Source organism: Grus americana, chromosome 1 (assembly GCF_028858705.1).
Source record: "Grus americana isolate bGruAme1 chromosome 1, bGruAme1.mat, whole genome shotgun sequence".
In the NCBI taxonomy this organism is placed as follows: Eukaryota; Metazoa; Chordata; class Aves; order Gruiformes; family Gruidae; genus Grus; species Grus americana.
The window spans coordinates 89992183-90064271 of NC_072852.1; the positions used below are offsets into that span (position 1 = coordinate 89992183).

A 72089-nucleotide genomic window follows, 5' to 3' on the forward strand; every position below is an offset into this window, starting at 1 on the left:
GAAATCTGCTAGACCTTATGAAGCTCCAGGCAAGCTGTTATTAGCAATGCTAATTTGTAAGGCAGATGAATGAACAAATTCCAATGTGTGGTTTTTAACCAGGTTTTATCAGTCTTTAGTCTAAGCTTTGACATTTGCAACTCAGAAGCAAACAGGCTCTGCAGATTTCTCTATAATGGCTACATGGTATAAAGTCTGCACGTTCTACAAAACCTACGCTTTATCTTAAATCCTTCATTTAATTTCTTTGGTTTCTCAGAAACAAAAGCTACTTAAGTGAACTGAGCAATGAAAGACAAGCAAACAAAGGTAACTCTTTCTGTCCCCTACAGCTCTGGAGATGCTTGTAAATACCAGTTTTAGCAGGTTGCATGGAAGAATTCCAAATGAATGCAGCTAGAACTAGTTTTGGACCATTGCTTTCCAGCAAAAACTGTCTTTGGCACTTATATAATCCAATTCTATGCTGTTACTTTACACACAGTCCCATATCAAGTTGACTGAGGAAATTAAAGATGACTTTTATAAAACCGGCACTTCAAATTAGACCAGAAAAATCTGCTCCCCATTAGGCAATACAGGAGCTTTTTTCAGAATCACAGAAACAGCAAGTAGTACCAAAAATAGGGTGAGAGTGTTTGGTAAATTCAGACTGTCAGGGTGAATTTTTTATCCAGCTCTATTAGACTTAAATAACAGTAGCACCTGGAAAATCTGAAGGCTACAATAGACTGGACACAGCATTAAAAATACATAGCATGGAAAAAATCTGTATAAATTTGTTCACCCTCCAATTCTACATTTGGATCCGTGACAGACGTTTTCTTATGTAGGTATTTTTCTTCCACTTGATACTACAAGATGTACTACACTTACTATAAGATGTAAGATACAAGCAGTGAGACTCAATACACAGATATACCCTAAGTCTGCTGTTTGGTAAACAGCTGAATATAGACATTTCTGACACAGACATTAAGTGTGTCAGGCCAGACTAACTTCCACCATCAAATGACAGCACCGCTCTTGAGCTTTTCTGACATATTTACTGCAAGGCTCACAACTGGCATGCATAGATGCCTAGATTCAGCTGTGTCAAAGAGCATGATCAAAGAAGCTCTAACAGGGTGGGAAAAGGTATACATAGCACACCATCCTTCAGCTAAAACAATACTAACCAGAACTGCATTCCATGATTATGCGGAAGACTCAGGAACAAGAGTTTTAGCTCAAGTGTTTCCATTAACACACTCTAGGAAAACTAAGTTTGTTCCTCGCTTTCCCCTTTCCCTCAGTACAACAAAAACATTCTCTTGTGAACTACTTTTATACACTTAGGTGAAATAGGCTGGAAAATGGTCTCAACTGCATTCCCTATGGTTCTGCAAAGGATATTCTGCTAACCTCAGTACATCTGTACAGTACCTGGCATAGATTGCGCCCTGTAAGCAGAGGTGCGTGTGGCTTCAATCCTTAAAGCCTTGGCTGTAACAAAGGCGAAAACAAGCTCCATGTTATTTAGGTGTCTCTGGAGAGGTGTGGACATCATCTTCACTCAGCACCGTCACCCGAAGACAGAGTCACCTGTAGCTCTCTAACACAGAGCTTCTACCTTTCTGGTGTGTCACAAAGTCTCTGAACAGCACTTTCCCAATCCCTAAATGGAGAGCACTAACTTTGTTTACAGGGGAAGTAGTTAAAAAAAAAAATAAACTTGTCAAATCACTTCCCTATTCTATTCTCTTCAGCCTATCAGCAATAGCCAGATAGTAAAATCCTTTTAGAAGGCTGATGTATCACTTCACAAGAAGTTGTGTGACAAAAACGCATCAAATAATTCTAATCTTCCTATCTTTCTAAAGGGAAGCTGGCAAATTAAGCAATTACCAGTTACATAGCATTTTCCAAAAGAGGGCTTTACAAATTGTAGTGATATTAGTGACATGCCATTTCATAGAAAAGCTGAGTCTAAAAGAAAACTTAAGTGTGCTACATTTTATATTGATCAAAAGAAATATTTAATCACTAAAGTAGTAGTGCTGAACAAAGTTGACATTAAAAAGGAAATTATGAAACTGGTGTCCCCAACAGGACATCCTGGAACCAATGCAGCTCTGAAAGAAGCTTCAAGTCAACACAAACAGCAAGAAGGTTGTTTCCACTCAATGTCTCCTATCTTGTATTTTCACTTACCCTTGCCCTAAAGTGTTTCTGTTGAATCCTCTATTCTTTTGACTCCCCGCAGCTAACTCTCCTCCATGCTGTCCCACATGCTCTGTCACTCTCCTTCACTCCTGTGAGTGTAGCTGTATTCAGGTATCATTTGCGAGGTCCCCAGATAGCTGAATCCCAAACATACCTCACCTAAGACTGTATTAAGATCTGACTAATCAGCACCATGGGAAAGCCTCTCTCATCTCTAGCATAATCCCATCAAGTGAGCTGGCTGAAAAAAAAAGTGACAGCTACGAAACCAAAGGAATCCAGGGAAGGAATTCTCATCATGGTGGTAAGGTGCTCTAGTGCCTGCACAACACAAAAAAACAGTTAACAGTGCAGGCTGCTTAGTATACAAACCTGCTCTAGCAAAAAAATGTGGGATAAGGTGGTCATATTTCATTCAACTACACCAAGGATATTAGGTCTCAGACTCTTAGCATTATAATAGGTCGTAAACTGCAGTATATTTAATGCTGTATCAGCCTCTGCTCTCCAGGAGCTCCCCAAGGCAAACTTACTGCCCAAACACTGAGATTTATTAATTGGGCCTACACAGACTGCTTACATATAACTTGAAAGTCGCAAGTTCTCTCTGACCTTCTAACTTCAGCTTTCACGTAACATAGTTGTGAGACACGTAACAGCAGGCACTGTGTAACTGAAGAACTTCTACTTAGCAATAATGCTTCATCTAGATGCAAAAAATGCTGACCCCATAGAAAACAAAACATTGTGCAGCATCTCTCCCCAGTGCTACATATAGCACAAGTATCTCAAAATTATAAAGCATTACACGTTATGGGGAAGAAAAAAGTGATCCTACATGTTTCTGTACCAGAAGGCCAGTTCTTCTAAAATAAACATCTCTGAGAAGAAACTTAATGCACCTAATGGATTTGGACTCCAGAACACAAAGGGGGAGATCAAGTAATTATAAGAAGCCTGATACTACATTGCTGAGCTCCTCCTGGAGGGACTGTCTCCTATAAAACTTCTGAATTAACTGGCCAGGGAAAGTAACAATAAAGAGTTCCTATGGTTGACACAAAAAAGATGCTGCCCTTCAGAATTTCAAAGGTGCAAACATGGGACAGATTTAAGGTTAAAAAAGGGAAGCAATTTTTATGGAAAAAAATTGTTGATATTTTCTTCATTCTTGTTTTTGCAATTTTAGACATGTACACTTATGATATCAAAGTGCATGAGTGGAGAGGTAAGTTTAAGTACAAGTTGAGGACTGTCACAAAATCCAGCTCAGGTCCTGCAAAAAGTGATCTCCTCCACCTGAACTGCTACAGCATCCTACTGTTCTAATGAAAATTATGTTCAGGTGTCCTGTGGCATGACCAAGGTTGCCACTGAAACTATGCAGAGAGGAAGACTAACCATTTCTGTCTGCCTCTCAGGTAACTTACTCCACCTACCGTCCAAAGATGGACAGGGGCAGCAAACACCTGAAAAACTTACTGGTTCTTGGCCACGTTAATACCACCAGGCTTAGCACCGTTTGCTTTTAAGTAAGCAGGTTTTAGTTAGAAGCCATCAGCAACAAAACAAAAAGCCATTTTTCCAGCTGTCCATAATTCAAACTGTGAATGCAAAACTAAAAAAATTCTTTGAGCAAATAGATTCAATCTTTCCAAGTATTTCCAAGTACCTTATTTGGAGCAATTTTCTTGCATACGAAAGGGCCAAATAAGGCAGAAAAACTACCCAGCTGGGTTTAAAAGTGTCCTGCCACATCAACAAATATTCAACAGTCTGGAAAAAACAAAGTGAAGACCGCAGACTGGAATTCTTCTAGTGAAGCTCATAACACAGGCAAAACCCACAACAATACTGACATATTGTCCACAGGGACTGAAATTCCCAGCTTTTCTCACAGTCAATGCCTGGATCAAGTTCAAGCCAAGTGGGAGTACTGCATGCATGAATCTGCAGTCTCTGGGCTGCCCTCTGCACCAATCAGAGCAGTTGCACTTTGCTCAGCGTTACAGTTCCCAGTGTACAAAGTTCAAGCAGCTAGCTGCAAACTTCAGATGTTTACTTTCACTTCACGCTTTCACAGAGTAAAGGAGCTTCCCAGTTTAACCAGAAAATGTTCAGTAGTCAGCTTTTTGATTTTTTTTTTTTAAACCAGTTCTTTTAGTCTAACATCCACAAAAATGGCTAGCGAGCCTGACAATATACTTTCTGCCATTGCTAGGAACTCCAAGTATAAAGACTAACAAACATTTTATGGAAGTCAATCTTAATAAATAGAAAGCCATGAGCTAGAGGATGAAGATGACCATGTAATCAAGAAAACTGAATCCTTGTAAGGCCTCATCTTTGTAAATGGAACATTTAATACGTTCATATTTCAAGATTCCATATCCCTCTAATGAAGCACTTACAGAAAAATCAGTGTAAACAGGAGAGTGAAGTTGTCTTCCTCAAGGTCAAGCAACCAAGTGCTTGAGCAAGCACCTGGTTAAGGGATAATGTCAAGTAACCAAATCCTGTCTCAAAGAGGTTTACCCCCCCCTTTTTTTTTTTTAAATAGAACTTTATCTACACATAGGAATTTTGAATAAATACTAGCAGCTTCCTGGCAATAATCCCCAAAATGAAACAGTGACCCATAGTTCCTCTTACCACTTCAGAGTTAAGTTTCTTCCAGAAATAAAGACACAGATAGGTCCACGAAAATGAGCTATATATTCTAATACACACCTCACACACACAGTATGTGATAAATACCTCACCTACATCCCACCCATGAACTTAGATCCTTCATAGAATTATCTCATTGCACAGAGAAGTTGCTGAGCTTCAATAATTTTGGCAAAGTGAGGACAAGGTAAAAGCAGGCAAAGCTATAAACAGCAGTGCTGAGATGTGGGGAACATGTGACAAACATATGCATAAGACAGCCCAAGAAAATGCTTGATGGATGAAAAGAAGGAAAAAAAATCAGCAATGTCCTTTATGTCTGCAGGCTTCATGGTTGCTCTTTTCTGTAGTCCTTCCATTATCACTAAGTTAATGCACTGCTCATGACTAACGAGCTGCACCCTCTAACTCTATACAGGTGTCTATGTGCAGAGAGAGAAACCTTATGTTCATAGTTGCCTCTCCTCTACTGAATACCCAGAAGTCATTTTAACATACAATTTCAGGAATTTGTTCCCATTGGAGTAGCACAGAGCACATTCTGTGACCACTTTCACTCTACAGAAAAAAACAACAGTGGATGTTTTCAAGTTTATCAATATATACTGAACCAAAATCAGCCACCTTGAAAATAAAATACAAGCACGTGCATTGATAATCTGTCCAAATCTGCCTAAGCTTAGGTAATTTCCTAGGCTTCAGAAATGCACAATCCCACCCTTGCTGTCTCACCTGGCTTCAAATGCAGTCCATGCACTGTCATTCTGAACCGCAAGAATTTGAACAGCTGTCTTTTATGGAGAGCATCAGTGGTGTAATTAGTCTGAACGGTACTCAAACCCCTCTCCTAGTCAGGAAAAACACAAGCACTTGCCCAAGTACATTCCCTGACAGGCGAGGTCCCCAGTACTCATCTTACAGCTGGACTGACTGGACAAGTAAGAAGAGGCATAAAATAGGCCAGTGATTTCTTCTTTTCATTACTTGATCATATGAGTCTCTTCATCTGCATCATAAAACTCCTCATCTTCACTTCCACTCCCTGCAGAACTGTCTTTGTCTCCAGACTAGAAACAAAAATGAAATCATTGGTTAGCACAGAAGCCACTAAATCAATTTCAAAATACATAAGCATGAACCATTACACCTCTGTTGGAATGCTGGTAGAGAAAAAGTAAGAAAAGACAGGTCAAATCACTGTATTAAAACTTTGTAAAAGACATTAAGTGAATTAAGATTTCTTTGTGTCCTTGGTTCTTCTAAATCTTTTTAAAAGAGATGGGCTTCTAGTGGATGGACTTCCTCTGCTCCTTCAGCACACTAGAGAAAACATGCAGGAGAGAGATTGGCTACAATGGTTCTGAAGTGATAATCTACTCAGCTTTCTTAATTTAAGTCTAAGGCCCCTACTCTGTGGTGAGCTACTGGAAAGAGAGGCTCAGAACACACAGATTACTTGATTAGGTAAAAGCTTCTCCATCTGAACTGTTACTTCTCCATGTGTAGCATGGGCATTTTCCTATGCAAGTTCAATTAAAAAGATCCCCCTGCAATACTAACTAAAGGTGTTACGGAAAAGGGAAAAAAACATTAGTACTTCATATGTTCAGAAAGTAAACTTCCAGCCAGAGTCCTTCTAACAACATAATTTAAATCATATACCCAAACTAAAGTCAGCTATTACAGCTAATTGATTTTTATTTGGCCAGTGTAGCATTTTTCCATGGAACTGATACAAGTTGTTCCAGTTAAAAAGATCCTCTTGCTAGTATAAACTCCATCTAGTTTGAGTATTTAGGATTTTTTTCCAGTATGCTTGCATGCACCCTAAGACTTCTGCCTTCCTAGTCATATGCAAAGAAGGGTGAGAGAGAGGGTGAAAAAATAGAGAAATGGAAATCGTGTTCCTGACTGACAGTACCATGCAACCAAAATCTGTAGCTTTAGATCTGTCTTCAGAGGAGTTTTGCTACAGCAATGTGCGTTAACTGCAAAGGAATTTCAAACAGTTTGAGCACTAAGACCTGTCAGAAGATATAAAGGGAATCATGTTATGCTTTTTTCTGGATTTCTAAAATTATTTGAGGAAAGTCAGGCTATCACTGGATGCTGTCCAACTTGAATATCACATTCGTGTATGTTAACAGGGACAAAACCTCCATTCTGGGTAACCAGAACACGTTATGCTGAAAGTGGTACAAAAGGACAATGGATTCCACAGGGGGAATTCAGGGTATGCCAAATAAATTCTACATCTTTCTTACGGCAGCTTCGTAAGACCTCTCCATGGCCTTGTCAAATAGGGTTAATGTTTAACAGCTTTCTATTTTATCAGTGCTTTCTTTGTGAGCTTTAAAATAAGCCCCTAATGTGTCACAGATATTCCAGATAAAACTTCACTGAAGTTACAGGACGACTACAGGCCTGAACCAATGACCTTTTTTTTAATTTGGATTCAATAATTTTAATCCATCTGGGGAAAAGTGTTCCTGAAGAACATTCTCAATTTTATTTTTTTTCTTTTGTGGATCCTGTTCAGATGGGATTTTTAAGAAGCCTGCAGAAGTGCTTCCTGAGAAGACCTCTTGACAGAAGTGAACCAAGTTGTGCAAATACTGATAGACAGACAATACTTGTCACCCCAAAGGGCAATACTGACCTTACTTCGTTAGAAAGGAAAATACAAATGTGACATTCCCCTCTAAGTTGTAACACCTGCACTGTTTGCTAGAATTGCTTTTTGTTAATAAGCCATCTGCACAGTTAAGATGTAATAATGATGTAATTAATAATGATGTAATAACCAAAATAACAGCTGGTCTAAACTTGATGTAAACGTATATGATGGATTTGTGTAGCCAGCAAGAATGTGGTGCCATAACACATTATCCAGTATGGTTAAAAATGTGCATGTAAAGTAGCTGAAGTATAAAATTAATTGTTACAAGACTGCCTCTTTCAAGCTTTCTTCAAGGGTGCTTTTGTCACTAAATCGTGCTGTCCTGTCAAGAATTATTACAGCTAAAATTGGTAAACAAGGCAACATGTGGAAGCCTTAGAAAGGAAGCAATTGTTCTCATTCTAGAAATAAATGTTGCTCTGCCTCCTGATTTCTGTGAAAATAAGTTTATGACTACCTGTGAATCTCAGGCTGCTTGACTAAAAATTATTAAAATAAAAGTAAAAGGTGTTATAAGGATCCTGCCTTATTTCAGCCTAATGGGACAACTAATGTTTTTTTGTTATGAGTTACCCTTCAAGTCTTCTGACCACTTATTCAACTTTTATTAGTCCATCAATACTTAAAATTTTGGAACCAGGATTTAAACATTAAAACCTTATGCAAATTCAAACACCCACTTAGAGCTCTCTAACTACTTCTCTCTAATCCTACTCCATTCACAGAAGAGCAGCCATGTCAAAAAAACCTCCACGCTACTGGAAGATGTACACACCTCAAGAGGTGTCCAGCAGTTTGAGAAAATGAGGTATAAAGTGATACAAATAACAACATTCAAGGAAGCCTCACTGAAAAACATCCTGCTGCCACATTCATTTATGCTTATGCCTGGGAGTTTTGTAGTTCCAATGTTTTTGACGAATCTCATTTCCCAGAATCAACAGTGGGACAGATCTCAGAGGCTAGTCTAGCTTTACCTCATTTAAAGACTCACAAGGATAGACCTAACAATTGACATTGCAGAAAAGCCAGTGCAGGTCAGGGCAGAAGTACAGCACGCTGCCTTTGAGAACAGCACTTCACAAACAGGCTTCTGTTTTCTTTAACATCTAAGGCTTGTAAAAATTCAACGGCCAGCTTTGCATGAAGCATGCCGCAGCAACGCATCTTTAGAGATTAGAGAGGCACAGACACCACTGAGTCTTTTATCCCAAAGGAAAAGATTGTAAGCTTTTGGCCTTGAAGGGATGAATTAACCCAGCTATGTTTCAGCCTGCATTTCCAGACAACATTTCAGACGTGATGGTAAGGTTACCAAACTGTCTTCTGTATCTCCTCAGGGCCTATCCTCCACAGGCCAAGAATCACTATCCTTATCTATTTAGAGTGGCATATTCAAGCTGACAGCTGAAATAAACACAACAGAAAAGTACTAGGAAAAAAAATGAATATACCTGTGAGCCATCTAGGGCTTGCAATGACATGGCTTCATCACCTAGCCTCCAGTACGAGCATACCTGCAGGTCTGAAATCGTTTCTAGCAAAGGGCTGTTTAAGGTCTCTGGCAACAATAAACTTAAGAGCCCAGATAAAAGACCTGTCGCTCCAAACACAATGTAAGGCAGAGACCACTGTACAGATTTCTGGAAAAAAGAACAGAGAGAGTTAGGTTGAGATTGGTTCCCTCTAGTTCATACTGCATATTAAAGCACTCAACCTTTACAACCATTCCATCTGGCAAGTGTCTGAGTTCATATTTAGCATAAAAGCTACTAATTCTGCTTGGTTTTTTAACCAATATTGTTAACTGTATCTTATCAATACTATTACATTAAATTAAATTAGGATTTTGGGATGGACTTTAAAAGAAATGCCTGCTGAATTTATATTCAGTTTTGTCCATAAGGTATATACTTTTTAACAAGCATCACTTTGCAGTAGGGAAGAGCTATCACAGAATCACAGACATGCTGGTTGGAAGAGGAGGTCATCTAGGCCAACCACCTACTCTAAGCACAATGACAGCCAACACTAGACCAGGTCAGTTATAGCTTTGTGTAACCAAGTATTGAAAAAGCTCCAAGGATGAAGATTCCCCCTCTGAGCAGACTGTTCCAGGGCTGCATTAAGCCTCTCAGAAAGAATATTTTCCAAATTTCCTATCTAACTCTCAAGCCAAAACTTGTGGCCATTGACCCCTGCTGAACTGTTCCATGCTGCTGGGAAGACCAAAGGTGCAATATTCCCTCAAGCTTTCATCTGAAGCCATGTGCTCTAGGCCCCTGACCATCTTAGTTAACGTCCACTGGACCCTCCCCAGATTTTTCAACATTCCTTTAGAACTGGGAAGGAACTTGATCTGTGGGCCACATACTGAGTTGGGCCTGACGTAGGTCAGTGTGAAGTTTGCCTGTTTGAGATGAGAGGACATTGCTAGCTCCCCATTTAACTTGTCATCCGTTGTTGTACCTGGTTATCTTCCAGTAAGGCTGCTACTCAGCCAGCTGGTTCCCAGCCTGTACTGACCATGTAGTTAGTCCACACCAGAGACAGAATTTTATTCTTCTTGTTGGCCTTCATGGGATTTCTCTTGGCCCAAAAGGTCCCACTGGACTCAAAATCTACCATTTAGTGTGTAAATCACTCCTCCATATTTTGCATCCTCTAAAAATATGAGGAGGATGTATTCTCTTGTATTTTCCAGCGGTCACCAGCTACCAAATACTGAGCCTGTCACTATCCCTTTGAGCCTGGTAGTCCATGCAACATTCGAATCTAATATTCCTTTCATACAGGACACACTTTCTCAGCTTCCAAACAAGAATGTTGTGGGGCAGTGTCAAAAGCCTTTCCTGCTCTTCTCCCTTTCCTCATCCATATTCCCCTCTGCGATGAAACAGCAGACTATTAAATTAGACTGGCTTAGTCTGATTTGAATTGTCCTTAGTAAATCCACATTTACTAATCCCAACTACCTTCTTGGCTTTCACATGCTCAGAAACAGACTCTGAGAGGTCACATCCCATGATCTTCCCAGAGACTGAGTTTGAGCTGCTCAGCCTGCAACTCCCTGGATCCACTTTCTGATCTTAAAGACGCACATGGCATTAGCGTTTTTTCCCCCACAGTTATCAGTGACCTTTCTCTACAAGAATGTTTATCACAGATGATGGACACTTGCTTCGCCATCACAGCCAGCTCTTTCACCACCTCTTAGGGAATCCTATCCCACGGAATGGAAAGTTTTCACCCTTAAGTGTCCTCAAACCTATTGCTCCTCCACTGTTGGAGAAGCCCTTCTGCTTCCTCAACTGTGCTGATATGTACAGAGTCTTAGGGTCGGGCTTTGCCTATGAAGACTAAAGCAAAAGTGTTAAGTATTTCAGCTTATTCCATCTCATCCACCAACAGGATGTCCATTCCATTCAACACTGGGCTAAACGCTGTCTCTAAGTTTCCTTTAGCTGATGGAATCTCTATTTATGCTCCTTGCTAGTTTTAGCTTCAACTGAGCTTTGGCCTTCCTATCATCACTCCTGACAGCCTAAGCAATGTTTATACTCCTCCTTTGATGCCTGTCCATGTTTTCACATGGCTTGTTACAAGCAAAACTACACTGGGGAAAAGCGTGTGCAGAAATGTGAGTCATCTACCATAGCTCCAAAACGTGTACATTCACTTTCAGATGAACGGTAAAACAGGCTCATTTTAAAAAAGGCAAGAGTTTAGCTGTTTGTTTCAAAAAAATAGTTAAAGAAATCCCAAAATACAAAAATACTTAATTCTTTCCTCAAATCAACGTTCATTTGTTATTTAAACAGAGTTATTTTCTCTTTCATGGGACCCCTTCAAACATCATGATCCAAGATTTGCATGTCCTGCAGTCCTGTATCACTGCTAGATACAACATAATGGATGCCCCAACTGCTACATAAAAGCTGCCTGTTAAATCTACTTGGGAGACCTGCGCCAGTCTTGGCTTTGCCTGTTGTACCCCGGCCGTGCTTGCACTCTCACCTACCCAATGTTTCATTCTGCAGATTAAAAGGCTCACTGTGCTCATCTGCCCTTTTGCTAGCTCTCTGCCTGACATAACAAGATGGCAAAGGGCAGAGAGAAAGCTATTCCAGATGAAATCTGTCACATTAAAGGAATTGCCACCTGACCTCGGCAAGCAGTTTGTGTGGAAAAACTGGCGCACACTTTTACCTGCACACACGTAAGACCATGAACATAGAGGAAAATAACAGTATTCTCCCCATGTTTCATTCTTCACAATTTTTCTTTGCCTTGACAGACTGCTGTGAAGACTGTGCTCAAAAGCCTAGCCAGTATATCAGGTCTCCACATCATTGTCTTCATTCATTGAAAGGTAAACCGCTTTGCTGATAATTATAATCCATGGATATTCAATGAAATGCACTGACTATAAAACTAATTTATTCCCCATATGTTTTATCTTGATGCAGTAGATCTTTTAACTATGTGGGTTTTTTACTATTGCTTGCTCAGGGTTTAAAATTGGGTATCACCATCTTGATATGCTGAAATTACTATATTGCTAAAGTCCACTAACTAAGTCTCAAAATTCTTACAGGGCTATAACACCTTCTGAACTAAATAACACTGACATTTTGTCTAATCACACAGATTATATCGCAATGCCTTTTGCCTACCACAATACTGTTAAGACATACATAATTTACCAAAAATATTCCCACTTCTGCAAGCCTCTGATACATTAGAGCCACAAAACAAAAATATACATAACGGTGAGAAGTTCAGACAAACCAATGAAGGGACAAAAGGAGCAATGATTCCACCAACACGGGAAAACATGGAGCAGGCACCCATTCCAACATTCCTAAGAAGAAAACAAAAATCATTAAACAGTGACATTTGCATAGGAAAAATTATAATTTTTGAAAAGTGCCATTGAGCAAGGAAAAAAAAAATCTCAGTCATGACCCTGACCGCATTAATTGGCAAAGAAAAGTCAAATGTAACTAAAAGTATCCCAAGGCAGGAATTAAAACATATGCTTTGTGCTGAAAGAGAAGCAAAAATCCCCTGCATGTTCAGAATTCTAGCATACATACACACATAGAGAGGCGAAAAAAGTGCAATTTCAGTTAATGCATCTTGTCTCTGCCTGAAAGTTTGGCTAAATTCCTTTATCCAAATCCTATTTATCAGCACATTTGCCTACTCATGAAAAACACCACAGTACAGTTGCTCTGGTGCCTGGTTATCAACAGTAATACCTGGTTAAAATATCTACTAAAAACTTCACGTATGACAGATGCTTTTGCCTGCTCTGTCAGCACAAGCACAGGGTACTACTTCCTCCAGCGAGCAAAACCTTACTGTTGCTTACATATGGCCTATGAAGCATTAAGTTATTTTACAAAGCTTACTGACTAGTAATCTTCAGTGCTGCTGGTTAAGCAAGTATGAATGTTTAATAGAGTTGTCTGGTTTATAAAGTATGGAAAGTTACAGATATCGCTCATTAAAGAAATATCAACAATTCTATTCTATTGTTTCCTCATTAGTGGAAAAGGGCTGTGAGCATACCAAGCAGACAACTATTTTACTGTTATATAAAGAATATGGTTAGTCTGAAGAGAACACTGCAAATTTAAGGGAAAAGGAAGTGAGAAGAGGATAAGGGAAGAATTTTAGCATATAAAACTACAGATAATCATTATACATAACTGAAAATCTCAAATGAAAAGGCATAGTTAATAAAGTAATAGAAAAGTAAAAGGTGATCAGGTAAGAGAACCAGAAAAATTAAGACCTTAAAATTAACTTGTGTTACCTGATCACTGTGGGATAAAGTTCTGAGGTGTAGATGTAGACAATGTTAAATGCAGCACTGATTGTCAGTTTCCCCAGCAAAGACAGAGAGCGACTATTCACCACTGCAAACACTCCAGTATCTGACAGAGAAAACGTGACCCTTGTAAGGCTTTCAAGCACTCAAATATGTCTTCCGTAATCATTTCAATCACACAACAGTATGGAGTGAAAAGGAGTCTACTGAAGAATCTGCTAGGACAGCCAAAGGTTTTTCTATTAAAGGACACTATTTGTCAGAGGTGACCTCTACCTTCAGGAGAGCTCTCAAAACTCAAGAGAATCCAAGGAGCTTTCTTTCAGGCAGCAATGGCAGAAATCATCCAACACAATTTATATTCTGTCTCTACAGATTTATTACCTTTATTTGTGCAATCAAATTTGTACAAAGAGGAAAACTCTCCATATAACACACTGTGAAAAAAAAACCCTGAAAAAAGGGATTTTAAATTCATGGCAGACTTGCTACTAGCCCAAAATTGTTTCCTTCCTATTCAATATAATCCAATAGAAAAAGACTGGGTTAAATGACTGAACAGTCCCAGAAACTACACAATCGAACTGTTGCTCAATATCAGAAAAAAAAGAAACTGAGTTTTCCTTTCCTTGCCTTCAGTGTTACAGTAAGCGTACATCTTAAACATCTTTTACATCTTAAAGCATTAAAATCCTGCATTAAAGCTCTGCTAGAACATCAAATTTTAGAAGTGCAAGATAAAAATCCTATAAACATAGTAAAACCTGAAACTAAAACTCAACATTTTCTGAGTCTACCACTAATAAGATACTAAACTAGTTCTGTTGGTAAGTTGAAGAAAAGAATAATGGATACATTTTTCAAAAGTGAGTAGGTTTTTAGTAACAAGAGCCCTATTCAGTGTAAATTCCAGAGTATGATAACATGCTTCTAACATTATTACTTTGGAAGAAAACCAAAAGAGACAGGAAGGTGTTTTAAAGAATGATACCAAATATCCCATCCAGGTCAGTTTTGTCAGAATGGCCAGTGCTTATTCACTTATACCAGGCACATCAGAACACACATTAAATGCCTACCAAGGAAGGCTACAGCATAAGCCATTACTGCTTATTACAAATCATGCTCAGCAGGGACAGGTGCTTGCTTCTGGCCAGTTCATTTCCTAAGGCAATTTGCTCCTGGCTGGCTTTGGCAGTTCAGCACACAGCTGATTTCCTGGGGTCTCACAGCAATACAATCTGAAAATCTTTCTTTTCACGTGTTATACTTGGATTAATATGTAAACACTACTTGATGTCTGGTACCAGCCTAATCAGAGTATCTCTGAGCACGTAGGCTCTATCATCCATCATGGAAACCTCAGTTGTACCCCTTTAAAAAAAAAGTTTTAACTATTAGATTCATTGCCATCTAGAGCAACTCATGCATACTCTCATCATAAATGTTTAATGTTTTTGAATCATGCTTCAAATGTTTGAAGCATTTTCTCTCCTTGTGACAGGTGTTATACATGCACAAATCTTAGAAGCCGAGATGAATTTATGTACCTAGTTTTGAAAGGAAAAATTGCTCACAGTGCAGTTTTGTTTCCATCATTTTGAAAAACATCCAAAAATGAAGAAAAAAACCCCATTAGTGCATCTTTACAAGAATCACATTTCATTTCACATTTCTCAAAGACCCCTTATTTCAGAAGATTTTCAGAATGCTCTCTGAACTATAAGTTATGTGGCCACATTACTAATACCACAATCACACCAGTCTTGAACATTACAGAGCAGTGAGGAAAAGATGGAAACTTACCCCAAGATTCAGTTCTTAGGATCTTTTGACATTGGACTTTCACTTGGAGAGATACAAGTTGCATGGGTACTGCTTACACTGACGTATCATTTGGCTAATGGAGATACCCCAAGAAACATCAATCTTTAGGATTAAGTCAGAAACACTGGAAAGGAGCGACTGATGTGACCAGGAGTAAAGGGCAGAATCCAAAGACAAATGTTCAAATCCAACCCTTTATAATAAGCTTTCCTTATGATCTTAGGAAGCTTGCTGCTTATCCTTTTTGCAAGTTAGCTTCTCTGGCTTCAAAAATTGAGACTCACATGTGGTATGAGCCTAATCTACTGGCAACCATCAAATTCTTAGGCTGTAGGATGCCAACTTCTTATCATGTACTCCAGAAACAAAAGGAAATATTTACCTTTCTTTTTAGGTAGAAACATGACAATAAGACAAGCCAGTCCTCCCAGGAACAGAAATGCACTCAATGTTCGCTTCCGACCAAACCTGATGTGCAAGAATAACAAAGCTTTATTCTGCATTAGATCTGTAGTTTGCAGAGCAATGAGTCCTCTAAATTCACGTTGACTCTTTATTTGCAGTTGGAAATTCTGAACGCGATCTCTCAAACACTTCTGTTTTTAAACAAGCTTCTACTGCACTCTTAACAAAATGAACATCAAGTAGTCTTTATGCAGTTGCTGACAATTTCTAGGATTTTGATTTGCTTCCCACTGTGTGCACATGTTTGTAAAACTCCTCAGGAGACACGCAGAGAAGGGAGGTGAATTCTACAAAAAGTAAAAGACATTTTCCAGAGTATCATGGCTGAGGAAAAGGCTAAATATCTGAATCAACAGCTCTGCTCACATAGTAGTGCACACAGAAGCTATTACACGAAACTACAGACAACTTGGGTTGAGTTTAGTTGCAATAGCTTTAGCATAACAGTGAGAATGGGGATTACAGGACAGAGGTGGGAAGAATGCCATCTTGTGTTAGCATAGAGTCAGCACAGCTAGGTTCAACTGATAGAGGAGGTCAGCTTCACCTCCCAGCCAAAATTAGACTGCTTATTAGTAAGTGAGCTACTGAGAACAAGGTAAACTGCTGTTATTTGAAATAAAGATATATCAATAGCACTTCCAAATAAAAATGCATTTCCCAGGAGAATATAATGAAGTAGTAACATTGAAGCAGGAAGCTCCACACAACAGATAAGCTAGGAGATGCAATATACAGCAAACTCATGTTTGAGAAAAATTGTAACAAAACCCTGAATGGGTTAATAAATTTCATACTTACCATTTTTGGTTAATCAAGTAAATACAGATTGGGTATGCTGGGATTTCTATCAACCCTGAAAGGGCTAAATTGGCATAAATACTTCCACCTAAGTCACCCACATTAAGGGTTAGACCATAGTAAACCAAGCTGCACACAAACCTGCGAAAGACAGAAGAAGAATAAAATCAGAGCTGCTGCTTTGCCTGCCAAATCAAAGCACTGGTCTGGCACAATACACTATAAACTATATTTAGTGTTTCAGAAGATAGGTCTAAAAATGTTTCTCTGCAAGTGTATGTTTCTTTACCTAGAAAGCATCAATGTTGTCTCTGCACAGACCCAATTCCTGACTTATTACTCAGCTAAATTTAAGGCTACACTTAAGAAGAATGTGCATAAAGCAGAATAACATTAAGATATGAAAATGTTTATATTATTTGACTTGAAAAATTGTGTCTTTGTCCTTTTTGTTTTTATCAGGTTTCACTTTAGTCCATACTTTTGCAATTGTGTATAAACCCTTTCTCAAACAGTTCAGATGATACTTCTGCCTTCTTTGAATTTCTACACCCTAGTCCAGTTTTATTCATTCTCCAATTGTGATTTTTTACTTTTCTTTTGTAACCCTGACTGGCTGTCTTTATAGAGAGGAAAGGAACAGGTCACTAATTCATTTTGCAGGAAATCTGCAATTCTCATTTAAGGAGCAGAAAAATCAAATATTCTTCAGTAAGCATTTGAAAAAACAACAGGAAAACAGTTCTGTGTTGTCTGCTGACAAAATAACGCCATTTGTTTTTTTCTTAATCAATACATCTTCCCCAAATATATGCATTATAAAAGCAACTGTATGAACAGTAATGCCAGAGGACTCACATACCATGTCATACATAAGGTTTATTTCAAAATGGCAGCAGGAGACCTCAGGGCTAGCAGAGCTATCTGAAACAAAATAGGCACTTCTGGAGACTTAAATTTCTGCTAGTGACTAGAGGTAGTTCCTGCTCCTTACTACAGCAACTGCTAGCACTAGCAGCACTTTTTCTTAAGAAAATAAACACTCATTAGACAAGGTAGGCCACCCACCTGCTAATAGTAATGGGCTCCTTACACACAAAACAAAGAATAATCCATGTGACAAAGTACTGACACACTGCACTGGGCCGAAGAGGACAACAGCATGACTAATCTCAACAGCCTTTGAGGGTCAGAAAGGAAGAGATAGTTCTCAACTATTTTGAGACTCAAAAAGCATGACAGAAATGCAAAGATAAAACACCGCAGAACCAGATTGTAAAAATGGCTTCACATTTGAAATGCACTAAGGAAATACTATAATACAAGGACCTTGTTTAGGTACAGTGTCTCTAGTAATACAGGCTGAGACAAAGTACAACCTGCGGGGTAAGCCAATTCTCAGCAACATGTTCTCTCAAAGACGTAAAGAGGCAACAGTAGCACAGCTGGGCCTAAAAAATATTTCAAGTACCAGGTAAACATCATGATCAAGGTGCGTCCCAAGAGAATCTTATATCGGAACAGATCCAAGAAGCTGCCAGCCTCTCTAGAGCTCCTCTCTGCTGGAAGTTTTAATGAAAAAGTGCACTTCTGCTTGCGGTTCCTCTTCGCAATGAGGTAGAGAGCATCTTCTGCTTCATTCAGCCGGCCTTGTGAATAGAGCCAGCGAGGGGACTCTGGAATGAATCTGAAACACATATACAGAAACAGACAGCTTTAGGGCTTTTCTCTTCTACGAGGCTGGACTTGTCTATGGAAATATACTGAAATGTATTTCAGCCTTAAAGAATTTTTCAAACGGCCCTTCAGGGGGGTTTGAATTCACCTATTGAAACGGAGACAAAGCATGTTGAAAGGAAAGGGAACATAAGTCATATGTAATTTAGATACCCAGAAATTACATTGAGTATATACATATATACATACACACATACACACAATAGTACAAATTACAGTATAATTCGGACTCTCTCTCAGGAGAATTCAGAATTAAGGAGGCACCACATTGCTACAAGTAACCACAGGATGTTTTGTAACACTAATTAGTTTTCTTCTGTTCCTCATTTTCCAACTTCTTCCTCAAATTTTCTCCTATACACAGGAAGGCAGAGGCTATGCAAAGGCCATGCTCTTACTCCCCATGTGCACTGTTCACTTGATATGTCTATAACTCCAACACAGCCTACAAAACAAATCTTCTTCTATTACTTTCAGATTCCCAAAACTAATTTAAACTTTAGTCTTTTGCCAGAAGCTTTTTAAAATTTTTGCCTCTGACCAGAAGTGACAATTTTCCTTTAAAGGACAGTGATTCTGTGATTTTATAAAAGAAAATAGCTTAGAAAGGAACATTTTTTTCTTCCCCATGATAAAAAAAAATATCTGATAACATTTTCTGCACAGAGTAATTTTTAAGCAATGTGGGAGGAAGGCAGTGTGAAATTTGGAATAAAAAAATCCTTTATTACAATAAGATAGGCCTCTGAGCATAGCTCAAGCCCCAAGCATGAAGCACTTCAAAAATTTGTATATATCAATCTGAAAGTTAATTATTTTTTTCCAGAGGCCCCAAACACCACTTTAAGGTTTGAAATATCAGAAGTGTCATCTCTGCTTTTCTCCTCATGAACAGCCTCTAAGACTTTTCCTTGAGTTCTGATGCTTCCTTGGAAAGGCTGTTTTGACTCTTTAGGAAAGAGCTTTATTCAAAAAGTTAGTTACTGAAGTTAAATAAATGTTGGAAGGAGAAAAGCCTTAAGTTTAAACAGCAGATAAAGTTATTTTTTTCTTGAAGTTACTGAGATTTTGCTGTCAGGAGGTATATCAGAAAAGAGCAGCACACTGCATTATACAGCTTTCAGTGCTGCACAAAACTCCTACTATCTTAATAAAGAGCCTTCTTCCTATTCTTTTCTAATCACATTTAAAACATAAAAGGAAGCTGCCTACTTTTTCTTTTGTATGTCACCTTTAAGACTGTATGTGCAAGCAATTTTGATGCTGTTTCGTCTGCGTAAGCACAATAAGAGAAACATCATGTTATCACATAATGGCAAAAACATTTCTGTATCTTTTAACACCTAAAGTGTCTTATAGCATAACAGACAACAGTTTAGATCATCTACATATACCAGTTAAAGAACAGGATGTTCTTCTACACCACTCTAGAGACTGTTCCTATCTTCAGTAACAATGCATATATGATACAATGTACACTTACATTTTCAAATACTGCTGCACTACTAATTAAAGAAAGCACAGAACATGGGGTGGTAGAGATTGAGAGAAATACATTAGGTTACACCATTTCATACTACCCTAGAAAACTACCTTGACTTAGTAGTTTGGTTTGTTGGCTGTTTTTTGTTTGGGTTTGGCTTTTTTTTTTCTTTTTGCCATCCTTCTTTATGAAACTCAGTTTGAAAAATAACTTACAGAGAGAGAAGAAAGACAACTGTTCCTTCCAGGTTAACCACAACAGCCAGAGTCCTCCAGGAACGAATGAAGTAGCCTAATAAAGCATACTGGGCAATTCCCACAGCAAAGAACAAGCCACCAATAGATCCTAATATACAATTAAAAACAAAACAAAACATTATCACTCCTTTAAAGACTATTATCAACTCTCAACACATGGAATCAGACAGAAACTAACACTTCATTAAGAAAAATTCACTCAGCAATACAGGCAAAACCACAGATATTTGATCAAAGATCATTCTGCCCTTCTCCCATGCAGGGCAGAAGTATTACCTCTAATTGCAAAGATCAGTACAAGTCCAAAAAGCACCATTCTACACCCTCCTCAACCAACAAAACCCCATAAACCATTAAGTCTTGTAATTCCAAATATGTTTCAGCTTATATGTGTAAAATACAAACCATTAGAAAACTGGTATTTTTAGGGCTATATAGTATTTGTTTGCAGCTCTCATGATCTGTAAGATACGCTGTTTTAAAACAGTCTCAGCATGGCATTTCTTTGGCACTTGTCACAGACCAGGTAAGTCAGGCCCAGAGCTGTAACAGTACAATTTGTACACATCATATCTAAAGGACAGCTTCAACCAAGACAGTTAAGCATGTCTGTATCTGTTGTTCTAAGTTCTCAGGTTGATTACCAAATAGAACTTTTTTTCTTTTTTTACATACAAACAATAGTGTAACCGTGGAATAGGGGCCGTGAAACAGAAACTATAGAATCAGGTTGAGATAATTAGTTTGTAACCAAGGTAACAGGTAATGAAGCTAACTGACCATGGCAAGGTACAATGCTGCTATGTTCCATGTACAGTCCCTAGCAAACTGAACAATAGGTTTGGAGATATTAATCTTATGAAGTAAGTCGTTATGGACAGGTGCATCCACAGCAAGGAAGCAAGGATACTGCGCATACCTGCAAGAAGAGGGTCACGCAGCGGACACAGGTGTGAGACCACTGACGACCACCAGAGACCCTTGAGGACCACTGACTCAAATCACTGAGCATGCGTGACGGGGAGGAGAATATGGAAATGGATTCCAAGAAATTATTATCATAGGACTGCCCTTTCTGAGATAAACGATGAATATGTATGTTTTGATCCTACATAACCTGTGTGTTGGTGATCACCTGGCATGCACGTTGGGTGGAGCTATCCCCCGTGCATCCAGCGCTGCAATAAAGAATGCCTGCCTTTTAACACTACATTGGTGTTACGAGGTTTATTCCTGGATTTCGGTGACAGTGCGTGAGAGTGAAATGTATAAATTCAGACAAGACAGACACTGACACTCAAACTTTTACCTGCTAAAGCCCAGTAGGCAGTACCCACACACTCATTCAGTAGAACAAAGGCCACCAGTGACATCCCACCATTCATCATCCCTACCAAGAAGCGAGAGATGGCAAAGAATTCATATGAGGGTGAGAATCCATTTGCAATGGCAAACAAGATGTCGAGGGCAAAACCTGCAAAACAAGGCAAAAGGTTTCATTTCAAAAGGGTACCCAGAAGCATTTATGAGTATGTTTACTTGATGTTCAGTGGCATCTGTCCTAAGCAATCACAGTCAACAACTACAACACACTGCTACATACCACAGATTTGGGTAGAAAACTAAGTACCTAAAGTCAGTATCATTTGGGGGGGGGGGGGGGGGACACGACAAAAGTAATGGTTTCTGACACATAATTGCAGTACTAAACCTTCAAATTCAGTTCACAGCAGACATTTTTATGCACATACTCAGAACTACTGTCTGGCTCCAGTTAAGATGGCTTGTTATTTATCCCTGTACAGAAGCCACAGATTAAATATACGACCAGATATCTCCCCTCATTCTTGGAAAGGAGTCCATACAAACTAAAGAGAAACAATACCAGGGGACAGTACATAGGGAGTTTGCGCTGCATAGCAGGCCCACCTTTACCTGCTTTGAGTGAGGTTGTTCCTTTAAAAAAAATAATATGTTTTTTAATTCTATATGCTCATCCATTGACGCACAACTTTATAAATACATACACAAAACATGAAGTTCCAAATGTTGTTTGAGCCGGGGACAGTAAGAGAAGCTTATGAGCTTTAAAAAACAATGACGTTCACAAATACATAAAAATTAAATCATGCAGACAGGAGATAAAAGATGCAGCAAATTCCTAGCAGTTTATACATATAAGAACATTACTAACAAATTACTAGAAATATTAATTGCTACCTGTGGAGATCCCATGAGCATGACATATGCATGAGTGTAAGCCCTTATGGTATGATTCCTAAATCCAGAACACCTTGATTGAACAGTTGAGCGTTAATTTCTTGCCCCTACTTATATTCCTGAAATATACTGGAAGGACAAAAAAACTCCCACAGAACATTATTCACTGCTGCATATCAACGTCTCAGCAGAAACTGGGCTCTTGTCACTGATTTTCAGAGACAGGACACCTCCACTTCATTAATTTTTTTAGGTGGCAGTGGTTACCTGTGAGATAGACTTTCTTTCTTCCGAAGCGATCTGAGAGTTGGCCAAAGGAGATTGCTCCAACAAACACACCACTGAAGTAGAAAGAACTGGCAGCACTGACTTTGTACGATGTGTTGCCAATTAAAAACCACTGGATGGAGGAAAAAAAACAGGAGAATTAACCAGAATCCAAGCGGTTCACCTACAGCTAATAATTGAAGGGGGATGATATATACTTTAAGGAAGATCAGACTTTGTGTAAGTCTCCAAGCATCACATTCAGTCAGTCATCAGTCACCAACACACAACTGCTATCTCCCAGACCCACTGGGTGGTACTAGCCAGTTGCACAGGTCCCCCAAATCATGTGCAGTCTTTGATTCCGATATCAAGGACAGATCCCTCATAGAATATTGCAATTTTTGCAGCCTTCTCCCATTCTCCCTTTTATTGCCTTTTCTCACATTAATCTATTATCTTAAATAGACTCAGTCCTACCTCTTGACATATGTCACTGCAGTGTGTAGGCATACTATGCAAAAATAAAAATTGGTGTTTTATGTCCAAAGATAATCCTGCATACGTTCCTCCTTATGAACCGTCTTGTCACTGAGAAATACCTTGGTAGCATTAGACAGGTTTTCTGGTATTGCAAATACTCATCTTTTTTACAGTCTACTTGTGTCATTTCCAATTCTTCTCAATTCCAAATACAAACCTGATCTTCATATGTTTAATTCTTACAGACTTAATGTCTCAGATTGAACCTGACAGGAAATTCTCTCTCACACAAAACTGTAGAATGAAAATATGCCGTGCTCTCTCTGTTCAAGAGTTATTTCCTTTTGTATTCTAAAAACTCCATATCTTGTGTTCTTTTCTTTTTCTACTCCTCTTGCATCTTGAGATAATGTTTCCTCTTAGTGACACCCAACTTTTCTTCCTGTGCTGGTAAGCTGGTGATTATGTCATTATCCCTGCAATAACACTCTAATCTTCCCCTCATAATCTTCTCTTCCTCTACCAAAACCCCATTAGATATCCTTTCTAGCAAAGCTTATATTATTTCAAAGCTCAGTTATAAACTACCTCACCATGAGAACAGAGCCATGCAATTAAACCTCACCAAGATTAGAGAGCTAACAAAACAAAATCATTCAGAAGCTCCAAGAAAATAACTTGCTTACTCTCAGTATATGCTTCATTTTGAATTGTCACTTTAATGGTGAAGTGCTTACTGACACAGTAGGTAATGTGCCCATAAAGCGTCAAGACTGACAAAATTCAATTTTGTGGTCCATGTGACCACAAATCAGCTTTTGAAACTTCTCTACAATTTAAAAACAATTCTCAGAAAAATACATTTGTATAATAAAAGCATATGAGATTAATTTTATCTCAAAACAACATGGTCAGTTTGTTTTAGAAGAGCTACAAGAATCGTGCCCTAACTTTTGGTATATAAAGTAAAAAAGCTGCCAATGCTGAAACTCAGTGACATTAAATGCTTTCTGAATCATTCAGGGATTAAGGGATAATTTCATTGTGAAGCAAAATTTGTTCTGCAAATTAATCTCAACAGCTAAGAAACCCTTTAAAGTGCTCAGGGCTTTTCTCTTCTACATAAAGCATGTTACATATATGCCTGATATTCATAAATTGATTTTTTTACATCAGAATATTTTTCAGTGTAGATTTGTAACAGTCATGTTATTAGTAAGTAATGCCACAAGATAGGCATGAAAAACCATCCTCTTCAAATGCAGAAAAAGCTTTTTTACATACCAGTAATGAAACTAGATAGCGATAGCCATTCCCCAAATAAACGTGCTATCACTAAGATCTTTGTATTTAGCACATAAGTCAACTTCCAAATATATCATGCTAACATTTTGAAAAAAACCCTGTATTTTAACAGTGGGGAAACAGGAGAGGCAGTAAGATTTTATATACATGGACCTTTCCTGAGAAGTATGTTAAAGAACTTCAAAGCAGAATCTACACAAGTTGCCTTAGGATTTCTTTTTTATTATTTATTTTTCAGGTAAATTTTGTTCCTTACCTGCATTTCTTATCTACGCCACTAAAACACATAAGAATATAAAATTTATGCCCTAAAATACTGCTAGGCTCTACAAACATGTCTGATTTGTCAGGTTTAAGAGAATAAAAGATTCTTGGATAAACTAAAAAGCAAAAAAGGAAAAGCCCAAAGAAAGTTTGAAAACCTTACTGAGCTTCAAGTAATGCTTTAAAAAAATCCACCATCCATTAGGATTTCAATTTAAATAGCAGCATAAGTACTCATATCCTCTTTATTACCAGAATAAGAAACAACGCCTGCTGTACGCAATTGCTTGGTATTATTTCAAAACTGGCAGATTTTATTAATATGCTCATAACCAATGAAGTTAAGTGCTTTACAGGACTAATTCAAATAGCATTAATGCCTCTAGACAATATCCATGAATTATCAAGTGGTACTACAGTTGACTCAACCGTATAGTTCTAAATTCAGGTCTTGTAACAGATGCGCTCAGATAGGGCTCTTGCGCAGAACAATTTGACATTAAGAGAAACTGAAGGCCCCAGGAAGGGCAGGTGTTGCACACATCAGTGTGGAGTCTGGAATCATTTCTGCAAGGAATGTGGCTAGTCCATGAAAAAAAGACACTTACAAAACAGAGGCCACACCAATAAAGCTAAAGGTTGTTTCAGGATAGAATGGGGGGAGTCACCTGATTCCCCCCTGCCCATGCCTTCCCTCATACCTGGAGTTGCAAAGACTGCAGAAGCCACTTCTCCAGTTCCTCCACTGCTTGCTAACTGCATGATGGATGCACTACATGCATTTGACCTTCGCAAGGGAATTGCAATGGGTGGCCAGAAAGAGCTCAGGGTCCATAAAGGATTTTGAGCATATTAGTACAATGAATGACATGATTCTAGCTCAGTTATGGAACCAGGATAGAGGATCCAATACATAACTTCCACATGGAAACGGTGGGAAGTTTTGAAGCTTTGGTCAAGATCTGCATAGCAAAATAAAGCTAGTTTTTGTTGCCAGTAAAGATATGAATAGATTACCTGTTCTCTACCTGGAGGCAGCACCTGTTTCATTTGCTAATCAAAACATTCATTAGTATGGGAGAAAAAAGCAGTACAACCAGCTCCCTGCAACTGACCCAATAAGATTTACTACTCACACACTAGGTAGTGAAACACATTTCAGACTTACCTCAGAGACTATTGATGTGAAGCTGCTGCTGAAGTGTACGTGCTTATGCACCTCACTGCCATTGGCAGTCAGAAGCCATTCGCCAAAAGCTCTCTGCTCACTCGCTGACTGGTTGCTATGGCTCTGATTAGCTGAAAGCTCTTGGAGATCCCAGTGGTAGGGAGGAGTTGCGCCCACCAATGCGATGAGGATGGCTTCAGTGGCCACATAGAGCTGGCATGAAAGACAAAAAACATCAGAGATACTAAACGTACATCCAAGCAACATTTCTTTTGCAATTGGATCAAATCAGTATTAAAAAATATTCCTATTTTACATTTGCTTTCTACCACTAGAAGATGCCACGTATAGCCCCCACCAAATATCACATACTTCAAGAATCACAACTTCAACACAGTGGTTCTTGCACTTTTTATCTGTTGATTATCTGAGAGAAGAAGTTCCCCTCATGACACCCTTCCCTCAGTTAGAGGCTCCCCACCTCCCACACATAGCAAGTATACCTCTTACATGCACAAAAAGTTTTGGTCGTACTAAGATGACAAAATAAAACTGTTCTTTGATGCAAATATATTACTCCACTCTATCCTTTCCCTCTACTTGTGTTGTTCATTCCTCTAATCTGATATTTGGAATATATCTCCCCCCTCACTGTTTTATGTCTAATCTTTCCCAGTTTTACCAAAGTTAATTCTTTCCTATTTTTTAATCTTCTATGAACCTCTTTTACACTTAAAAAAAAAAAGAGAAAGGCACACATGCATTTTTTATATATCTACACATGTATACACACATACAAAGTCTAAATACTGTGATTTACAGCTGGCTTTGTTTAGGAAAGAATAAATAGAACTGCTGGAAACCCAGATATTTCAAGCCTGATCTAGAGCTGGGTCACTGCTTCTTACTCAGAAGAACATTCACAGGCCACTGCTTTAATAGTCTACATTGCAACTCCATCTTAAAACTCAGTGGTTTTAGACCTGTTTGAACATAGAAGTGCCATGAGTTCTGCAACAGAAGACAGATGATAAAGTCTTCTGAGACAAAAGCAGTTGCTGGTAACAACACAAAGACCCCTCACTCTCCAAATAAAACTGTCTCTTGTCTCAAGCCCTCACTGAAGAACAGTAACTCAGCACAGTAGCTCCTGACAAAAAAAAAAAAAAAAAAAAAAAAAAAAAAAAAGACAAAAACTTGTTGCTTCTCCTGCCTACTTCTTCCATAAAAAACCTCAGTGATGCCACTCCATTCCTCAAACCTTGCTTCAGACATCTCCTGAATACAGTCCTTGCTCTGCTCCCAGCATCTCCTCTGTATGTTCTTGGGATGAATGTACCTATAGGAAGTGTGTTCTCTCAGGTGGCTACTGCACAAATAATTCTCAAAACTGGGAAGACCATAGACAGGCACAAATAAAGAAGTCTTAGGACCTCTGAATTCTGATGCAAGCAAGACCACATAATCCTATTCTGTTCTGTACAACAGCTGAGCAGAGTTACACCCAGATCTAAATGAGAATTAGCTCCCTTTTGCATTCTATGATAAACTGCTACTGTAGTGGCAGGAGGTAAATAAATATGAAAAAAATTATCTTTCCATTTTTTAATATAAAATTATTGAATATCAAAAGGAATGTGGAAGAAAACCCACAATCTTAACTATATTATTTAAGCTAAAGAACAACTTCTAGACAGACAATGATGAAAAGTAAGAGGCCTCATCTGTGCAAGACGACAATGACTAACTTTACATGGGGAAAGAGGTGTTAAAAAGTTGAGTGGCCATGTTGCTAGGGATGTACGGATACGGTACTCTCAACACCAGTTTGAAATTACTGAGAAATGAGAATTACAGGTCATGATCTGTGGTGCATCCCTGTACTCTGACTCACTTAGACAATTCCGTGTCAGGACTAAGTGATGACATCCTTGCTTTTGTCTTGTGAAATAATAAACGCATTTTTGAAGTAGTTCAGGAAATGAAATCCTCAAGGCATTTGGTTTAGAGAAAGAAAGCATAATGCTTTTCATTTTTGCTCTAGGTGAAACCCACCCCCAGCTACAGTAAACTAAATCAAAAAATAAGTGATTGCAGGCACACAAAGAAACACTACAGATATTTTTGCAATAAAAAAAAAAATCAGCCTTAAGCATCCTAGTGTCTGCAGCAAGCAAGGATATAACAAAGATAGAAACACTTTCAAGTGATCTGTTGAATCAGAAAAATATATGGAGAGACATGTTTTGATGTTATCAAATAGTATTGTTCTATATTCAAGTTCACTGGAGTCACCGCTGTCACAAGACAGTTTTTCCTAGTGATCATCTGCCTTATATTTTGAGTAACAGGTATGGCAAACCCTCTTAATTTCATTGCAAAAAACACAAAACAAACCCAAAAAACCCACAAAACACTCCCCAAAATTAATTTATGCTTCTGAAGACCAGAAATGTTGTCTAGAAGTGGTCTTAAACATAACAAAGCAAACTCCAAACAAAGAAATTCAGAATACAGTTTTTAACATTCAAATAAAAGGCAGGGGTTTCTGTTAATGAGTCCCCCCTTAAGAACTCTAAATGCTTGCACTCAGCAATAACATATTTGCATAGACTGGTGATAAATATAAAGTGTTATCAAATCAGAACAGAAATATAACAACTTTATAAGGTATAACACCGTGGCAAACAACAAACACTTTCATTTTTCATTTGTTCTATAACCCATACAGTACAAGTCAAATTTATGTCATTTAATGTATATCTGCTCTTCATAAAACATTTTAATTGGTTCCACCTGGATGTTAAGAGTTCTCCATCAAATTCCCTGCACTGATCTGTATTAATCAAGATGAATACCAAGCACAGGGGGAGAAGACAGCAGCTCATAGCCACTGATGATGAAATGCTGAGAGTTTTGTTAGTTTAAATTTCTCCTGTTTGTTTATAGTCTCCATAGGTTAAAATGTTATAGTTGATGGTGTAAGGACATTTATTAAAAAGCAACATCTTAATAACCTGTAAACTTTTGCTTTTTCTGCTAAATAGAAGGAACTTTAGTTAGCTATTTATACCTATTTCTTTATCAGGTTTTGAAATTAACTTAAAATTAACTTTTGAAATTAACATTTAAAAATTAATATTAGTAGAAATGCCTGAAATGTCTTGACCAGCTTTCTTGGTGCTCATTTTCATAATAAATTACTTCCAAGAAAAATGTAGAATCTCTAATAAGACCAGCAAGGGAGGGGAAGCAAGAACTTAAATAGTTTCATTTGTGTATAATGAAAACACACACACAAAAATCATTTAAGAAACTCTTTCAGACCTCCTAATTTACCCATTATGAAGCACAAATGAAAAACAAAAGCAAGACTTAAATTCTACTAAAAAGTGCTTTCAACCTTTCTAATCAGCTCATTAGCAATTCACAATCAGTGTGGTCATTCTAGACAAGCATCACCTGAAGCATTCACTGCTGAACAAAATAAGGAGTAAGCCACTAACTTCTGACCTTTCCAATACAGAAACATTAACACTGCACCTTGAGGAAAGACAGAAATTAAGGAAAAACAGGCGAAGAATTACGGCGAAGAGATGGTTACACTTTAGGGTTAGAGTAATTTCTGCTGAACTCACGACAAGCAGCTGAAAAGCTGGAGGGCCACCTTGTTTTTGAAAGTCTGATGATCTCATCTGCTCTGAATTATTTCAAAAGGGTGATTTGAATCACATAATTTTTTCCCCCTGAATATCTCTTTTGTGTAGAAAAGCCCTAAGACATCTTTCTGCTGCTTTGGTAGAAGAGCATGTTGTCAGTATCTTTCCACTCTTGGCAGCACAGTAAGATAGAAAACACGTAAGACAGAAGGAAAGGCTACGTTGCAGTTACAAACTAAAGAATCACCATGTGCAGAAGAACACAATGTAACCTCTCAGACACTTAACAACCCCAACCCCACTCTGATAGCAAATATTCCCCATGAAGAATGTAACCACTGTTGATTATTACATGTGCAACAACACGGTGGACACATATTTTGAAAGAACTTAGGGTTTCTTTAGAGAAACTGAGAAAACCTACCCAATTTAGAGTTTTTCAACCTTAAAATGTAGGCCTCCAGAATCCACAGAAAACAAGTCCAAAGTCTGTCCAAACCCATAACTTTATTCCAGAAATTCTTCATCATCTACATTGAAATCTAACACTGTACAGCAATCCGCAACCCTCAGAGCCTCATTTCTTACAGATTTGTGGAAAACGTCCTCTTAGCTTCCCCTTCTTTTCTGTTTCAAACATACACACACACCCCTCAACTGTTTCATGCTCAGTATCATTTTGGTGGGTGCTGACAGTGGTAGGGGTTTGGTGCTCCTTCTGCTCAGACTGTCCAGCCAGCACATGTGCCGATTTGCCAGGTGACTGCTGCCACCAAACAGCACATGCACAGACGAGCCCTGCTTTACTTCCCATCAGCACAGGCAAACATTTGAGTTTTGAGAGCAAATAGCTTCATTGCACAAGTTTTCTGCAAAGACAGTCCAAGTGGCAGCTAACTCCTGTGTACACACCTTTGCCGGACAGGGCCATGGCAACACTGCACACAGCTTGCACCTGTACTCCTGCCTACCTAATGATGACAAAACCGGTTACATTGGTGATAGGACTGCAGGACACATACCTAGACTCTCATGTCCTCAGTTCAAGTTGCTTTAATAATTATTTTGTAGCCTATCATGAGAAAAATGAATCTGCCCTTTTTCTGCCAACAAGCAGAAGTGATCTTTGCCAGCAAAATTTAGTGAAGTACTTCCAGCTCTGCATTTTTTTCAATAGTGCCATCCTACAGATCCAGTATTTCTCGGTAAATTGATACCATTTGAGATTTCTCAGTTGTTATCAATGAACCAAAGACACAGGGTATGTCAGTCTGCTTATGACTGGAAAGCAAAACAGAGGGTGCAACGCAGACAGCAACAAAGGAAGGTCAAAACAAAAGCTTGACAAGGGGTTCTCTCCAAGAACAAAATAATATTCTTCACACAAGATCACATGAGTGAATTTAATTCTGAATATGCATACTTCATTAAATTGTGCCAATAGCTTTAGATTCTTCTACCTCTTCCACTACTCCATTCTCTCAAACACCAGAATAAACAAGTAAGAAAACTTACCATCAAGAGACAGGTTGCTGTTACTTCCTGCAAGCTGGATTTCTCCACAGAGCTATAAATACAGATAATGAGTTTGCTGTTAAGAAGTCAGCTGTCAGTCTTGTAATGAAGCAAAATCTTGCAAGACAATTATCTATATGGTTTGCTCCGGGACAGATGAAACAACTTACAGGATTGAAAAGAGCTCAATAGGATTCCTCTACTCTGGTGTATCAGCCTCTTGATTAAAATAACACCTAGTGTGCTACCTACCACAGAAACATTAAAAGTTACCATAAATACATTTTTTTCTTCAAAATAACATAGGAGGTACAGCCAATGTACATGATACTAAGGAGACCTGGAATTTGCTAGAGACCTAGAATGGAGAAGCAGGTGCTACAACGTTTCGGCATATTACAAAGTACACCATCCTGAAAAAACCCTTACAGTCTTGGCCTACAAGGCATCAGGTTCAGTGACAGAAATTTAGAGAAGTTTTACTATATGTTTAAACAGCACAGCAACTGACAGCATGCTGGTAGACTGAAAACATGCATCCAGAATTGCTTCAGGCAGCATAGCCTAAAGCTTTTGCATTTTTGTAGTATGCTGGACTATATACAACAACACTTAAGAAAGGCAAATATACTTATCTAGCATGGCCTCATATACTGCATCTCAGAGGGCTGGAACAGGACTTGCCACTGCTATGACTGGATCACCCTGAGCAAGGGAAATAAAGTCACTTTCACATCACAGGTTGACAGGGCTCTGAACACGGATAAGGAAATTGGAAGTATTGTTTTCTGCCTTTAAAAACAAAAGGCAAAAAGAAAGCTTAGGTGCCTTATTAAAATATCTACACATAAACCTGCAGTTCCTTTCTGCCAAAAATGCTCAGAGACTGGTAAGTTAGAGAACCAAGCCAATAAACAAGAACCAAAATTACAAAAAACCCTATAAATACTACCTCTGCTTGAGCAAGAATATTCAAGAAAGTTAAATTACATTAACGTACAATCAAGTGCCAAGACTGCTCAGCTGAATACCAGTCAGTTCCTGCTGAGTGGAAAAGGGGAAACATAGCCCTCATTTTTAAAAAGGAAGACCCGAGGAACTACAGTTTCACCTCTGTGCCTGTCAAGATCATGGAGCAGATCCTCCTGGAAACTATACTCAGGCACATGGAAAATAAGGAGGTGATTGGTGACAGCCAACACGGCTTCACTATGGGAAAACTGTGCCTGACAAATTTGGTGGCCTTCTATGATGGGGTTACAGTGTTGGTGGATAAAGGAAGAGCAAGGGATGTCATCTATCTGGACTTGTGCAAGGCATTTGACACTGTGCCACATAACATCCTTGTCTCTAAATTGGAGAGACATGGATTTGATGGATGGACCACTCTATGGATAAGGAATTGGCTGGATGGTCACACTCAGAGAGTTGTGGTCAATGGCTCAATGTCCAAGTGGAGACCAGCGATGAGTGGTGTTCCTCAGGGGTCAGTACTGGGACTGGCACTGTTTAACATCTTTGTCGGCGACATGGTCAGTGGGATTGAGTGCACCCTCAGCAAGTTTTCCAATGACACCAAGCTGTGTGGTGCAGTCGACACGCTGGAGGGAAGGGATGCCATCCAGAAGGACTTTGACAGGCTGGAGAGGTGGGCCTGTGAGAACCGCATGAAGTTCAACAAGGCCAAGTGCAAGGTCCTGCACATGGGTTGAAGCAATCCCAAGCATAACTACAGGCTGGGCAGAGAATGGATTGACAGCAGCCCCGTGGAGAAGAACTTGGGGACATCGGTGGATGAGAAGCTCAACATGACCTGGCAACGTATGCTTGCAACCCAGAAAGCCAACTGTATCCTGGGCAGCATCAAAATAAGTGTGACCAGCAGGTCGAGAGAGAGGATTCTCCCCCTCTACTCCGCTCTCGTAAGACCCCACCTGGAGTACTGCATCCAGCTCTGGGGTCCCTAGTGCAAGACAGATACGGAGCTGTTGGAGAAAGTCCAGAGGAGACCACGAAGATGATCAGAGGGCTTGAGCACCTCTCCTATGAGGACAGACTGAGGGAGTTGGGGTTGCTCAGCCTGGAGAAGAGAAAGGCCCAGGGAGACCTTATAGCAGCCTTCCAGTACCTAAAGGGGGTCTGCAAGAAAGCTGGAGAGGGACTGTTTACAAGGGCATGGATTCATAGGACAAGGAGCAATGGCCTTAAGCTAAAGAAGGGTAGATTTAGATTAGATATTAGGAAGAAATTCTTCCCTGTGAGGGTGGTGAGGCACTGAAACAGGTTGCCCAGAGAAGCTGTGGATGCCCCCTCCCTGGAAGTGTTCAAGGCCAGATTGGATGGGGCTTTAGGCCACCTGGTCTAGTGGAGGGTGTCCCTGCCCGCAGCAGGGGGGTTGGAACTAGATGGTCTTTAAGGTCCCTTCCAACCCAAACCATTCTATGGTATGACTATGACATACAGTTTCATCAACACTATGTCAGAAGTGCCACTCCATTCTTCTTATGTAAAGAAGGACTTACGGGAGAACAAAGAAAACAGCGCTAGAAATTGCTATTCCAGTTTATGAATACAGTACAAACCAGTCCAGGACAGAACTGTCTCAATGGCACTGTAGAATAACATGAAGAAAAAGTCAGCAACTGCTGGTAAAAAAAAAAAAAAAGGCAGGAATTTTGGGCTGACAAGTATCAGGCAGAGTTAAGTCCTGCTTCCACAAGCATGACTATTCTTTTGCCTGCATTTCATCTTTTTCCCCTCTTTCTCTCCATATCTTCCAGCCTGCTTTGGCTATCAATATACCTGAGTCACAGCCAGTGTGTGGTGGGTTGACCCCGGCTGGGGGCCAGGTGCCCACCAGAGCCGCTCTCTCACTCCCCTCATTCACTAGACGGGGGAGAAAAAGTATAACAAAAAGCTTACGGGTCGAGATAAGGACAGGGAGAGATCACTCACTAATTATCATCACAAGCAAAACAGACTGAACTTAGAGAGGAAATTCATCTAATTTATTACTAAACAAAACAGAGCAGAGGAATGAGAACTAAAATCAAATCTTAAAACACCTCCCCCCACCCCTCCCATCTTCCTGGGCTCAACTTCACTCCTGGCTTCAACCTCCACCCCCCTCAGCGGCACAGGGGGATGGGGAATGGGGGTTACGGTCAGTTCAGCACACGGTGTTTCTGGCGCTTCTTCATCCTCAGCGGGAGGACTCCTCTCATCGTTCCCCTGCTCCAGCATGGAGTCCCTCCCACGGGAGACTGTCCTTCACAAACTGCTCCAACATGGGTCTCTCCCATGGGGTGCAGACCTTCAGGAGCAAACTGCTCCAGCGTGGGTCCCCCACAGGGTCACAAGTCCTGCCAGCAAACCTGCTCCGGTGTGGGCTCCTCTCTCCATGGGTCCATAGGTCCTGCCAGGAACTTGCTCCAGCGTGGGCTTCCCACGGGGTCACAGCCTCCTTAAGGTGCCTCCACCTGCTCCAGCGTGGGGTCCTCCATGGGCTGCAGGTGGAATCTCTACACCCCCTCATCCTTCCTCCATGGGCTGCAGGGGGACAGCCTGCTTCACCATGGCCTTCACCACGGGCTGCAGGGGGATCTCTGCTCCGGTGCCTGGAGCACCTCCTCCCCCTCCTTCTTCACTGACCTTGGTGTCTGCAGAGTTTCTTACATCTTCTCACTCCTCTCTCCAGCTGCAAAAGCTCTAACTGGTTTTTTTTCCTTCTTAAATATGTTATCACAGAGGCGCTGACTGGCTCGGCCTAGGCCAGCGGCAGGTCCATCTTGGAGCCAGCTGGCATTGGCTCTATCAGACACAGGGGAAGCTTCTAGCAGCTTCTCTCAGAAGCCACCCCTGTAGCCCCCCCCCGCTACCAAAACCTTGCCACACAAACCCAATACACAGTATTATAAGAGATCAAAGTTCTCATCTTAGCATGCTGGTTTGGGACACTGCCAAAGAATATTGGGCGAGCATCTCTGTCTCACAAGAGGGAATTCTGCTAAGACTATGAGAAGAACACATTCTTGTCTGGGCCTGGACTTCCCCGCTACCAAATGACTAAAGCATTTAACTTGGTAAAAAGATGCAGTAAAAGCATACACTGATTACTTCAGAAGTTTCTGCTACTTAAGTATCCAGACTAAAATACATGGCTGACATTTGTATAAGCTGCTTTCATTCATTGATTTAAGGACTTGCCTGTGGATAAGCAATTGGATCTTCTTGTGTTTTGGTTTGTGTTTTGTTGGGGTTTTTTTAATTAAAAAAAGTCTTAGGTTTACTGCTATTTTAGAGCAACATGATGCTCCAGAACTGAAAGAACAGTTTTTTCCAATTTTGTGGTGGAACTTGCTAAATCAGTGATTTCTAATTTTATAGCCAACAGGCCTCAGAAGTCCCTGAATTACTTTTAGAAGTTCTGTGAAAAACAATTAAGAAACACAAAGCTGTTGGCAGTCTTAAGTTTACTGTACAAGGATTTAACATCTTCATGAGAAGTCTGTAGGGAGTCTGCAAATTTAAAGAGATTGAAAAGCTCTGATCTTTTTATATATAATTTTAAAACACCAATAACTGAAGAACATACCACAAACAGAAAGCTGGAATAAGCTATACATACAACTCTTCTCAGCTTTCCTTACCCGAGAATCTCAAAAGCTTCATTGTGCCTTCCAAGGCAAATTCTTAACATCCTTTCCCCCCAAACCCTCCAGGATTAGGAAAATGACAAGTGAACACAAGTACAATGTTTAACCAGGTTAAGTCCAAAACTTAGAGATCATATTGTAAACAGACAAGACCTAGAAAACAGATGTTATTGTTCCAGAGGGACTACAGTCCCACTGAGCTGGTACTTGCAAAAAGCAAGAAGAAATTTTACTTAATGCAAACGATGCACATGAAGCACTACATTACCTATATTTAGAAGTAGTTATATTAACTACTCCAGTTAAAAAACCAAACAAATAAAAAAAACCAACCCAAAACCAAAAAACCCATTTGAGAGCAGAAAACTTTATCTGGGTCAGAAAAAAAGAGCAATAATTATGTGCAAGTTGGAAACAATTATTCTGAGTTCAGTTACACATCTACCAGTTCTATCATCTGAGAGAAAAGGAAACTAGAGTCTCTAAAATGAAGGAAGTGTCAGTGAGGAAAGACCTGATGATGTGGCTTGTTAGTGGAAAAATACAGGTAATTTATTGCCTACAAAACATGGGACGTTAGAGACTGTGTGTACACATGGGCAGGGAAGAAGGAAAGGGAGATAATGTGTCATAACACAAATATTTTTAATCCATAGCCTTTGCTATCCAGTAGAATTATGCCTGTTGGCTCCCAGGCTCATCTTCTGAGGGTGCTCAGAGGACAGACTGGCTAGATTGATTGTTTCAGAGTTTGCCAGACTGAAAGTCATCCTGATTAATAGCACAAGATGGGATTGGTTCAGCTCCCCCTGAATCCAAATACCATCCCATTGCACAAAATATTATATGTAACAATAAATTTATTGTTAATAATCTGAAAACATCTCCCCATATGTTTTACCCATACTCCATATAAAGATGGCAATCATCACTGACATAGTGGCTCCCAGGCACCTTCCATTCACAGCTGTTAAAAAGACATTGCAAAAGCAAGGCATTCAGCCACTGCTAGAGTAAAGACACCCAGAACAAGTTCCTTCTGACAACTTCAATCTTTACACAGCATGTAGCCTTCACTTTTTTAAAAAGGTTTTGCAGGGGTTGTTTGGGGTTTTTTGGTTGGTTGGGTTTTTTGTTGGATTTTTGTTGGTTTGGGGTTTTTTTGTTCTTTTTTTTTTTTTTTTAAAGTAGGCAGAACAATCTGCTTCCTTCCCTCTGTTGCTAGGCCTCCAGAACGTCTACTTCTCTGTGCTTCTCCCAAAACTCATGATTCTTACTATGCCCATCAGCAATAATTCTGTTAAGGTCTTTACAACAGCATATTGAACAGGTGTCTTCTAGGACTGAACTGCACAGAAACTGAAGTCGGCCTTGTAAGTTAAAATTGCAAAAGCTGACTAGATGTGTTTATATTGATATATACACACAGAACACGTGGTTTCAGTGTCAGAGTGAAAGTAGTGATCACTAAAGAGCAAGAAGACCTGGCAATTGTGAATGACAATTAAAACCACCTAAATATGAGCTCAATTACCAGTGCTTTGCAGTTCAGATGGAACTAAAGAAGGGAAGGTATCAAAGCGACAGTTCATGTTTCTTCTATACCTCAAGCTTGCTCTGACCATACTTTTCCCTGCATACAAGCATAAATTTAAAGCTTAGCTATATGGATGATGCACTGGTTTGGATTAAGACACAACATAATTTTGAGGGAAGATGGAGATGTAGGCAGCTGATAAGGTATTCATGATTCCCCCTCCAGTCAGGATTATTTTTGGAGAAAATGATAGCAAGTTAGCTATTTAAAATTAATCAGCAAGGAAGCAGTTATTAGAATTTAGACTTCTGCATTGTATCTGAGAGTTAAGGACCCCACTGCTAACGAAGCATGTCATAACTCAGCATTGTTATTTCAGGTTTTCTGCAGAATACAGCGCAATGTCTGCCTCAGCTGTATTCATGTTTTAAGGTTATAACTATAATATCAGAAAAGATAAGTGATTGTTTCTTTTAAGGAACAGTTAAGGACCTGAAAGAAGTAATTACAGAAAGACAGACCACACTGGGTCTTGACTATACTTCTGATTCTTCTGGCAGCTACATTTTATTTACAGAAGGCCACTAAAGGACCAAGCAGTCTCAGTTAGCATCTAAATCATAAAAATGAAATGTAATGTGACTAAAGAACTACCTTTTCTTCCTTAACAGGAAAAACTGACTCCCAGTCAATTAGAGCAAATGGTAGGATTAGTCTTCACCTAGAAGTTCCACCAACTTTCAGGTAGAAATATTCTTAGCTAAATGAGTAATCACACAGAAAGATATGCTGCTAGTTTACATACTTACACTCACCTAGTTTATTTCTCTTCCCAAGCAAGGATAAGCTATACCAGAACAAGGAATTATATTCAGTGATGCAACTACTCTAAAAGTTTTCATCACTTCTGCAGGGAAAGCAACACCACCTTTAGCATAAGCATGTTGTGAGTAAGATACAATGCACAAAAGGATGTGGGAATAGAAAGCTTACCTCAAGAAATAAAAATTTGGGCCCCTACTTTTTATGTGTGTATTCATGCCACATTTGAAACCACTCCTCTGCATAAGTGGCTGCACATGTTTGACACACATTCTGCAACTGCTTTCTTGAAAATCAGAGGCACTTAAAACTCTTACTTCTCCCACAAACATAAAAAGCCAAACAGTGAGGTAATCAAAGTGAAGGAATGTTACACAGCAATTCCATAAATCCTTTTTATATCTGCCACTCTGCTTACATACCTTACAGATACTTAATAGTTGAACTACGTCTAAGTTACAGTGCAAGTAACTTTGGGTAAACAGCATACTTGTCATGAAGCCCCTAGAACACCTTCAGCACCCTATGCTAGCAATTGTAATGCAAATTGAGTGTTACACAAATGTTTCCTTCATTTTAAATTGTTCATTACATTTGTGTTGCATTTTCTACTCAGATAAAGTCCTAATAGTATACCTCATCAAGAATTGGGAGTAAGCTGTCCAATTTATGATCAACTCTGGCTAGTTCAAAGAACAGCTTAATAGACTCAAGCAAACATAAGTATTAAAAGATTCACCGACAAAGTATTTCATTACTTTCATTCATTTCACTACAGAGTGACGTCTCATGCCATTAAAGAGGTAGAATGTGGTGAACAGAGGTGGATAGAAAAGTGTCAAGAAACAGAGTTAAACAAGGCTATGTATGGGATCACATCCGTATTCTGAGGACAGACTGCACTCCTTTTGAATTATTTCTAAAGATTTGGGATGACCCCACCTTACTTAATCCACATGTTCCAGAAACTGCTTTTCCTCAAAACGTTTGTGCAGATGGACTGATTAAAAAGCAGCTTTCTGCACTGGGACATTCTAATGATAGAAGTCATATATAATCTCACTGCCAACAGCAAAAAGATGTTGGCAGCACCACTCATTATGGCTGCACTGCATCAAGAATGCCTTTGCCTAAAAACAAACTATTACTCAATGAATTTGATCCTACTATGTTAACTGTTTTTCCATCCTCCCTTCAGTTAGTAGTAAGTTCCTTAGATGGAGGGAAACACCACCCTTGGTAACTATCCATACTGCTGTGCATTGCACATTACCCAACTTTAGGCAAAGCCTTTTTCAGCTGTGCAAACAGGACCTCCTTTTTAAACTGTAATATGTTTTAAAAAGATTTTTAATAGAGAGGTAGTGGGAACACACTTCCATTCTCAGATTTCTGCAGGTTCAGTTTGGACTTGGGCAATCCTGTAGCTCAGATACATGGTTGAAAGAGATTTGCCTTTGCCAGTGTAAGTTGAGTCCCAAGGGACCAGGAAACTTTTTTTTTTAAAATATGCCTGTACAGTCTCAAGCATCTGATCAAGAGGTGAGATTTTGTCTAATGTTGCTATACACACTAAACCACCAAAAGACACCATTCTTTAATAAAAGTTTCAGTATGATTTCTTCAAAAGGTAGCAAGCATCTTTCTAGTAATCAATAGGGCGTCAAGCAATTACTTATTTCAAAGTAAAGTCCTAAGTATTTTAAGAATTATCAGCTCCCTTTATTCCTCCATCACTCCCTTAAAGATACACTGGAAATGCAAGACTAATTCAGCCTCAAATTCCCATCAATAGTCGATCCCCACATTGTTCAGATAAGTTTGGTCTTTGGTTAATTCCATAGACTTTGGAAAAAATGTTTCTCTACGTTACCTGTCATCACTTGGTTATAAAGTTAGCAACCACTGCTACAGAACATTCCTAAAAATCTTCCAAAGTCCTATTAAGTTGGTAGTGAATAAGCCAGGCATACCTTAATACAGTAACAGCTCAACAAGTTAATGAATAACAGCAGCAGGTAGCAGAGGAACAATACAAAACAGTGAATAAGTTAAGATGAAAGAAGCAGCCCAGACAACTTACACTTAAACTAGTTTTACACTGATGACACACAAAAACATTTTTCTGACTACAAGCACCCTGGAGGCTTTTTGCCAGAGTGTCAGTAAGCTCATTCCACAGGTCGAGTACCAGTTCACTCAAGTCCACCTGAAAATTGACTATCATGTGGAAAGTCTCACCCAGACAGACGTGTCTGGTACAACTTGCCTCAAAATTATAGTCCTGTCAGCTAAACTATGCAATTAGAATTCAGACACCAGATACACTGGTGTATCAGTAAGACTACATGGTAGAAGTACTTTACTCTAGAAATTTATAGGAGAAGAAAAACACTAAGATGAGGGAAAATACCTATGAAGTATGAAACTCAAGAGATTAGAAACATGCAGAGACGAAAAAGCACAAAAGCCTACAAGGAAAGCAAGAACGTCTGCTGGGAATCTTATGGGGCAGGGAAAGCAGAGAGCTCAAGCTCAGTATATTAGCATCGGAGATGAAGGGACTTGACACAGTAAAGATAAAAATAGTTTTCACTCATTCTTATCTTTAGGAATGTAGAAAGTTTTTTTTATACCAACAGGCCAATGTGAAAATACAAGCCAACTGAGGGAGCACGTGGGAAGGGACAGGGAAACGAGCAATAAAATTTAATAATCACTCCATGGCAGAGCCAGTGACATAGACTAACAGAAGTTCCCATTCTGCAGCCAGATGCTGCATCTAGTCCACTAAAGGAGCCCATGATTACCTAAGTCTACATCACACAAACCTGACACATTACTTACCTTTGGGTGCATCCTCCAAAGACTGACAATAAACCAGACAAGACTAACACCGGTCGTGGAACCTGCTTTCAATCTTGCTCTTGCATATCCCAGTGACACATTATATAACTTGGCACCAATAGAGGAACACAGAAAGCAATCAACCACCCAAGCAGGAACCAGTTGTGTAAGTTCAAATGTACTCATGGACTGAAAGACAACAAGCTTCACATCTAAATCCCTTACAAGCTCCTGTGCCTGCATGATATGAAGAAGACATATCAGTCGGGATTATCCTCATTGGTAAAGTTCAAGAATTAAAGATAACACGAGAAGAAAGAAAACACACCTGCAAATCTGTTACCTTTTTTTCTTTAGTTATTCTGAACTAGTTTCATGATTTGTAAAGATTTCCTGTTTACTTCTTCCATGAGAAATGCAAGTTAATCCATTAAAAAGAAAAACAAACAAACAAGCAAAAGCATTACAGAACAGCTGACCCATACTACTTAAAACTCTGGGAATATAGAGAGCACTTGTCATGGTTGCAGTTTGTTCCAGAACATGACCAGCACTGGAAGAAAAAAAAATAACTATTGCTTCCTTAATCCCTGATCTTCAGTGAGCATACAAATTTTCTAGCCAGTGAGCCAGCAGAACAAGCTCTAAGCAACACTTAATTTTAAAGGATTAATCAGCTAAATCAGTTAAAAAGAGAGAAACAGGACAAGAAAACAGAAACTTGCAAAGCTTTTGCTGTTCATCATTGTAACTTTGCAACCAAGTATAGAGTTCCCAACTGACAGGACCGGGCATTTGAATTTTCTTTGGTCATCTCATAAAGCTTCTTAATACTTCTGTCAGTCCCCCAGCTGCCAGGAGAAGACATCTTCAGTCTCATGGCTCATAACTGGAAGTTCTTGATTACTACAAAATACTGATCAGCAGAGGCAGGAGGACACTTAAGTTCCCCTCTTCCCTCCTGCATCTGGTAGGAAGTTTCCACAGTGGCAGTAAGCCAGCATTTGTCAGCCTAGCTGAATTTACTACAATTAAGTTTTTGAAGAGCTAACATGGAGTCAACCAAACTTCAGTCGGATTCAAATTATAATTTATGCCTATGCCTGACCATGAAGGTGCATATGTCATCCTTATCTCCCCTTCCCATCCCCATAGGAACAGGCACAAAGATTAAGCAAAGCTGGAAGTAAAGATGACAAATCTGGTTACAGAGCATGTTCATGCAGTCTCTGAATGATATTATATCACTTTTATCACAAAACTTGATAGTTCCAGTTGTGTATCTCACAGAATACAAACCCGACTGCCCAAAACGTAGAGCCTCGTCCAAATACTTAATGCAGAGACACTGCCCCTACATTCTAAGAGTTAAGTCAAGGTAAATCAAAGTACCATAAGCAGTCACAGCCTATCAGCTGATTAGATGAGAGCTTCTGCACACAGAGATATCAGTAACCACCTGTAGCTTTTCAAACATTTCACCACAAACAAGCGACAGGCAACCTAGAAAACACTTGCCTAGGCTTTTAATTTTAGGTTATGTAGAATTCCCACAGAGTCTCTGACAGAAGTCACTGTCTTCGAGTGTAGGTCATAGGAATCACCATTTAACTTCACTTCAACCAGCCCTTCACCTGACAAACTGCATACTCCCAATTTGCTTACCGAGTGACACAAGGCAAAACTCCTCAGGCAATAAGGCACAAATAGGATCAGCCGTTTGCCCCAAATTCACTCTGCCTTTGGGCAGAGGTCACCTTTGCCCCAAATTCACTCTGCCTTTGGGCAGAGGTCACCTTTGCCCCAGGAGCACAGCAAACTGCTGCAAGCTAAATGCAGAGCAGAAGACCAGTTACTGCCACCAGCAGCCCTCAGCAGAAGACCTCCAACGCCAACCTTCACGCCAGGCAGCACTCACCACAGGCACACCCACCCAACCACCTGAGAGGACAAACCGCCCACAGCGCCCACACTGTGTGGGTGGGGGCACCCGGGCGCTCCCACGCAAGGCAGGGCGCTGCACCCCACCTTTGTGAAAGGGGCGGGAGGGGAGGCAGCCTCTCACCTGGAGGAGCACGGCCAGCAGGACGCACAGATACACCTGGTAGGGCCCCATCTGCCCCACCAGCGGGAACGCCTCCTCCACCTCCATCCCGCTCCCCGCCCGCCGCGCAGCTCCTACGAGCGGCCGCCGAGCAGCGCATCCCCGGCACGGCCCGGGGCAGGGCGCGGCGCGGAGCAACGGCCGGGACCTCGCGGAGAAGGAGGAGGAGGAAAGGGCGGGAGACGCGAGGCGGCGCTCATGCGCAGGCGCCGGGGAGAGCAGCTGAGAAGCAGTCCGCCCAGGGACGCACGCGCAGCCTCTTTCCCTTTTTTCCCGGCTCCCACTAGGGAAGCGGAAGCGCAATCGCAATGGCCGCCGTGTTGCCGTTACGAACGCTAGCGCACGCGCGCGTTCTGGATTGCGGGGGGGAGGAAGGGAGGCTGGTGCGTTCCTTTGGCTGCCGTTGGCCGCCAGCGGGGAGGGGGGGCGTGTGAGGGGTCTAGGAGGGGGGAATCGTGAGAGGTGCATGAGGGTGGTTGCGAGGGGGCGTGTGAGGGGGTTTGAGGCGTGCGTGAGGTCTGGGGTCTGCGAGGGGTGCGTGAGGGGGTTTGTCAGAGGACTGCGAGGGGTCTGAAGGGGTCTGTGAGGGGTGCGTGAAGTGAGGGGGTGTGCGAGAAGGCTGAGGGGGTCTGCGAGGGGTGTCGGGGAGGCAGAGCAGAGGTGCCTTGGGCTGCTGGGTTGGTTACAGCGAGCGGGCGCAGCATTAGGGAGATGGGTGGTAGGCGGAGCGGGGTGGTGTTCCGTATGAGGTGCAGCAGCTGTGGTCGTAGTTGTTTGGAAAGGGAGGGGGAAAGAGGCATTGCCCCAGGACCCTTGGTTAGACCAAGGCAGTGTCCTGGCAAGAAGGCTGCTCTGGGTCCGTGCTAGCAAGGCGCTTCTGGGTTTTATGGCACTCTACATGAGCAGTTTAGTTTCTTCATAAGAGCACAGCTAAGTTATAGTCTCTGCTCAGTGGGTTTGCACCTTCATTGAACAGTGTTAGCCGTGTGCCTGGGAAGCTGCGCCCACATAGTCCATGCTGCTTAAGCTCTGTAAATTCATGCAGGGCCCCTAATACTGACATACCTCAACTGTGGAATATTCCGTAATTATACTTCATAGCATACCTGCTGGTAGTTAAAGAAGTTTGGCGTGAGACTATTATGTAGGTGCCGCTAGAGTTCAGTTCTGGACCTACACAAATCTTCTCGTTCTTGATTTAATGCCTACTGAGGACATGCCTCTCTTACAGCTGTCTTCATAAAACTGTAATACTTGTATGAAAAGTATTTGCCATTTATTTGGAGAGCCTCCATTGAGAACATGTGGTAGACGTTCTCAGAAATAATGGGGCTGGTTTGTGAAGGAATGTGATCTCTGCTGAGTGGGAAGAGAGACAAATACATCTGCGAAATAATAATATTCATGCAAACTGGGCATGAACTTCTCACGGTCCATTTTCATTCCATCTTTACAATAAAGCTCCAAGAAGATGAAATAACTTGGGTTGTTGAGACTTTTTACCTGGTGGTAGCAAAAAGCAGCAGCAACATCTTTATGCTTGTGGCTTTTATTGTATGAACAACAGCTGGAGAGAAAGGGAGAGTTGCATTGTGAGATGCAATCTTTAGGACCACGGGAGATAATACCATTTCCTTGCTGTAAAAATCACAGCAAATTGACAAGCATCAAAGCAATTTACTTGTAATGTGAAATTCACCTTTGCCCTAAGTGCCTCTTTTCATATTTGAGGCTTAGTACAGATTGATTAAAGGCAAAACAGCAAAGGATTTCTGAAATGTCAGGACCTTTCTGGTGTTCAGCCAACTGCACTTGTCTCATTGTATTACTTGGGTAAGATGCAGAGGAGGTGTCCCGGTGCTCAGGACGCTCTACATTCCTCTCCCCTGCATCCTTCCCACCCTCGCAGTTGGTTCAGCCACACTGTATGGCAACCGCAGCTTTCTTCCAGCTTGTCCGGCATCAAGGAGGGCTGTCGCCTTTGCCGTCAACTCTCAGCCCCTCCTTGACTCTGGAGTCAAGGCGAGTGCAGTTGGAGGAAGATGATGGTACTTGCTCCCTGTCAGGAGGGTACTGCCTCCCAAATCACTGTGCTCCCTTCAGCCCCCAAGCGCTTCTCCCTCTCACTTGGGACCTCAAGCACCCCTGCCTGGAAGTTTTCCTTCCTATGTTCCCTGCTTCCATACAGCCACACAAGCTACAGGCTCTGCCTGCTGCATGGGCAGCAATTAAAGCGGGCAGCTCTCTGCTGTACTCACCTCCGTGTGGTGCTGCCTTCCAGACGATGCTCTTGCTCTGCTCCTGCCACGGCTCTGCTGAGATAACGCCTCTGACTCCCACAGCCTCCAGTCCTGACCATACCAAAGTTACCGGGTTGGTGTTAGGGACGTCCATACTGTGCAGCAATGCCTTATGCCTGGGTAAAACAGAGATCAGGGAGCTGTCTTCACTTGTGTGGGAGGTTCCCAAACAGAGTCCAGCAGAGGACCATGAAGATGATGGACTGAAGTACTTGTGTGGAAGGTTCCCAAACAGAGTCCAGCAGAGGACTGTGAAGATGATGAAGGGACTGAAGTACTTGTAAGGAGAGGCCGAGAGAGCTTATTTATTCCTGTGAGAGTGGTCAAACACTGGAACAGGTTGCCCCGACAGGTTATGGAGTGTCCATCTGTGGAAATATTCAACACCCAACTGGATGTGGTTCTGGACAAACTGCTCCAGCTGACCCTGCTTGAGGAGAGGGTGGTGGACTAGATGATCTCCAGAGGTCACTTCCAACCTCAACCATTTTGTGATTCTGTAGCTAGCATGTCCCACCTGTGACTGAGCCTCTCATATTTCTGCTTTGTTCTAAACCTTACAGATTTTGGTCACACCACCAAAAATGCCTGATTTTAGTAAGGATTTGGCTTTTCATTTTTTGCAGTAAAACCTGAGCGTTGGCAGAAAGGTAGTGTTTCAGGGTCAGCCTGAAGGATGGGACTTGGCAGGAGCGTACGTATGGGACACTGACCAGAGGTATGAAGCAAGGTGGAGCGTAGGGGGAGGAGAGGAAAACTGGCTGTGTGAAGTAAAATACCCATTAATCATCACCCTAACCCTCATACATACAGGTCACCTTATGTCACGTTCTGCAGTGACCATAAGGTGAATTTACAGGAAAACAGGCTTTTTAATTTTCCTGATTTTCAGTGACAATAAAAGGTGTCTGCCCCTTTTTGGTTCTGGAAAGGGTCGGATGTAATGTTCATAGGTTTCAGCATTTTGTCGATATAATGATAGCACTGCACGTGGCCAATGATCTCTCCTCACTGGAGCCCTCAGACCTTCCCACAGTATTATTGTCTGTGAAGTTCATTAATGTGCAATTTGCTCCCTCCTCCTCCTCATTAATAATCATGCCAAATAAGAATGCTCTTAACAATCCTGTCTGTGGGGAATTTTTCTTTTAATGAGAGTGATTCCGGCTTCTTCCTCAGACATAAATATGGTATCCCCTAGGTTTTCCCACATCACTCCCAACCCTGCCTCTGTTACTACTGCTTCATGGTTTGTTGCTCTTTAAAGGCTTACATGTCAAATTCACCTGGGCACCCCAAAACTGAGACAGCTGCGTGGCTTCTTTTTCAGTCTTTCTGAATTAGTAGTTCCATCTATGCTCAGCCCCTTTATGTTTGTATGGAATGATGACCCAGAGCATTCAAAGTGCTATGTATATGTAAATGCAAAGGCATAACACTAAGCTAAGTTTAGCTCTAAAAAAAAAAAAAAAAGTTTAATCAGATATCTTAGAGCTAAAAACCCATTCTGGTTCATCAGCGTTGTGCTTCCAGATTTGCTGTATTCATTTGTAGTACATTCTGATGTAGCTGTTAATTTTGCCTTGGAAACACAACCAATTACAATTTGAAAAAAAAGAATCTTAAAAGAACTATTGAAGTTCCCACCTTCTAGGTGGGGATTTCTCACCCATTTGAAGGGTGGCCACGCAAATCGCCGATTCAGCACTTAGGACAGATGAGATCTAAAGATGATCTGTTCCTGATGGAGGAAGTTTCAGCTCATCCATCAGTGGACATTGTAAGCTGTAAAGCTCTTTAGCCCAGGCTGCTGTGGTTGCCAGATCAGCTGGGTTCAAGTGAAGGCTGGACAAGTACACAGAAGGAAAGTCCACTGAGGTTTATTGAATGCAAAGAGGAAACACCTCTGGCTCCAAAATGTCCCTGAGACAAATTGTTCAAAGCTGGTATCTGGAGGTAATACTCTCTCTTCTTATACTCTTGCCCAGGCATCAGCAGGAGATGGGATTTGGGGCAAAAAGGACATTCGCTGTCTTGCTGCACAACACTTTTGTGATCTCGCACTTCATCAAGTTCCCATCCCCTCCTGACCTCCATCCCCTTAACTCACAGGAGGTTTCCACCACATCAACTGAGCTGAATGCCAAATGACTGAGCTCTGACTGAGGCAATGAGAATGGCAGCTGTGGGAAGAGGTGGTGGAAACCTGTTCCATAAGAAAATAAGAGGATTATGGTTCATAAAAACAATTACTATTAAACAAGCCCATGCCTAAAGGAGGGTCCTTCCTTTAGGATGAAAATAAAACAGAGGTTCTCCTGCTCTCTTAGCTTCATCTGATCCACAGCAAGATGACAGGAGCAGAGGGCTTGATGGTACCTGCCAGAATCCTTGCCTCTGCTGGCCTCCTGTTATGGAAAATGAAGATTTTCCCAACCAGACTAATCAGCTGCACATTGCAGCTGGCTTACCCCATAATACTATGCAAAGCTAGCATATGGCTCATTACAATATACCCTGACTAAGTGTTCAGCCAAACAATTCACCAAGGCATTTTTGCTTCTCTGATGTGCTGTTTGCACTTTTTGCAAACAAAGCAACAAACAATTCCTTTGGAGGTGCTTTTCAATTTTAGATGAGGCTTGGGGATGCTGAATTTCTGGCTGTAGTGTGAAAGATGTTACGGGCTGATTCCCTGTACCTTGCTAGACGGACAGTTGTCTGTTGCAAACCAGCTCCAGTTCAGGTTCCAGAGACATCTGAGCTTCCTTACACATCACTTTGACAGTGGATAGTTGCTCTCAAGACGTCTCTCCTGGTCACGTCCCCAGGTCCACATCTGCGTCCAACACCCTTCTTGGCCAATGGCATCTTTAACTCCGGTCCTGATCCTGCTCGCTTTCCTATCATTTAGACATTACCTGCAGCGTCCACTCTGTGGTGGGAGCTCTGGTTTCACCACTAAAACCTTCAAGCATTTCAGGCTGAGCAAAACAGTTTATAAACCACACTTTTGTGCTTAAACTTACTAAAAACTTAGACATTAAAAAAAAAAAAATGATGCAGTGCTAAGAGGCAGGATTGGCCATTGTGGTCTCCCAGCAGTGACTGAGACAGAGATAACACTGTTGAATATAAAGATGAGTGCTTCCATCTCCAAATGGTTCTCTTGAACAGTTGTGCCACACTGCCTTTGAAAGAACCCACGTGCTCTTTGTAGGCTCTTTTCATTCCAAGCAGTCATCATTTGGCTGGAGTAGTGCTCATAACCTTGACATTTATACCCTTCATTCTCTGCCTTGTCACGAGGTACAGAAGACTTGTTTGGACTGCGTCTGTCTCTCTGGAGACTGCTGAAGATCCCACAGCAATAGACAGAAGCATTTATAGGTGGTTTGTCTGGCAGAAACAGCAGCATTCTGGATTTGGAGGCAGAGAGGGCATGCGGCAGGTGGTACCTTCCTCACAATGCCCTCAAAACGCGAAAAGCCCTTAACAAAAACAACCACGTGGATTTCAGCAGCTATTCCTACCTCAGGTATGCAATGTAGTGCAGTACTGGTACTCTGCTCAGTATGTCTGGCCCTCATTAAATTTCTTAATCACCACTGCTGCAGGTTATCAGAGGCGTAACTTGTCCTTCAACAGCAACTCCAAACTGCAAGATAAGGCTTTTGGTCCTGTCCTGCCTTCACAAAAGAAGTGAGATAACTTAGGAAAACCCCTCAGGATTGAAGGTGTAAAGACAGCTGGGCATAAGAGAGGTGCTCCTGAGTGTCAGGCAGAAGATCAGTCAAAATTAGCAGAAGTTTGGAGACCTAAGAGCACTGTGGCAGCGACATGGAAAGTCTCCTGAGGCCCTGCTTCTCTGACCTGATGGGTTTGCACCAACTGTGCTATGTGGACTGCCAGGCTCTGGCTAGCACTAGCACCAGGCTATCCGAAATATGATCTACTGAACTGTGTAGATGTACCTTAGGCTTCTGCACAAAAAGAGAAGGCATCCATGGGCGGTGGGGTTCTGCTTTTTTAGCTCTAGACATAGAAGGTAGGGGATGTTCATTATGCCAATAATCAGGATGCCACAGAGAGGTTTTCTGTAGGGCATTTCTCCAGCAAACAGGTATGCAACTTGGCAGAGTTCCCAAGACAGAAAGGTCTTGTGGACTTCGTTTCTCCAAAGAACTGTAGTTCTCAAAGTGATCTTGGGATCCTGCAGGAGCATCTACAAAAGATGTCTGCAAGGGAAGGCCCTCACTCAATAATACCAGGAAGGGACAGTGCACACAATCAGGGTTTCACAGCAAAGAACACTTAAAGTTAGGCAGTGGAAAAGGAGAATTTCAGGTGCTTCCCATTACCCAAGGAAACACGTCACCCTTGCGTCAGACATTCCAATTGATCTGTGGAGAAAATACAGACACCAAACACCTTATGCAGCACAGCATCCCAGGGATACAGGGGGCTTTGCCCCACAGCTCCCAGACACCTACAGTCAGAAGGATCTCTCAGCCATCCACAATACTAGTTTTTATTTTCCCCGAGTCGATCATTGCCTCAGAAATTTACAGTCTGGTGCAAGACACAAGTCAATGAGAGCACTGAGGGACAGTGAAACAGGGAGGCAACAGTGTGAATCCAAATGAATACACAAGTTAACTGGATACAGAAAACATGGAGACAATGGGTTTTAGCATTGGGGTAAATGATACAATACCAATGAGATAAATACGCTGGCATTGAACTGCCCATTACAGCTAATATGTGCTGGCAGATTTCCACTGGCTCTAAAGTAGAAAGAGGTCCTGGGGAAGGCTTTCAAATGGAGTGGATTTGGACTATATGGGGTTTCTCCATCAGAGGCGATGGCAGGGGCTGTTACATATCCTGCATGTGAAAGTGCAGACAGTGTGATAGCTGATACTACAGTGCCCTGACAGCAGGAAAGATGCTTGGCTGCCTATATGCTAAGGACCTCAGGAAGCCTGGAGGTCTCAGCTGGGACCTTCCTGTACATTTGTTTCAGCACAGCCTGCAAACCACTGCAACAGGATGGAGACATCCAGCCAGGGTCAAAACGTTCAGCTGGCTGTACAAAGAAACAACATGGCTACATCTGAATTTTGGAGAAGGTCAGCTCTGTACCAAGGCTGGCAGTCCCACTGCTCGTAGTCTGAACGTTAGTGGCTGTTTGGTGAGCCTGGGACGGAAATTCTGGATTCAAAACACTTTGATCTCACCTCTTTTTTACTATGCAGTTACAACGAGCTTTAACATAAGCTTAAATCACCCAGACACCAAAATCGAGCATAACCACTGAAGCAATTTAAAAAAAAAAAAAAAAGAACTGGGTGGGCTAAAAGCAAAGCGTGCTGGCTGAGGTGGGGGTGAGGCTCCCTCCGAGCCCCAACGCTTGCCCGACGCAGATGAAACGAACGCGGGAGGGTGAAGTCCTCCCACCAGCAAAAGGTCCGCACAGAGGAACCGAGGAAGGTGCCTAAATCACTTTTCAGGACGGGAAAAAGAACATAAATAAATCAACAAACTGCTGCGTTTAGTTCTCTCCGCGCCGGGAACAAAGAGTGCCTGCGGTGCCGGCCGGGGCCAGCAGGGGGCGGCCAAGCGCCGCCGCGCCCGCGGGGCCGGAGCCGGGGCCGAGGCCGAGGCCGGTGTCTGGCGGCGGGGGCGGCGGGGCCGGCGCGCTGCGCTCCCCGCAGGTCCCGGCCCTGTGCCGGTCGAGAGGGTCGTTCCGGGTTTAAATGTGCTCATAACGTCGTGGCAGGTTTTCCTCGTTCACCCGGCGCGTTCACTGCATGTGCTGGAGTTGAGCCCCGAACTTAGGAAAAAGCGGCGGGGAGCACGGAGGAGCTCCGATTCACCGCGCGTTTTAGTTAATCGCTGCGAATCGGTTCTGCGGCCACGCGAGTGTTGGTTGCAGACCGCTCATGCACAGCGGTGCTCAGCATCAGTCCTCTTGGTGTGTCCCCTGAAGCAGGAGTCACACAGGGCATCACAACACCTTTCACATCTTGCTGCTTAAGTATGCTATTTAAATATGACCGCACTGGCATGTCTGAAATCTGGGTTTAAATGCTGTAGACTGGATTAATCTTTGTCAGAATCCGAAGGCAGTGTCATCAGATGTTTCTGGCAAAAGATAATGCAAATTTGCCATTCAAACTTGTAAAGATCTAGCTCTTAATTGCTATTACTATCAGTCACCATGCCTGCCACTGTACCGTGCTATGCAGGCATAGAGCTATAAAGAAGCCAAAGAACGTTTTTCTACCAGACCTGAAGAAGCAGCTGCTCTATAGAGGATTGACTTACTTGACATGGTAATGCTAAGTACCAAGCTTACCAGCAGACTGATCACTTGGCCACGATGGTCACATTTTCCAGACCGCTGGGGAATATTAAATTGCCATAACAGGTACAGAATAGCTGCAAAATTTGTTTAGTATGACAAAACCTAGGAAAGAGGCAAAGAGAGAATGCGGCCATTCCAAGTCTAAATCACATAGTTGAATTCCTGGAGGTAAATGCATGCCATATTTTCATACCTATTTAAGCCTCTGGATTATCGCACAGAAGCAAATTTGAGTTACCTTAGGCTGAATGGGAGAAATATTTCCAGAAAACTGAAATGGCGGAATCCAAGTCTTGTGCAGGAAATTCAAAGACTTTTTAGAAAATCTGGATGATGCTGAAATCTGAGAGAAATCACCCTTGTCCTCCAAAAGGAGAAGAATGTCTCCACATTAAAAATACATGCTCTTCTAGTACAATGCATTCTAGAGGAATTTAAAAGACATTCAGCAAGAGGTAACCAAATTTCTGGGTTTTCTGGATTTGTATGATAAAAGAAAGGGAGATCTTAATTCCACTAATATTTTTGTCCTGGAAAATTGTGGGCGATACCCTGAACAAACTTGGTGACTCTGCTGCATGCATTCCAGGCCAGATTCTGTTCTCTGTAGGTCTGTTGAAAAGTGTGGATGATCTCTCCAAAACTTAGTGTTGCTGTTCTGGATGGATTTCAGTAAAAGTTCTTACACAGCTGTATGGGAATGAGTTTGGATGTCCCCCTCAATCCAGAGCCAAAAGCCATGAACGCTTGCACTTCTGTTCCTGTGAGTGCCTTATGGCTACAGGGAAGGCAGACTCTACCCATGTTAGCCAGGGTGGGCTATGTGGCTTTGAAATGAGCTCCTTCTGGGACTTACCTAGTCCTGTTTACCCTTACCACTATCATAAATATGTACTTCATATAAAAGTAGCTGTACTGGGTCTTACCAATGATCAGTACTGTCTCCAACACCAATGAGCTGCAGGTATCAAGGAAGACAAAAAGCATTCCCAAGACTTCCCAGCCCCTTTTCCTAGTCATGTTGCAATGTGTGGCTGGTTCAGCCACAGCTGATGCCTTATGCTTAGTAGGTCTGGAGAGGTTTTCTTCTATTGCCCAATCCCCTTTGGGTGCCCTGCCAATTTTTTTTGTTCACTGTGCCTTTGGCAAGGATTTCCACTGTGTAAGTGCATGTTCTATGAAAGAGGACCTCCATTTGTTATCCTGGGACCTGCCACCTGCCCATGCCATGTTCTTTGGTGAAATGGAAGACAGTTTACATCCTCTATGCCACTTGTAGTTTTATAAACTTTGATGGGCACTATAAGGTCTATTCTAGGACAGTGGGGAGAGGAAGGACTTCCTGGGGAACGCTCCTTACCTGGAAACACAAGGAGAAAGTGAGTAAAAGGTTCTAAAATGTGTGATTTGCTGTGCCCAGCTCCCAAATCACTTTCTCAGTCCAGAGCTGGCCATTTGGAGCAATCTCATTTAGAACTGTTGCTGGAGAGCTCTTTGCTGCTGGAGGTGGTGGTGCTGAATTCAACCTACACATATCCTTTGTATCTACAGACTTCTCAGTGAAGACTGCAAGCAGCGCTCCTGCTCCCTTTCTGCCTTCTGGGAGCTCTGGACTGAGAGAACTGTCCTTCTAAGTGAGTTTGGTTTCCCAGGCTAAATTCTGTCTGATAGTAGCAAGCAGGCATATAAGGTAGGATACACATTCCTCTCTCAAACTTGTCAGCAGGCCCCAGACCCTTCCTGGGATTGCTCTGCCCATCCTCCCCCAGACCTGTCTGGAACAAAGGAAAGAAGTTTCCTGAGCAGAAGACAGCTCACATAAGCAGCTCTATTGGATTCTGGTGACAAGCAACATTAGTAGAAGCTGACATCAACTCCAAGCCCCAGTAGGCAGCAACAGAGAACTTCCCTTCTGCTGTTTCCACCACTGCCAGTCAGGGCCTGAGGCCTCCTCTTGGAGATGGGGTTCATTCTTCATCACTTAGCTCCTCATTGACTTGAGCTGCCAATGAAGACATCTGGTAGCAAAGGGAGCTGGTGCTTTTTCTGAGGCAGAGAGACAGTATCTTTATTAGCAGCTGCATTTAGACTTCTAACTAATTTCATCTAGGCCACTGAACAGTTGGAGGATGACAGCAACTCCACTGAGTTTTGAGGGTACAAGTGCACCTAAAGGCTTCAGCTGTATTAACATGTTTGGCTACTGTGTGACAGATCTGCCATCGGGTATGAATTCAGGGATGGCATTCTAAAAGGAGCTGGCATTTTTGATCGGTTCGTTGGTCATGACACCTGAGGCAGGAGTTTGCATAAGTCTCAGACCCTATTTCCAACGCCTTTAATGATTGCAGTCACTGAAGTGAGTTGTGTTGAGGAGACAGAGGCTCCATTAGGAGAGATAGAGGAAGCACAAGTGTGAACAGCTGCATTACTCCTCACTGGAGCTGGGATATCCATCCTAACCCCAGGGTGGGCAAGAGAAAGGGCTCCAAGCTTCTTGCTGGAGATTAACTTCCTCATTGCCTTACAGTTTATTTTTAAGATCTGCCTATGTGGGTATTGGGAACTTAATCCTATCCTAGTTTACCAGATCTCCCAAGGGGTAGAGTGGAGCAAGAATTCAGAAATCTGTGTGGGAAGCTTAGGGAAATAAAGGCCATGAGCTAAACTGATTTCATAAGCTTTCTGAGATGGACAGGGAATCAGAAACAGTGCTGGAAGATGTTAAGAGGTCTTTTTCCACATGTAGCTGTGAAGTGGACTGCCACTATCCCTGGTCTTGTTGCAAAGTGAGAGAGCGTAGTAAACAGTGAAACAGATACGATATTTGGTAAGGAAGGACCAGAGCATAGCATGGTCTGGGCTGGCAACCTTCCTGCAGAAGGGAGGCCAAGAGTAGAAAACTCCCAATAAGGATAGACACAGTAGGACAGAGATCTAGGAGGATGAAATAAGGTCTCTACAGGGATTTAGGTTTTAAATAATTTGTAAGATGTACAGGAAGCCAGAATGGTTTTAAACAGGGATTGCAGGGATAGACTCATTGCTCAAGCAAAGAGAATCCTGATCTGACTGATGCCTCTGATGCATGCCACATTTTCTATACCAAGAGGAAAAAGAAACTCGACTTCTTGGACTTGCTTTGTTTTCTGTGTAATGTGTTTTTAAGGATCAGTTTGTGGAGCTGAAAGATGCATAGGACATGAACGGAGCATGGTGCAGTGATGCTGACACACCATAGCATTTCCAGTACCCTGAATCAAGAACCTCTGCATGGCACAGTGTGGACCTACCAGCTCATTCAAAGCCAGATTACAACTCTTAACCTTGACATCTGCTTGTATAACAGCCTCAGCCATTCTGGGCTTGCTGAGAGGGACTGAACATCACTGAACATCTTTTCCTAGTCAAAAACTGTCATTTCAGCCCTGTTCAGTTCAAGTTATAGTGGAGAGGGAAAGCTACCAATGTTTGCTTTCTGTACCAAGAACAATAACATTGGAAGCACTAATGAAGAGTAGGAAGTGTGTTGTCATAGAAAACATGTTGCCTACATTTGATCTGAGAATGAGGAAAAAAAACTGTGGTTGCCAGCTCTAAACTTGACAGGTTGCTGCCAAAACAGAAGCATTGCCAATAAAAGTGAGGAAAAATTTGCGAAGAACACAGGTAGAACTGCCTTTGCTCCTCGTGAGTGGAGAATAGTCGGGAAGTGATTAGTCCACAGTGCCACTTAGAACAACTTTATCATATGTGCCATATGGACTGCAACCCAAACTCCCCTATAGTTTAATATTTGCTAAGAAAGAAGCAGAAGGAGAAGTGAAAATGTCATATATGTCTATGTAGACTGAAAGGGAAAGAGTCAAAATGGAGATGGAGAGTCCTTTTTTTGGCAGGGATATGCTGCTAGACTTACAAGCAAACAGTCAGGAGGTGGGACCCCAGATTTGACCATGGGGAGGAGAGAAGAACTAGCCATCAGCCAGCATGGATGATACAGCTCCTGGGAAAGGGAATGCAACAGTGGAACGGAAGTTGTTGGAGGTAGAGCTGAACATCCCCTTCTTCAAAATCTGCTGCAATTTTAGTAGTCTGTGCAGAGCCCTCTGGTATGTTCTGGCCCATCTTGACCACTGATTAAGGTATTTCTCATACAAAAAGAGGAAGCGCACTCCATAATTCAGATGCAGATCTAGATTTTCAACTATTTGAAAGTCAGTTTTGAGAGCTGTGATCAGAGCCAGGTCAGTTCTATGCAGAAACTGCAGCACCTGACAGTCAGTTGCTAGGTTTTGGGTGGGGACATAAAGGCTTTTCACTAAGCCAGGAAAAGCTGGGGTCAAAATTGGGATACTCTGAGGTATTTTTACCCCTTGTGCCAGAATCTACCTTCTGCCACCCCATCCATCCATCATTATTGCCTCTGAGCAAGACTGTTTTAAGTATACACTCATTAATTGCTGATTTCTTTGGAGTTCCAGTTGGGCTCATTGAATGAGTTTATATTCCATTTCCAATTATCTGTAAATAAAACATAACAGCTACACAGACACCAAAGGAGGGGGAAGGCAGAAGTGGAAGACAGAATAGTCAAGGGAGCTTTTTGGATTCAATTAAAAGAAGTTAGTCATTAATTCATGCTATACCAAATCTGTATGAGGCTTTGGGATTTTTTAAAACTGAAAATTTTCTTGAAGTGATTTGAATCTACACTTTGAAGTTTAGCCCATTTCACATCAACTGAACATCCTCACCCCATGGTCAGTACTTCCTAAAACATATGTATTTACCTAGTGTCAATCTCAGATTATCCAAGCAGCACCAGACAAGCCATTTCACCTCTGTGCCTCCATTCTCCCCACTCCCCCAAAAGGAAATAGATTATTCTTCTTGCCTGCATGCCAGTATTTTCAAAAAGCTGCATATTTCCTTATTTTGGCACTGATCCAAAAGATACTTAAGGTCAATGCAAAGATTTCAGCTGATTTCCCTAGGCTTTACCTTAGTTAATAAATATACTCTGAAGTCTTTGGACAAATAGCACTGTAAAAATGCACTGTTAGTACTAGCGCGTCTTACACCGTCTTCAGTCAGTTCTTTGGCTGGCAATATTCCCACAGAAGACAGACTGAGTGAAAGCCAAGTGCCGAGCTCCAGATTTCACCCATTGTCTTCTCAAACAACTGACTTGTAATGCAAATTGATCTGCTTTGTTAGCAATGAAGTATAGCAACTCACCAAAAGTGTTTATTCCCAGGGACATTTCTTGATAGACAAGACACATTGCACCCAGGTGGGGAGATCTAGCTTTTTGTTACATCCTAGGCAGTGCAAGCCCAGAGAGCTTCCCTAGGGAGCAGAACTATCCATATTTCCTAAGCAGGGAAGAAGAAGCAATGTCAGTTTAAAGCCAAGCTCCTGGCAGACAACAGGAAATTTTCCATAGGCCTCAAATATCCAGATTTATCTAATCAATTGGTAGCGCACGCAGGGAACTGACCCAAACCTCACGTGAGCAACAATTGCTCTGCAAATTGGCCCCGTGATTCTGCTCCTTCTTTTAGCATTCTCTAAACTCTTTGCATTCATTTAGTCGTGCAGATGAATGGTTGCCAGCTTTGGCCATTCGTCAGTGCCGATGCTGGGACACAGCGTGGAGGCACTTCTGGCCTTTTAGGTCCCATTTTGTTTAACACTGATCTACTGAGCTCTCTGTTTAGTGTTCAGGACCCTAACAGGAGTCTTTCTGTGGTGAAGTCCAGCACTAGTTAATACTGGAAAAGAATCCTGCCAGATGGAGAAATCCTATAATGTTTCCTCAGTGTCTCCCAGGCTATAAGGGTTTACCTCTTAACAAGATCACCAAGATGAACAGATGCACCCTGACCTGAAAATTCTCGGTATTTTGATCAGCATATAACACACAGCACTTGAATTGTCAAAATAATTTACACCTTCAAACACATACCTTTTGCTAGGCAGTTGAAAGAAGCATCTTGAACATCTAAACAAAGGCACTGACCTATATGTGAGACTTGGCTAGCTCTTTGGATTGTACGCCCTGTAATGCTGCTTGTCAAAGCAGGACACAGCTATAGTCCCCAAGTCTGAATTGCCACTCTGGAGTCACATCAGCCACAACGGACATTTCTTTTTGGCCTAGAAGAGGTACCACATGCAGAGAATCCACTGTTAGCTTTCAGCGGTGCCACTTGTGCAAGTGTGCCATATCACACGGGTAGGCAGGGAAAGTCAATCACACCACTTCTCACAAGCTGCTTCCCAGGGCTGGGCAAGAGGAACAGCATTTATGGTCAGATAAAAGTCAGGAATCAGTAGGTCTCAGGGCACATTTCTATGATCTGTTAATCAGCAAATTCACCTTCACATCCTGTTACAAAAGTGTGCTGCAGCATTCATACTCAGGGGCTGTCTTTGAGAGATACTGAAGATTTCAGTTTCTGTAGCCTAGGACATCTTCAAGAAGCTGCCAACATCTTATTTCTGTCTGTCAAGTAATATACCAAAGCTATTCGTTCATCTCAGAGAGGACCCAGGGGGTGACGAAGGCATGGGTAACAATAACTTATTAGACCTAGGCTGTTTACTCCTTCCACAGATGAATAGTTTAGCTGTCAGAGATCAAAGACATTACCTCCAACAGGAGGGATTTGCACACACATCTGCTTGGCACTAACAAAGTAACTAGTAAACAAAGTGGAGGCTCCAGCCTTTGAAACCTACCCATCTATTGTTTGGGGCTCAGGGCTCACAGTTCCTTGGACCTCATTCACAGTGCTTTTGAGGATCCAGCAAAAGGCTTATTTTCTGATGTAGCTGTCTGTGTCAGAGTGGGAAGGAAATATTGGGGAAACTGGTAAGACAGTCTACACAAGTGTATTTTAATGCTGGCTGCTATATTGTAAAAAGACATCTTCATCCCTAAAGAGGCTTCTTCTCTTTCAAAGATGGAGCCCTTTCACAGAATGGTAGGGGTTGGAAGGGACCTCTGGAGATCATCTAGTCCAACCCCTCTGCTAAAGCAGGATCACCCAGAGCAGGTTGCACAGGATTATGTCCGGGGGGGGGTTGAATATCTCCAGAGAAGGAGACTCCACAGCCTCTCTGGGCAACCTGTTCCAGTGGTCTGGCACCCTCAGAAGAAAGAAGTTTTTTCTCATGTTCACGTGGAATTTCCTGTGTTATAGTTTGCGCCTGTTGTCCCTTGTCCTGTCACTGGGCACCACAGAGAAGAGTCTGGCCCCATCCTCTTGACATCCACCCTTTAGATATTTATAAGCATTGATGAGATCCCCTCTCAATCTTCTCTTCTCCAGGCTAAACAGACCCAGCTCTCTTTCTGGTTCTTACCCAGTAAGCACATGGCAATATGGAAGAGTGTGACTGCCTGCAGTCCTGTGAGATCCACAGCAACCATGAGACTACAGGGAAAGAACATAACTTGCAGAAATGGTGTGAGGATACTCTATTTCCAGTCCAAAACCATGTGCCCAAGCCTGCAAGGCAGTGTTCCTGCTTTGGTGTGAACACTACTGATCAAGGGGCACATGGACACAAAAGTTACAGCTACCCCTTTCGTATCTCACTGGAGGAGAAGGTTTAGTAGTGAGTGATACACACGTGTGGGTAAACACCCCCACACCCACTGATACAGGGAAGCCTACAATGTATTTGGTGTGTGCAGTGACCCCAGGGAAATGAGATTTCAGAGAGCTGCTTTTGGGGAAGTTACAGTGTGTTGGTGCTTATACAAACATGTAATGCAGAAGAAACATACATAGAAAAAGAAACATACGTAGAGCAACAACAAGAAGACTGGCATTGAGACTGACTAATAATCCCTGCAAGTGATCCTACCTCTGAACTGAGAGAACTCCAGTTTGTCCAGAGATACAGACCCAGGCCTGGGGAAAGAGTAGCAAGGGTTGCTGAACCAAACCAAAGACAGCATCAAAACAATGGCTGCTACAGTAGAACAAGTATATTTGCCAGAGCTAACAGTTTTCATCAAGCAGGAACACCAACTAATAAGTCATAGTCCAGCACACACCTCACAAACATACAGGTCATGAGCAGGTGTGAAAGATGTTGGAGAAACAGCACCATTTCACCTCCCAGTGGGGTATCTTCTGGCGAAGGAAAGCACAGCTGTGTAATGGATGGTAAGGTACATGACACAGACTTCCAGTGAAAATGATGTCTGTAGCATGATATCAGAGCCAAGGAGATTTGCACATGCTGGGCACATCTCTGAAGACTGCTAGCTATTCAGCTACCATTGTAGTAACTCTGGTCTAAGATCAAGGACCAGTTTGATTTCTGCTGGACTGCAGACCCAGCTGCCATGTTAATACTAGCAAAAATAAGTAGGAAAATGAGCTGAGAGAAATACATATGTTTGCCAGTACTGGGCAAATGCAATTCATAGTAGGAAATGCATTATTCTGTACAAGAAATGGCAACCTGTTATGTGCTTGAAACAGTTGAACACATCCTGCTCTCAGGAAGGGTTCAAAGGAGGCCACAACCATGCCTCAGAGAAGTCAGGAGCAAAACCACAACAGTGGGAAGAATTTCAGTATTGATGTGTGCAGCGTACCAAAGCAAGCTTATCTGGATGCCAACATCTCCCTGTAGGTTACAAGCATGATTACTTCCTTGCCTGTCCGGATCTATCACAGCAACATTCAGCCATTTCTCCCGAGAAGAAACAGAAAGTTGGCTGCCTTTTATTGCCATGGAGTTCACCAGGCAGGACATGTCTGACAGCACCAACACAACATCTGCCCAGGAGCAGCATGATAAGGACTACCCTGCAAGGGAGGGCAGGCAGGGCAGCACCCTCACCAACACAGCACAGTCCCACAGTACCTGAGTGGGGCAGAACGGTGACAGTCCCAGACAAGGTGAAGTGATGGGTCAGGCCAGGGAGCCTCATCAGGAGCAGCAGGAGACAGGGTCAGAGCTAGGACTCAGAACCAAGCTGCTTACAACACAGGTCTGGCATCCAGCCTTGAAAACCAGCCACTAAGGGAGAACAAGACAGAAGTACGCCTAGGACACAGCTCAAGATAGAAGTGGGCACCTGTGCCCTGAGCTTATATAGAGCCCTTGGGCCTATGTGCAGAGGGTGTGTTGGTGGAGAGCCTAATAAGGGCTGGGTAGGGCAATTAAAGTTAATTGGGGTCCTCAGAGTACTAATAGAACAAGAAGCACCTTTTTCAAGTAGTGAGTATTTCAAACTTTCAGTTCGAAAACCTCAGGAAACAAGAAATGTTATTGCTTAGTTTATGCTATAGGACCGTGGTGGAATGCCAGAACATTCTCACTCCATGTATAGATGAAGAGGTTACTGTAAATCTTATCCAGCACTGTGGCAAAATATTTCAAGAAGGTGAAAGCCCTGCAAGACTAAGATAAAGTTAGATATTGACCCCTTTGTGCTACCTATGAGACTACTGAAGCATAGAGTTCTACTGGCCTTGACTGTCAAGCCAACAAACAATGAAGAACAGATCCACATCCATCTATAGACTTTTTATGCCAACACAAAGAGGAAAAGCCAGTGGCAAGACAAGCCCTGGTCATGTAGTGAAAATGTAGTATGTGGTCTGCCTTAGACATGCCTAAAGTTCATGACTATACACAGCATTAAAATGATAATTTCCATGAATGTCTGGACCCTTAGAAACTGAGGTACATAAGGATGTGATGGGAATCCAGGAACTTATGAGAAGAGACTACTAGATTGTGCCTACACCACTGAGAAGTGTACAAGCCCCTGAATTGGGCCCCAGACCATGGGTACCTCTGCTGTATTTCAAGTGCAAATCTGGATATAAACTTAAAATCAAACTTACCTCATGTCATCAGCACACACCTAAGCAGCATCTGCCTTCAGTGTGGGCAATGGGAGCCTGAGGCTGCCACCATGATTCATATGTACCATCACAGTGATACCACGTGGACAGTGTTGGGCAGGTAGGACCCCCATTTGGTCCTTACGGTACCGCGCACCACAAGGCCCCCTGGGATTTGTAGGTGGCCCAAGGTTGGAACGTCCATATAGCAGCATGATCAGAGGAGTCACAGACTGTTGATGTACATGTGTGGAGCATGGTGAGGGGAATGCCCCACAGTTTTTGCTCATTTCCCGAAAGTACATAGACATAACCAGTGAAGCAGCGTGAGAATAGCCAGGGAACTGCAAAAAGACTTTTGAAAGGAAATCACGTGGAAGGAATCAGACTTGAAATGCTACGATTTCTGGTACTTTTATTTAAGAGATCCCTAAACTAGTGATGCTGGAAGTAGTCTCTCTCTGTCTTGGTTTTTACATTCTTCCCTAGCCAGCTGCTGCTGGCCACTGCTGGAGGCGGAACACTGGGCTTGGCTTATATTTCATCTGATCCAGGATGGCCATGCTTGTGAGATGTGTGAACTGAGTGAAGAGCGTAACAACTAGTAACAGAAAGAGACTCTACGTAGAGGTAAAAACACCAACCCATCTCTGGAAAGGGCCAGAGGGGCTGTTCACTGTTCAGTGACAGGGTCATGAAAAGTTACTCTAGCAAGGGACTGTGATCAGTGAGTTTTTGCAAGGGCCGGCACACCAGACTGACCTTACTCGCACAATAGATCGGAAGGCACTGCAAGACATGACTAATTAGCGCTAATTGGGAACCTCTGCTCCAGATGCTATCCCTTTTGAACATAACAGTCTTTGGGAAGTTAGAGTCAGTAGTGAAGGCAGCCAAGCAACAGATGACAAGAGCAAATGGAGTAGAAAGCGATGCATGCCAAGCCAGACCATCACAGGACAACCTCCCTGCGTAACAGAATCGCCCAGTGTAAAGACTTAGTAGGCTGAAGAGCAAAACTTCTTCACCTGAAAAGTAGTCTCCTGCAACCCATGGCAGGAATGACATGTCGGATGCAGAACTGTTGAAAGGGCTTATCAAGATAGGCAGGCCAGCAAAGGAGTCTGAGACTGTGCTCAGGAGGAGGTCTGCTTCAACTATCAAGTAGTCACACAAAGGGTGTGCAGCAGGCAATGATTTGAGCTATAGTGAGATGCAAGTGCTAAGGCAGCTGTAGTCTCAGGACAGAGGGGTAAACACCAACCAAAGGCAACGGAAGAGAAGCAGCAGACAGCATACCCAAAGAAACAAGAGCCATGTCCAGAAATGGGAACACTTAGAAGTAGCTTCTGCCATCAGCTTGTTTGACATAGGAGAGTTGGGAAGAAAAAGCTGTGGGAGCAGCAAGAAGGATCAACAAAATGGATGAGGCAAGAGGAAGGAAATTGTGCCCCTGAGAACAGCAACAGTGCAAACAATGGGTAAGAGAGGGATTCAAAGTCTGGCAAACTTGAAAGGCAGTAATAAATATTCTTCCTAGATGGGGCTGTGCACTGGTAACCACAGGGTATGGCAAGTCAGCAAACATTCAAACAAAACAAAGCAACAAAAGCAGTTAAAGGGAAGGTAATCACAAGATGCATGGGCCGTGGACCAGTGAGCACAGGCTTGGAGGAGGCTAGAGTTTGGAGGATGCCCTGGGAAGTCTGTCTAGCCATGTGCAAGTACAACGCGTCCTGTAGCTGCAATGCCTCTAAAACAGCTGTTGCCAGTGAAGCGGAGGTTTAGTCTGTGTTCCTTGCTGTGTGTCCTACTAAGCAGTGCATGAAATCATCTCAAAAGCAGTACTCCAGGTTGAATTTGCTGCTGGTGGCCCCAGAGAGATTTAAGGCTCTCCTCCTGCCTTAAACTGCATCAGCCCCAGGACAGGGCAGGTTTCTAGAAGAACCTCAGGTCCAAACTGTACCAGGACCCCTGTTTTTCCAATTGTCTTTTGGGCTGCTGAGGGTGAGCAAAGCTGTGCGATAAGACACACTTGAAGGCCTGACCTGAAGTCCCATCTCAAATTCTTTCAAAACAAATAGCATACAAAAAAGGAGCAGGTTTTAACCAGCCTTGGTTTGCAGCCAACACAGGCACATGGTTAGCTTTAGCAGGACTGGACAGCATATGGCACAGCGACCTGGCTTGTTGTGAATAATGGAGTATAATAAAACCTGTCAAACTGCTATTGGCAGCTAGGGTGAGGAGAAACTCTCTGTGCACAGCCAGTTTGAGAAAACCTACTTGTCACTGCCATGCAAAATATTTCCCAGCAGTAAATATACATTCATAAAGTGCCTCAGCCTAGGGAGTTTTATCCTCAGTTCCTGAATTTCTACTGGAATCCTGCACTACTGTGGGGATGGTGAAGTGGAGAATGTTAACAGCTGGGAGGAACAAAAACCAGGTGCATGGGGACGGGAAGGAGAAGGAAAAAGAGCCAGGAAGCAGGTCCAGAAGAAAGAACAGCAGGAGGAGCTAAAAGGGGTGGTAGGAGAACAGAGATGAGTCATGGCCACCAACAGGTGTGCTGGCTGAGAAGCACATGAGGGGGCTGCCTGGTGGCCGGGATGGAAGAGGGTGCAATGGCGTGTCCTCAGCCTGGCAAAGGCAAGACGAGGCAGGATGCTGTCGGAGAGGCTAGTGCTGGCTGGCGCCGTGATCAACGAGGTCTTTGTGGGTGATGGGAGGGCTGCGTTTTACATGCTAAAGCTTGAAGGCAAGGAATCAACAGAGGAGTTTCTTTGTAACCCATCTACCCAGCCAGCGCTGGCAGGGAAATGAGGGCTAGAAGTGCAGCTCATCACCTATGAAAGTTCAGCCAGTGCCTGGCTTCCGTGACATCTCTGCAGAGCCTGTGGGGCCATGAGGTGGGCTTGCAAGTGCAACTCCAGCTGACGTGCAGGGGACTCCAAGTCCTAGTTCCACCCTCAGCCTGGGAAGGCTGTACAGAGCTCTGCCAGAGCAACACAGGCCAGAATTAACCTTGAATTTTCATGTCTTGAGTCATCAGGCTGAGCTTTGATTTTAGGCTGCATCTCTGGACAAAAGAAAGTATCATAAGGCTTAAGGGCAGCTCAGCCTGGGCTTATTTGTGCCCCACAATGTTCTTCTCCCTGTGGCCTTGGATTTGGCTGGTTTCTGCAGGTGTCCTGCTCCCCGAGAGCATCACGGGGAAGCAGGAGCACTGCTTAGTCATTACATCCTGCCATTTCAAGCGTCAGTCTTGGTTTTTTTCAAAGAAAACACTGAAAGTACCTCCCTTATAGCCTCAAATGCCTTAAAATGTTGCTACCGCTGCTTGGGGTGCCTGGTTTGTAATATCAATGGCCTGCCTTAGCTGTGCTAAATGCACTTACATGGGAGCAATAGCAACAATCTGGAATTCGGAAAGTCTACAAACAGGCAGCCCTGCTTTAATTAGTTGAGTACAGAGACTAATTAATATGCAAATGAGGAGCATACCAATATTAATCATCTGTTTTACTAGGCTGCTTTACTAAAGAGTTGCTAACGAATTTGCAGATGAAGTTTCCATGACATTAAAAATCAGCTAAACACCAATCTAAGAAATACCCTCCACTTAATATAAGAGAAAGAGAGAAAGGGAGAGTGGGGCTTTGTTTTTTTGGAAGGAAAACAGCAGTGGCTAAAGCTAATTTTGTCTTTGGCAAGTGTCACACAGGCTGACTGAGTCAACCTTTTCCAAAGCCTAATTGAAAGCATTTCAGCAAGGTAGACACCAGAAAGCACTTGGACCAGCAGCCACACACACACGTCTGTGTGTGCATGTGTGCATAGGTGCTTCTGAAGCACATATTGACTAAAAAATAGCATGATTGACTAAAAGCATGATTGACTAAAAACTATGTACCTTTGACATCTATCAGTTGCTCTTGACACTGTGGAACCTAAGCCCCAAGTAAAATCACACCGGGGTGTATCTTCTGTGATTTTCCTAGCTCTATTCCTGTTACTAATGCCTTAAAACACGGTTACTGAAATCCTGTCCCTGAGCTATGCCACTCTTTACTCTGCTAGGTTTACATTTTGCACTTCACTGAGCTTCTAGGTGAGTTTGGTGGAGCTTCTTGTCAAATTCACTCTCTGATTCTCATACATTACTTCAATGCAATTGCATATGGGTTCCCCTCATTGCCCCAGGGAAGGCAGAAATCAAATAAAGAATGTTTTCATTGCTAACAAATCCACCAAAGCATTTCTGTACCTCCTGGTTTTCTTTTCATATCCCTTTACCTCTATGTTCCCTCTATTAAAAGTGGAGCCTAAATTCTTGGCGTGATGTGTCCCTTTAAATGACTGAAAAAGTGAGAATGAGATTTGAAAATCTCTTCTTGAGTCACAGGTGGGACCAAAAATCCGCCAGCAAGATACTTCAAAAAATTAAAGACAGCCTTAAAAATGAATCCAAAAACACTGGCTGATCTTCAGTGCCAGTGAATGGAGCTTGGCGGGTGGTTTGGATTAAAGAGGTTCCTGAGGTTGCAGAGCTGGAAAATGGAAATAGCTCAGCAGCACCTGCCATCACTCCTGAGATAGGCTTCTCCCTCCCAGCTGACCACGTGGAAGAGACACATTTCATTTATTCAGAAACAAGACTTGGGCTGAGGCTGCCCTTGCTCTTCATTCACCTGCACTTAAGTGACAGCCAGGGCGTGTTTCCTTCCTGCGCTGGGGATACTGAGATGAGAAGGATAGCTGAGCCCCGTGCTCACTCCCAACATCCCCTGAAAAATCCTGCAGCTGCTAAGCTGGTAACCAGTTTTCCCATAGCTGTCCGTAACATGGAAAACTGCTTTAATTTTAGCTTTTGTGTTTAATGCAGGAGCATTGCTCATTCTTCCTCCCAGCACTGCCTCTTTACATTGCTCCTTCCATGGTGCTTTTGAGCTCCGGGCCTCAGGAGCTCTTGGGGCTGTAGCAGTGCCAGGGGAGCGGCAGGGGAGGGGGTCATGCTGAGGCGCTTGCAGGACCTCGTGGGGGACAGGGCAGGGGCAAAAGGGAAAGGACGGGCTCTGGGAGAGTGTCTGGGAGGAAAGAAGGGAAGCAGAGGTGAGGAAGTGAGGACCGGGAGATGTCACGTTAGTGTGGGAGGGTCTACAGGCTTTGAATCCACCTCAGGAACAAGGTTTAATACCAACTGCCTCGCTGTTATGAGTGCAGGATCTCTGATGTTCGTCGTTGTCCTAGCGAACCCAAATCTGGCTTTCGTGGAAAGAGCTGAGGCGTGGTCTTGAGCCAAGGACACTTCCCTGGGTGTTTCAGCTCTTTCAAAGGGGCTGGGGTATTAGGCGGGTGCGTAGTCTCTCCTTCCATTATCCATGCAATACAGAGGGCTTTGCTTTCTTCTCTTTCTTCTTTCAAAATGTTTCCAGGTAAGGCTTTGCTTGTTTGCACATGTCCCAACATCACTTGGAGAAGACCCTCTTCCCGATGGCAGGAGCGTGCTGGAGGGATTGTGCCCCTCTCCCCTCCCAGCCTACCCTGTCCCACCTTACGCAACCCTTCCCCCTCCGTCCATGCCTTCCCCACGCTCCTGTCACAACCCCCATCCTGGGCCACATCCCTGTGCTCCCACATACCTCCCACATGCCTGAAGATCTGAGCCTCATCCCTGCAGGTACTTGAGGCACATCCCATCTCCCTGTGGAGCTAGAAACATCGATCCTGGCACCCACTGAGTCCTGAGCCGCAGCCTGGGGATGGAGCAAGCCGGGGGACAGGAGGCTGGCAACCTCCCCACGTCGGTTAAGGGTCCTCTTCTCCCTGAGGGATGCCTTCCCGCCACCTCTCAGCCTCGTCCCCCCGGTCACCGAGGTGATAGAAATGTCTCCTTCTACAGAACTGCCGAACAGCTTGTGCTCGTCTTTCCCAGATAAATCCACCTTTGGGTGGTCACGAGGAACTGGCAGGTTGCAGTCCCCGGAATGAACGTTTTAGAAAGTTACGAGTGACTGAAAATTGGCGAACGGAACAAAAATGTTTAGCTGGCTTTAGCTGTAGCTGTCGCTAGCATGACACCCACATCAGCAGGCAGAAAGAAGGCGAGCGCGAGAGACGCAGAGGTGCGATAAATACAGCCAAGTAGTCTAAAAAGCAAAGAGCTACCATTTTGCTGATATGAGCAAGTTAAAGTAGCCTCAAAATTTAGGTTCTGTGGAACAAGCTCTTTCTAAGCTTAAGACTAATAGCAATATTCCCATGAGGGAAAAAAGACCCCATTGATTGGAGAGATTTTTAACAGGGAAATGTTTTCTTTCAGTATTAGCAATGCAAATAACAGCACGGTGCTAGAGTTTGGTAATGGAAGGATTAAATTGTGTAGAAACCGACTGAGGAAAAACCAGAAAGCATATCTTTTTTTTTCCTTTTTCCATGGCAAGGTAAGCAGAACCGAATGAGATTTAAAAAGTCAGGCAGGACGTTTTAGGCTATTTTATACAGGAAATTTCCATTGTGTCATTATCCAAACTTCTGGGGTACTTTTGTTTTGCCCTTTTTTTTTTTTAAGGAAAAATTGCAATTTTTAGTATGGCTTCATTATTTTTACCACATGTCCAGAGTTTCAGGGGAAAATGAAGACCAATCTTGTTCTTTGAAGGAAGTACAGGGATAGGAGAAAAGACAGAAACAAAAGAACAAGTTTGGATAAACAGAAGCAATAAAGTGTCTCACCTCTGCTACAGAATCCAAGAAAAAAGACCATTAAATGGTCTTTCCAAGCCCTGATGTCATGTCTCCGTATAATCTCTTCAAAATAGCATAAACCTCAGTGATTATTAATATATTTTTTGGTTGTTTATATGAATCTTGAGGGGGAAAGGAAGCTTCTGCCATTTTAATTCCTTTGTTAATGTCTTTATGAATGCAATTAGCACTTCATTCACGCTTCTTTGTTTCTGGATCCCATTACGATATGGCTTATGCCAACTTCTTTCTCCCAGGAGAGGTGAGGCATCACGCAGCACTCCACTCAGCTGTGCGGCTGAGCACTGACAAACTCAATTTACTGGAGGAAAGCATGAGATGACACCGTGCAGTCGCTGCTGCTGTGATATGGACAAATGGCCTCTTTCATTGCAAACAAGACATCACCTATCCTGGGGAAATGTGTCTGTACATAGGTAAGTGAAAGAAAAACAAGGTTGATTTACCTGACAAGAAAGTAACCTACTGCAGCTGGTCTTAAAACTGAGATATCTAATTATTCAGTCCCTGGTTTACTGTTGTACCTCACCTGCTCACAGGATACCCATTTGGTTGCTTTTCATTTCTAAATATGAAGCTAAAGTCATCCCTCTTATAACCCCGTCAGTCTCTGCAGTCTTAAGCCAGGGATGGATTTGGCCCCTCAATTTTTTTCCTGTCTGTTCCAAATGGCTTGGATGTGAGCTGAACGCCACAAGCTCCAGCTCCTGAGTCCGCACGGCTGGAAGCCAGACCTTTACATTACCAGGGGCCTGGGCTCACTGGGCTCTGATCCTGACCTTGAGGTCCATCGGTGTGAGTTAGGAGGAAGCCCAGTGAGATGAGTGGGCTTGCAGTGGTGTAAAACTGAAGTCAGAAGGAGAGCAAGCCTTTCAGTCTGTCAGAGCAGCTTTTCAGCGCTACGTGCACATTTACAGATGCAGGGACAGTAAGCATCAGGTGCCTAAGTGCTGTAGCACCCGCGGGCAGTGAGGAGCCTAGGTGTTTCTCAGTAACCCACCAGGTACCAATTCACACCTAAATACTTTTGGAAATCTGGTTCTGAACTCCTCCGAGGCCAGGAGCCAAAGAGCAGCCCTGATTCAGGAGTGCGTTAACTGCGCACAGCCGGGAAAATCCAGAGAGATGTGAGCCTATCGGAGCCCAGCAATGCTCCCAGCTGCAGGGTGATGAGTTTTTTGCCACCTCCGTCAGGGCAGAGGATGAAGGCAGATGCAGTTTACCTGCAGGATCAATTCTTTAAAATCACTACAGATATTCTGAGAAGGCTGAAGACTTCTCTCCCCAGACAATGGGATGAAGGCAGTGAAGCCATAAGCTGTTCCTCCTGCCAAAAACTTCTGGCAAAGGGGACTGGGGGAAGCTGGTTTAAAGTGTTCTTAGACCCTTTCTCCCTCTTTTTTCTGCTGGCCCCACGTACTCTTTGCCTTCCCCAGTGCATCCTGGCGCACAAAGCACATCGACAGACACTGAAGTCCAGACGCTCCCTGTGGGCTCCGGATCCCCTCTTGCACTGCCCCCTCATCCCTGAGGAACCCACTGCCAGGTAAAGAGGATCGTTGTTTCCATCACAAAACAGAAGAGAGGGAAAAACTGTGGGCTAAACACCCAAGAAAAAGAGACAGGAATTCTTTATCACTTATTAAATGTGCAATTCAAAACCTGGTGAATAGGGAGATGAAAAGCTCCTGCTGAGAAATGGAGAGAGAAATTGCATTTTGGCCTCGGGGAAACCTGTGCCTATAATATTAAAGATGTGCAAATAAATAAATAAAAGCAATAGCTAGATTTACGTGTCTAATATCCTTGCATGCCGTGATCAGTGTCGATATTTTACTTTTTTATGAGGTTCTCCAAAAATCTATGGCCCTTTCCTTTATTAATTGTAGATCCTCATTGCAAAGGTCTTTCGCATGTCTCCAGCAACTAGGTCTTAGCTGTCAACTCCATTAAATTCTATTATAATATGGCATGATTGAATGCTCCAGTGGGATTGGCCAGCCACTGTGTATTAATATATTATGGAGCACGCAGAGGCAGGCACCAGCACCTTGCTGCATTCACAAAGATGCTGTTGTGTTTACTTTTTTTTTTTCTCCCTCCATGCGCACGTCTGCTGTTTCAGTGGAAACCAGCGTTACCGTAAATTATCCCTTGCAAAAAGAACAATGTAAACTGCAAGGGAGCTTTCCCTGAGACATGGAAGCCAGCGGTCATCCCTCAAGTGAACGGATTCTCATTCTCTGCCTGGGATGTATTTGTACGACTTTAATTAGTTTGTGTTTGTACAGTATGAAAATCTAGGAGGCCCATGATATTTAACATTAGGGAGTATTGAAGAGCAGAGGATTTCCCACCCTGTCAGTTAGAAACAGGGATGATACGCTGCTGGGAGGGAGCAGAATCAGAATTCAAATAGACGGGATCACAGATTTTTTTTTTTTAAAGTAGGATGCACTGAAACATGAGCCCTGGCTGCCTACAAATGAGGAAATATTTCTAATCAATACAGCTTTTACTGGGGCGGAGGAAGGTTGTGTGACATATTTTTTGAAAACTGGGGAGAGGACTTTTGTGGCACAAACACCACATCCTTCCACATCAAAAGCTCTGTTTGCTGTCCCTGTGGGAGGAAGAAGTACCCAATACGACTACAAAGCCCGTCTTCACAATCCCTTGCTTCTCCCAGAGCCTAAGCAGCCAGCTAGTGCAGAGCTCTGAGCTGGTGTGAGCTGAAACAGACCCCTGCAAGCTGGTCGGTCCCCTGTCCAAAGGTGAGGAGAGTCCCTTACATGCCACCCTGCCTCCTCCTGCCTCATCACGTTTCCTGCTTCATCATCTCACATCTGGCCTCACCCTTCTTTGCAGGGGGTGGAAGTGGCCGAATCCTTTCATCTCTTGGATATTTGCACCAATTCAGGCTGACATTTTGCTCCAAGAGTCAGGTTTTGGCTCAGCTGCATGAATGTCTAGTGATCTTTTAAACTCCTGTAGCATGCAAAGGGATCTGGCAAGTCATACATACGGGTAGTGGAAGACCTGTGCCTTTTTGGGGTAGTGCATGTAGGGTGGATAGGCTGTCACCTGCAATGACACTGTTTAGACACTTTAATCCCACCCTCAGTGTGTATTTGCAGCCTAAACTGAGCAACCCAGCTTAAGCAACTTCTGCTTCTACTAGGAAGGCAAAAGAGCAAAGCAAGACCACAGGCTCCAACTGAAAATCAGTATAATTCAGAATTGGGGAAAAGACATGTGAAGGTGTATCCAGTTCTCAAACCATGTGTAGCTCCACGAGATCTCTACTCATCCAGGGATGCTCTGATGTGATGCGTTTCATAGTTAGCAGCAGTAAGACAGCACTTCTAGGTCCTTGGAGAGCTCTGCTGGGTCACCAGCCTCTCAGCCCATCGCAGCCGTGTGCATTGGTGCTATTAGCTCCCTTTGCCTGTGTTTACACTTGACATTTCCAAAGCCTTGTGCCCTACCACGAGCAGGAATATGGCCAGGGCAGCACCAGCCACAGCACTGCAATGGACGAGCTTTGATGAGCATTAATGCTGTGGCTGCAGCCAGAAAACAGAAGACCTAGCCTGACTGCCTTTTGGGGGCCGTGCTGAGGTCAAACCAAAGACTAATTCATGTTTGCCCAGCCAGGATTTGGCTGGCACGGAATCAGGCAGGGCTCTGTGTGCCTGGGTGGTGCGCTGTAGGCAAACCTTGTGAAATTCCTGGGTTATTGGGGGAGGCTGCCACAATGATATTTCCTGAAACGCATCCTCCTCCCCCCGATTCATGCAGGATCATATTCTGCAATGTGCAGCTTCATTTCCCGTGCTCCTGACACACTAATTGCCATGGTCAGAGATGTTGCCTTGCCCAACTCAATCTGTTTTTAAAGACAAAAAACTCACCTAATTCCATAATTCATCCTTAGCATCACACTCCACTTGC

The 72089-nt window shown here is 42.5% G+C and overlaps 1 protein-coding gene across 3 annotated transcripts; it reads right to left on the reverse strand.

Annotated features, from left to right (window-relative positions):
• Positions 1-3379: 3379 nt before the first annotated feature.
• On the reverse strand, positions 3380-42986 carry SLC22A15 (solute carrier family 22 member 15). Of its 3 annotated transcripts, XM_054829415.1 has the most exons (14): positions 42772-42861; positions 31016-31550; positions 30846-30897; positions 25672-25884; positions 22452-22584; positions 21274-21438; positions 19923-20052; positions 17959-18174; positions 16488-16628; positions 15604-15689; positions 13380-13500; positions 12347-12419; positions 9010-9198; positions 3380-5942 (listed from the first exon to the last, which is right to left on the reverse strand). In XM_054829415.1, the coding sequence occupies exons 3-14, from the start codon at positions 30846-30848 to the stop codon at positions 5856-5858; spliced, it is 1557 nt and encodes a 518-aa protein (XP_054685390.1). In that variant the 5' UTR covers positions 30849-30897; positions 31016-31550; positions 42772-42861; the 3' UTR covers positions 3380-5855. The 3 variants fall into 3 exon arrangements, with proteins under 3 accessions (XP_054685390.1, XP_054685386.1, XP_054685381.1); XM_054829411.1 differs by lacking the exons at positions 30846-30897; positions 31016-31550 and having other exon boundaries at positions 42772-42986; XM_054829406.1 differs by lacking the exons at positions 30846-30897; positions 31016-31550; positions 42772-42861 and adding an exon at positions 40707-40955.
• Positions 42987-72089: the final 29103 nt, after the last annotated feature.

Coding starts and splice junctions, on each gene's coding strand:
- SLC22A15 (XM_054829406.1), bottom strand. CDS start 40,949: ATGCAGGCACAGGAGCTTGTAAGGGATTTAGATGTGAAGCTTGTTGTC. Junction 20,053..21,273: donor TGCCTACTGGGCTTTAGCAG/GTAAAAGTTTGA, acceptor ATTGTATATTAG/GATCTATTGGTGGCTTGTTC. Junction 16,629..17,958: donor TTGATCATGATGTTTACCTG/GTACTTGAAATA, acceptor TGTCTTTCGCAG/GTTTGTGTGCAGCTTGGTTT.